Source organism: Oncorhynchus masou, chromosome 1 (assembly GCF_036934945.1).
Source record: "Oncorhynchus masou masou isolate Uvic2021 chromosome 1, UVic_Omas_1.1, whole genome shotgun sequence".
Taxonomy (NCBI): Eukaryota; Metazoa; Chordata; class Actinopteri; order Salmoniformes; family Salmonidae; genus Oncorhynchus; species Oncorhynchus masou.
In genome coordinates, this window is record NC_088212.1 from 68222082 (window position 1) to 68294170 (window position 72089).

The 72089-nt window shown below is 44.5% G+C and overlaps 1 protein-coding gene across 4 annotated transcripts; it reads left to right on the forward strand.

Annotated features, from left to right (window-relative positions):
• Positions 1–19025: 19025 nt before the first annotated feature.
• On the forward strand, positions 19026–41976 carry LOC135548869 (hepatocyte nuclear factor 4-beta-like). 4 transcript variants are annotated; one of them, XM_064978923.1, is made up of 10 exons: positions 19026–19634; positions 22789–22954; positions 31982–32079; positions 34633–34739; positions 35524–35679; positions 35885–35972; positions 36199–36351; positions 39713–40003; positions 40310–40432; positions 41158–41976. In XM_064978923.1, exons 1-10 carry the CDS (start codon positions 19520–19522, stop codon positions 41283–41285), a joined length of 1425 nt encoding a protein of 474 aa, XP_064834995.1. In that variant the 5' UTR covers positions 19026–19519; the 3' UTR covers positions 41286–41976. The 4 variants fall into 4 exon arrangements, with proteins under 4 accessions (XP_064834995.1, XP_064835011.1, XP_064835003.1 ...); XM_064978939.1 differs by having other exon boundaries at positions 39713–39976; XM_064978931.1 differs by having other exon boundaries at positions 31985–32079.
• Positions 41977–72089: the final 30113 nt, after the last annotated feature.

Here is a 72089-nt window from a genome sequence, read left to right on the forward strand (position 1 = left end):
CCCTGTGTCGCTTCACTTAACACAGGAAGAAGATCAGACAAGTCCTCCGCATGCTCTCAGCACAGTTACTCCCTCTGGACTGGGCAGAGGAAACATGCCCATACTGAAGTAAGAGTTATAATTCTACTGCTCACCTGGCCTCACAATGGCAAGGTCAGGGGTTAGGATAACTTACAACATGAGGTGATCTAAGATACAGTGCATTCAGAAAGTATTCAGACCCCTTCGCTTTTCCACATTTTGTTTCCTAACAGCCTTATTCTAAAATCGATTAGGTAAAACTTTTTCCTAATCAATCTACACACAACACTCCATAATGTTAAAGAAAAAATAGTTTTTTAGACATTTTGCAAATTTAAAGCCACGAAGTCGAAGGAATTCTCCGTAGAGCTCCGAGACAGGATTGTGTCGAGGCATAGGTCTGGGGAAGGGTACCAGAACATTTCTGCAGCATTGAAGGTCCCCAAGAACACAGTGGCTTCCATAATTAATAAATGGAAGAGGTTTGGAAACGCCAAGAACTCTTCCTATTGCTGGCCGACCGGCCAAACTGAGCAATCGAGGGAGAAAGGTCTTCATCAGGGTGGTGACCAAGACCCCGATGGTCACTCTGACAGAGCTCCAGACTTCCTCTGAGGAGATGGGAGAACCTTCCAGAAGGACAACCATCTCTGCAGTACTCCACCAATCAGGCCTTTATGGTAGAGTGGCCAGACGGAAGCATCTTCTCAGTAAAAGGCACATGACAGCCCACTTGGAGTTTGCCAACAGGCACCTAAAGGACTCTCAGACCATGAGAAACAAGATTCTCTGATCTGATGAATCTAAGATTTGAATTCTTTGGCCTCAATGCCAAGCACCACGTCTGGAGGAAACCAGACACCGCTCATCATCTGGCCAATACCATCCCTACGGTGAAGCAAGGTGGGTGCAGCATCATGCTGTGGGGATGTTTTTCAGTGGCAGGGATTCGGAGACTAATACGCACTGAGGGAAAGATGAACGGAGAAAAGTACAGAGAGATCCTTGATGAAAACTGCCTCCAGAGCGCTCAGGACCTCAGACTGGGGCAAAGGTTCACCTTCCAATAGGACAACGACCCAAAGCACACAGCCAAGAAAACGCAGGAGTGGCTTCAGGACAAGTCTTGGAATGTCCTTGAGTGGCCCAGCCTGAACCCACACTTGAACACGATCGAATATCTCTGGAGGGACCTGAAAATAGCTGTGTAGCGACTCTCCCCACCCAATCTGACAGCTTGAGAGGATCTGCAGAGAAGAATGGGAGAAACTCTCCAAATACAGGTGTGCCAAGGTTGTAGCGTCAAACCCAAGAAGACTCAAGGTTGAAATTGTTGCCAAAGGTGCTTCAAACATGTACTGAATAAAGGGTCTGAATACTTATGTAAATGTAATATTTGTATATATATTTTTTAATTTCTACAATTCTGTTTTTGCCTTGTCATTATGGGGTGTTGTGGGTTGATTGATGAGGAGGAAAAAACGATGTAATACATTTTACAATAAGGCTGTAAGGTAACAAAATGTAGAAAAAGTTTGAATACTTTCCGAATGCTCTGTACATACCCGACACAGAGGAGTAGGGGAGGGGGACCAGGGCCAGAAAGTGGACAGTTCAAATGTTTATACTACATTATTTTCATACAAAGAATATTTCAGAATATTTTTTGATGTGAAGGGATTCTCTGCCTTTGGGCACAATTATCACAGTTGCATCAGAACATAAAACTCAAGTACCAATTGTTTCGTATTGTAGGTGTTGTGTGTTTGCGTATGAGAACCTAAGTGAGCATATGTGTGTGTCTCCCTTTACAGCCAGATACATCTTGCAGACAATCTCTCCCCCTCCCATTTTTACTCATTCTACATGGCCCATTCCCCAGGACCCAAATTAGAGAGAATGAAACAGAAGCTGAGCATGTAAAGATGGCCGTTGGGTTTCCCTCCTTCCCAATCTCCTCACCTTACGCTGGCTGAGGATTTTTTACATTTTATTTAATTATCCCGCGAAGCTCTTTTCACACAGTGCTGGCACTGCCTGCGCCCTACAGTACTCCCACAGTGTGAGCTGTGTAATTTAATAAAGCCTCATTTAAGAGGGGGATTTGATTAAAAAATTAAGCTGCCGTGATCACCCAGCCCCCAGCCCCCATCTCAGGACGAGATCCAATATTTCACATTATGAACATGTCGAGCAGAAATTATCACCCCAGGACAAATTAATGCTTCCATAGGATCACACGAGGAGACGGCCCCCACTATGGAGAGGGTTATATGAGCTAAAGCCATGAGGAGAGAGACAGGAACCATGTCTCTCTTTTCTCAGGTATTCTTTCTTTTCCCCCTGCCATCATGCAAATATTAATTCATAATTCACAATTTCCCACTTTTTCACAGCAGGTGACAGTCTGAGTCTGAATCAAATGGCTCTGATGGATATTTCAGAATTGAACCTCTTTAGTGTGAATGTCGACACGAGACTGCAATCTCACATGGAGGAGAAAAGGAACTTGAAGCCAACACTGCCGCTGTTTGGCTTCACTTTAGAAAATTGCACAAATCACCTAATTGTTTACACACAGTATAATGGCTCTTTGAAATCCAATCTCCCTAAGCTATCCCACCTGCATAGCAAACTGTACACATGCACATGGACTCACTGATATAGAAAATGTGCAAGCTGTCAATTCCTATCTTGTGAGAGAAAGAGAGAAAAAACTCAAAAGCTAAATGCAATGTGTACACTGCAGCTTAAAGTAAAATAACTTCTCACTGCAGGAGAAACATAATCCTCACAATTAATGCTTGAAAATTATAGCCTGGATCTAGTGGCGGTTTTGAACCATACGTTATTGATTTGGAAATGAAAACCTGTACTTTTCAAGGTTAAATCCAGTCCACCCTCATTACCGCTCTGTCCTTGAGAGGCCCAGCATTAGGGCTGCTGCGAGGAGCAGTGAGGGCTGCTTTAATGACGTGAATTTAATGGGATTTAATGTAGCTAGGGGCAATGGAGCAGCAGAGATATGGTTTTAACAAAGAGCCGGGGACCAAGGGTACAGCCCAGAGAGCAGCCATTTTCCATCCTTTTTATTTAATTCACATTTGGCCAGGCGGGATAAAAGCACATCTTAGTAGTAAGTGGGTCCCAGGAGTCAGCAGTTACTCTTTGCACTCAAGTCAGGGCTGCAAAGGACCCCAGATTTTCCAGCCCACCATTCTACACCGTGAGACCTAATATAACATGATATTGTTTAGAATAGAATTAAAAATCTACTCCTCATTCCTCACCATTCAACCTCATCTGAAAACCACTAGAGATACCAATTGACTGTCTGGCTCTCAGCAGCAAACAACACAAATGGAAACACAGTTATACACAGATAATATGGACATACAGTAGAATATTAACCACAAACATACTCAACAGGCAGACTCTGTAAACACTCCTGCTGTTAGATATGATTATGAAGAAAAATATAGTACATGAACTTGACCTCTAATATGCCCACTGATCTGCACAGAGCCAGCCTCTCCTATCAGATGCAATGCAACATAAGTGGGTGAGAGAGGTCTATTCTGTCTCCTCTCCTCTACCTCAGCACAACATGGATGGATTGGGTTATTGCCTCAAATCTGGGCCCTCTGGCCAGGGGGTGTTCTGGTGCCTCAGGCTCCCTCACACAAAAGGATCCAGGACAAGCGGCGGTCCAAACAGTTGTCAAGTTTGAAACCTGGCTCCATTATTAATTGTGTGTAGCTTGCACAAACGCTGAACCCCATTTGCTCCGTGGAGCTGAGCGCTGCAGCCGTGAGGTCACGTCTCAGATGGCTGTGCCTTCAGCTTTCCTATGCTTGATGCGAACAATGTGTGCTTTCTGCAAATAACATTAAACAGCCCACTCGTACAGTAATGCCCCATAAATATGACTAAATCTTGAAAAGCAAAAATAATTACTTTCATTCCTTGTTCCGAACCCCTTGCAAGGAATAAAATATATATATATTTTTTTTTCTGTTCTCTTCCTTGTCTACAAATCAGCTTCCACTTGAGTGTGGGGGAACGGGAGGATGTTAATGCACAAACAGAGAGGGAGAGTTGATTATAGCTGTCAATGCAGTGATATATGTGTTATCAGTAACAGTTCTTAATAATCATAGTAGGGCTACAACCAGCCCATTACTGGTCATTGCTTTTTCCTCTTCTCTGGCACTGGGATCAGTATGAAAATGAATTACTGTTCCATCTCTCACTTCTTCCATTCGCTCTCAGCGGCAAGCACCTGAGATTAGTGTTTTTCTCCCTGTTTATGTTGAATTATACCTCTCTGCATTTTAAATGCTGAATCATACTGCTGATGCATCACTTTATGTGTATTTTATGAATCTCAGTGGGACTTCATCTAAACTACTTGTAAAAAGAAGTATCTCAGAAAAGGTCAAAGACGGGCTACATAATTAAAGACATATACCTAGCATAGCCGTGTGTACGTGGACGGCCTAATTAATGTACAGGCATGACTCTCAGATTCACTGATCCTCTGCCAAGTTCAGCATGTGGGGACGCAATGCTCCAGATGAGTGTACGTGGTAATGAGGGAGGGGGTAGAAGCAATTCTGCTTGCCCTCACCTCTGTCTTCAAAGATTTGGGGAAGATTCAAGGAGGGATGCACGAATTGGGGAATTGCCGAGAGGTCAAGTGTCACGGGTCACACGAACAATCCACAATGCACATAGACCTAGCAAAGAATGCTAAACTTGATAGTGAGCCCTCGTAAGCATGCTGCCCACATTAAAGTGATTCACTGGCCAGATGATGTAATTAAACTGTTGCTTAGCACTTCTCCCTTTTATGTCCCTCTGCCTGTTGACTTGAATTAAGGCAAAATGGTAAACATCCCACTGAATATGTCAGTTAAGAACAGCCACGGCCATGTTTAATACAGATCGTCTTTTACTGTGTGTGTGATCATGGCGCCTTTTCATAAAGGTTGACATTTCATGATAACTCTGTTTCTACTTACATTGTTTCATAACTGATGGGTCATATGGGTGGGTATCGGGGAAGTAAATGTCACCATTAATTAACACTGAAGACACAGTACTGGAAGAAAACATTAAATCTAATGGATGAAAGTGAATCATAAAGGGAAAAAAAGAAAGAAAAACTTGACTTTGCAGATAATGAGAATGGAAAAGGAGGAAACTGAAGCTTTTTCTTTTTACTAAGGATAATGTTTTAATCCTAACGCCCCTTGTCCGTAACCTAGGTAACACTCTTTTTTTCCACAGACAAGTCATCTTTAATTACGGAAGGAATTAGGAAACCTTGTCAATCCTAGCTAATTTTTCATAATTACTAAAGGACTGTGATGGCAATAAAACAAGCTGCATTGTTCGCACATCTGTGTTTTCCATTTAATCCTTGACTTTCATTGGAGCTGTCTGTAATCCCTCAAATATGACAAATGGGAAACATTAAGTACACGTTTTGGAACAAGTGGTTTTAATTAAAAGGGCTGGCTCACAGAGGGCTTTGGATTGAGGGAGTTGTTTTTATCATTCTTCAGAGAAGTCAGCATATGTTTTCCCTTTTATTATTAGTTGTGGACACACATCTCTCACAAAGGTGTTGCACATTTTCACAGGAAAGGCAGAGGAAACTTAAAAATTAGATGTGTGTGTTCATTCAAACCACATTTTTTCCAATAACTTCTTTTAAGGGCTCCACAGTAAGTAAACATGGCAGAATGAATAAAAGGAGGCCAAATGAAAGTTATTAGCACAAGATAATGAAGATAGAACCCAGAAGACAAACAATAGTGTTTAGGATATTGGATTTCCTGTGGGCTTAACAAAAGAGATGGTAAAAACACGCAGAGTGGCATATGAAAGCATCTTCAGGAGACCGCAGAAAGGCCTACTTTACCACTTCCGACAGACAGAGAGGAGTGAGGGAATCTCTCCACTGGAAACATTCATGACCTTGTGCTGCCAGCAGTCTGTTCCGCCCTCATGGAGTGAACTCAACTTTATAGGACTTAATGAACAGCACTCACAGACCTATTTTAGATATGTCTGTGACACCATGACCCTGCAACTTTAAAGCATATTACATATGTGTATAATCACTCTAACAGAACCAGTCAACATGAGAGCATACTGTGCTTTGGTTGGAGGTAGGCCTATTTGGGGGAACAATGGATTTATGTATGGTGATTGTTGCTCCTCTCTCTACCCTCTCTCATGAAGAAACTTGCATGAGTGTTTGATAACTGGGGATGAACTATTTACTACCATGGCACTATCACATCAAGATGCCTATGTATTTCATGCAAATTGTATGTCCATCTGTCTTACAAAGAACACTAACAATGCTGGACTTGTGGCCCAGCTTTCTAACTCATGAAACTGGCAACAAATATTATTGTAATGCAGCCTGGTCTCATAGACTAGATGTAATATAGTAAACATAAATCTGGGACACTCAAATTAGTATGATATGTTACGTTTGGTATAATTACATAAGACAGAAGGTAGGTAGGGTGGGTGGTCGGGATGAGGTGGGGGCAGGTGGGCATTAAACGAGAACATTTAGCAATCCGACGGTTACGTGTTAGAATCTCATCACGGACAACTTTAGCATTTTAACTAATTAGCAACTTTGCAACTACTAACAAATATTTTCTTCTTTCCTACTACTTAGCATGTTAGCTAACCCTTCCCCTAACCCTAACCTTAACCTTTTAACCTTAGCCCTAACCTTAACCCTAACTCCTAGTCTTGCTAGCATTACCCACCCAGCCACCTAGCTAACGTTAGCCACAACAAATTGGAATTCGTAACATATCATAAATTTAGCATATTTGTGACATATTGTATGAATTGCAATTCCTAACATATCATACACATTATTATTTGTAAAATATCATAAGAAATGGAGGATGGACATCCACAAATGAATACATACAATAAGAAACTAATACATATCATTCTAATTGGAGTGTATTGGATTTGCATGTACTATGTTATGTCTACCCCTGAGTCCAGGTTGTGTAACAAAGTATGCACCGAATGTTCACCAGGATTTGAATCCTAGACTGAGATTGGCTAGAGTTGTCTGAGAGAGATGGCACCCAGGCATGGACACAGACACTCCACTAGGCCTACCAATATGTTTTGCTTCCTTTCATGAGACATATACTGCAACTTGTTTTAGGTGAATATATTTACCAGCCTGTGGTTATAACCACAACAATGTAACATTAACATATGCATTAGCCTACATGTGAATGATAAGTAGCCCCTCATAATTAATAGTTTTAGCAAACACAATGCAGCAGAAAATACTGTATTTTATTCTGAAAATACAGTCTACATACCGTTTAATGAATGTCTAACATGTCTTTGTCATGGTTAACAAATGTAATGGTTAATAAATGTACAGAGCTATCTAGCCTATTTTCATCACCATGTTGTTACTGAATGATAGCGAACCAGCGGCTCTTTTTGACCGGCCCTTTTTGGTGAACGTCGGAAACCGAATCGCATCTGTGAAAGAGAATTCATTTGGCCCCCTGATTTGCCTAGCCAACAACTGCTTTTTGAGCTCCAGAGTCAGACAGATGAAATAATACAAATAATTCTCTGAAGATTGTAAATCCTCACTGCAGGAACACTAGATAGTGAGGAGCGAGACTTTTTTTGGTTCACACACATTTTTGCAGTACATTCATTTTTTTCGATTTTTATTTTTTTAAGTCATCTAATAATTTGGTCAGGTAAAAAAAAATATTTGAACTCACATGTCACGATTTGACATAAAGACAGGCAATTGTAAACTTCAGATGAACTGAACGAAGAGCCGTTTTGGGAGCTAAATGTCTCTTCGCTGAACGCAGCAAAATGAGCGAGTTCACTGAAAAGACTGAAAAGACTCGAATGCCTCATCTCGTTGAGTCATGTGTTAATTATCTTGTTAATTGTCGATAGATTGCACAATGCCTCTGTCGTTAGAATTTTAGATGGGCCTGATGTTAAGAATGATCAAGGGAGAAACCAGGTAAGAAGGTTTTCCAAATGTGGTTGATTATACTCTGATAGAAGCGCTAGACCTGGCAATACATTCTCAGGTTTAATTTCAATCAAATATTTTTGGGGAATTCACTTGTAAGGAGATCCATTATTGAACATGTATTAGGCCACACGTCTGTATTTTCGCCCATGTGCACAGCAGTTTACATTGGTAGGTTTACTGGATTAGAGTGAGACAGGCAGCAGGTAGGTTAATCTAAATAATACATATATTCTGTCCTCTCAGAAGCCCTCATTCAAATGTTTAGAGCACCAAAACACTCAGGCTCCAACCCTATCCTGGGTTTAATCAGGAGGTACAGCTCTGATCTTGCCAGCAGAGGGCCTTTCCCCCCATTCTCCCACTGCTGGCGTTGTTCCTTGTGTTATTTGGTTATATTCTGTTCATCACAATGCATTACATCTGCCCCTCCTCTCCCTGCCTCCTCTCCTCTCTCAGCACAGTGGTGATGGCGAACAGGGCCAGGGACCCAGTGCTCTCCATCCTCCGTCCATCTGTACTCATCTGGAAAAGCCATCGGGCCAAGCAGGTTTTGGGGGTGATTGGAGGCTCTGTCGGAACCGGCTCCCGGACTTGGCGTGTCTGTGACAGCCCCTCTCCCGGTGAGCTAGCCGCTATGATGAATGGCCACCTTTTCATTTTTATTGCCTCACTAAATCATATGCCTGCCATGCTTTTATAACCCATTTTTGCTGCTTTTTTATTTCACCCCCCCTTTTTGGAATAAAACTACAAAGACTGTACCTTCATTTTTTTCTAATGGGGAACATGCTGGTCTCGGGGTATTTCTGCATGGGGTTGGTATTCAGATGGGGGGATGGGTTCTTATCAGTACAGGCAGGTTCACTTAGACAAACATCTCAACCTCTAGCTGGACAGACCTCTGAAATCCTACCATCACGCCCCATTGAAATTTGTCTTCAGAATGCATCAACATAGCTGCCATTTGAACCAGTCATACCTGGCCTGCTGCATGGCCCCTCTCTCTGCTATGGGGTAATAAGTGCAGGAATAACTCCATTGTAATTCAAGAATAACATTAATTATTTAGGCTAGTGCAGGACAGACCGGGCATTGCTCAGGGAACAGAGGTCACCGTGGCAGTGACATGCAGACAGTGACGAGTGAAAGTTGTGGAGTGGGTTAGAGGGGGGCAACATGAGTGATTGGGGCTGGGGGACAGTTGTATTTTTTTCCCCGAGCTGTAATGAATGGCCAGGGAATGTCACAGTGCTTATGAATACCGAAGTCCCTACCTCAGTACCTGCACCTGCTCCCATCCCTCATATAGTCCAGTTATTCTGCTCCTATTAGAGGGCTTCAGCAAGAATGTTGCTGTGTGCAAAGAAATATAATATTAGCCCTCGCATGGTTTAAAAATATGGCAGAAATGAATGTCTAAATGTTTTACATTTCAAATTCAGTCATTCTGAACGTATTATATGGCTGATGTGTTTGTCTATCTTGCCAGTCCTTTGAATTCTCACCCGGTCACAGTCCAGACACAGATTTGACATTAACAGCCCGGGGGGGGGGGGGGGTTCTAGTAGCTAAGGCCAGCTGGAGAGAGAGAGAGACCTCATTGATTTAGAGTCCTCTGACCCTGCCTCACCCAGGAGACGTAGGTACACTTTCCAGCCAAGTGCCCTACTGTGCCTGTGCGTGTGTGTTTATTGTACATCTTAGCCAGCCATCCAAGTAAATGATTCAGATCAAAAGTTGATTTAATTTGACTCACCCTGACAAGGAAATTTGAAATGCACTGCTAAAAGTTTCCGACTCCCACTCAGAGGTGCCGGTGCCATTATTTATTTATTTATGTTAGCTTAATAGTCCAACCTGCATTACCCTACAACAGTGTGACTGACTGTGCAGAGTTGTGGCCAAGACAAATTATGCTGCTCTCCACACTTTACCCTCCCAAATCACAGGCCTGAAATGTTGCTGCCTATCGTCAATCAGACCTCTCTCCAGATAGACGGATAGGCAGAACTACCTCCAACACACCTGTAGAGAGTAAATTCAAAGATTTTGACGAGAGTTTCACCTCATAGATCAGCACAGTCCGCAATACCTAATTCTCTCTAATATAACGGGAGTATGTTGAACAAGGATCCTAAGTCACTTTGGTCTTCACGTAAAGACGCTTTCTCTTAGACATAGCTCTCTGTGCTGTATAAAGCCTCAAAACCAAAAGTGTTTGAGACAGTGAGTGTCAGTGTGATTCAGCTTTAGATTCAGCCTGTGTCTGTGGCCTCTATAGAGCTGAGTCTTGACTGATACTCTGTACTCTGTCTCTTCCTGCTGGTCAGAGTGAGGAGCAGCCTGTGTCTGTGGCCTCTATAGAGTCTTGACTGATACTCTGTACTCTGTCTCTCCCTGCTGGTCAGAGTGAGGAGCAGCCTTTTTTAGTCTCCTGCGCTCCATCTGACCATAACGTTGAGTTCCAATAATAAATCTTAAACTGCATTCATTCTCTTTATAGTAAAACATTTCTGTTTGTGACATTGGGTTGTTGTGATGGATCCAAACAAATGTAGCTACTGATTTTCTATCCAGGCCTACTATAGATAACATCCCACTGTGTACACACACTTGTTGAACAAACGTTGTTTACACGTCATTTCAATGAAATTACCAACGTGGAGTAGACGATGCCCAGTGGGATTACACACACATACATACAGTGCGTTCAGAAAGTATTCAGACCCCTTGACTTTTTCCACACTTTTTAGGTTACAGCCTTATTATAAAATTGATTCAATTGTTTTTCCCCCTCAAACTACACACAATACCACATAATGACAAATCAAAAACACATTTTTATACATTTTAGCAAATGGAGCTTTGCTGCACAGCTATTTTCAGGTCTTTCCAGAGATGTTCGACTCCGAGCTCTGGCTGGGCCACTCAATGACATTCAGACACTTGTCCCGAAGCCGATCCTGCGTTGTCTTGGCTGTGTGCTTAGGGTTGTTGTCCTGTTGGAAGGTGAACCTTCGCCCCAGTCTGAGGTCATGAGCACTCTGGAGCAGGTGTTTACTAAGGATCTCTCTGTATTTTGCTTTGTTCATCTGTCCCTCGATCCTGATGAGTCTCCAAGTCCCTTCCGCTGACCAAGGTGGTGCTACAAGGTATTAACTTAAGGGGGCTGAATAATTTTGCACGCCCAATTTTTCAGTTTTTGATTTGTTAAAAAAGTTTGAAATATCCAATAAATGTCGTTCCACTTCATGATTGTGTCCCACTTGTTGTTGATTCTTCACAAAAAAATACAGTTTTATATCTTTATGTTTGAAGCCTGAAATGTGGAAAAAGATCGCAAAGTTCAAGGGGGCCGAATACTTTCGCAAGGCACTGTAGCTGTCCCTGATTAAGAACCATACCCGGCCAAAACAGAGGTAGAAAGTCAATCATAGAAACACAACACATAGAAATGCCCGCCCCAACTCACGCCCTGACCAAACCAAAATAGAGACATAGAAAGGATCTCCAAGGTCAGGCGTGACAGTACCGGCCGCAAAACCTAAACCTATAGGGGTGGGTCTGGGTGGGCATCTATCCGCGGTGGCGGCTCTGGTGCGGGACGTTGACCCCACTCCACCTCTGGCTTGGCCCACTTAGGTGGCGGATAGACCCCGCCTGAAGGGCGCCTCTGGAAGCTCCGGACTGGACGCAGGCACAGGACTTACCGGGCTGGGGAGACATACAGGAGGCCTCTTCCTTGGCCGAGGCACTGGAAACACTGGGCCGTGGAGGCGCACTGACGGTCTCGGGCGCAGAACTGGCATCACCCGTTCTTTCTGGATGCCCGCTTCTACCCGGCAAATGTGGGATGCTGGCACCGAGCACACCGGCCTGTGAATGCTCCGCCTCGACACCGTGCGCATCACCCCATAGCACGGGGCCTGACCAGTCACATGCTTGCCACGGTAAGCACGGGTAGTGGGCTCAGATCTACAACCTGACTCCGCCACACTCCCCGTGTGCACCCCCAAAAACTTTTCTTGGGGCTGCCTCTCGGGCTTCCTTGCCAGCCGTGTTCCCTCATAACAATGCCTCTCTGCTTCTACCTGCTCCCAGGGCAGGTGATCCTCCTACGTGTAGGATCCCTTGCCGTCCAGGATGTCCTCCCATGTCCATTCTTCCTTACCACGCTGCTTTGTCCCGTGTTGGTGGGAAGTTCTGTCACGGCTGTTTGAAGGAGAGGACCAATGTGCAGCGTCGTGAGCGTACAATATCTTTTAATGATCAAAATAACGCCAACAAAACAATAAACAATACAAAAACAAACCGTGAAGCTCAAAGGCAAAGTGCCATAAAGAAAGTAAACTTCACACCAAGACAGGTGGGGAAAAAAGGCACCTAAGTATGGTTCCCAATCAGAGACAACAATAGACAGCTGTCCCTGATTGAGAACCATACACGGCCAAAACATAGAGATAAAATCATAAACACAACACATAGAAATGTCCACCCCAACTCATGCCCTGACCAAACCAAAATAGACATAAAAAGGATCTCCAAGGTCAGGGCATGACATTGGTTTTTGCTCTGACATGCACTATAAACTGTGGAACCTTATCGAGCCAGGTATGTGCCTTTCCAAATTTCTTAATCAATTGAATTTACCACAGGTGGACTCCAAGTTGTGGAAACATCTCAAGGATGACCAATGGTAACATCTCATAGCAAAGAGTCTGAATACTCATGTAAATGAGGTATTTCTGTTTTTTTATTTTTGTATACATTTGCTAAAATTTCTACAAACCTATTTTTTATTTGTCATTATGTGGTACTGTGTGTAGATTGATGGGGAAAAAATATTTAATCAATTGTAGAATAAGGCTGTAACTTAACAAAATGTGGAAAAAGTCAAGGGGTCTGAATAATTCCCAAATTAACTGTATGTGTAAATATATTTTTTTTAAATCACCTTTAACCTTGTCAGTTAAGAACAAATTCTTATTTTCAATGACGGCCTAAGAACAGTGGGTTAACTGCCTGTTCAGGGGCAGAACGACAGATTTGTACCTTGTCAGCTCGGGGATTTGAACTTGCAACCTTTCGGTTACTAGTCCAACACTCTAACCACTAGGCTACCCTGCCATATTTATATATATATACACACACACACTACATGACCAAAAGTATATGGGCATCTGCTCGTCGAACATCTCAATCCGAAATCATGGGCATTAATATGGAACTGGCCCCCCCTTTGCTGCTATAACAGCCTCCACTCCTCTGGGAAGGCTTTCCACTAGGTGTTGGGTGTTGGAACATTTCTGCTGGGATTTTCTTCCATTCAGCCACAAGAGCATTAGTGAGGTCGGGCACTGATGTTGGGCCTGGCTCGCAGTTGGCATTCCAATTCATTCCAAGGTGTTAAATGGGGTTGAGGTCAGAGCTCTCTGCAGGCCAGTCAAGATCTTCCACACCGATCTTGACAAACCCTTTCTGTATGGACCTCGCTTTTGCACGGGAGTATTGTCATGCTGAAACAGGAAAGGAGCTGCCACAGAATTGTCTAGAATGCAATTGTATGCTGTCGTGTTAAAATTTCCCTTCACTGGAACTTAGAGGCCTAGCCCGAACCATGCGTTTTACTAGCATCTTCCAAACCCAGATTTGTCCATCGAACAGCCAGATGGTGAAGCGTGATTCATCGCTCCAGAGAACACGTTTCCACTGCTCCGGAGTCCAGTGGTGGCGAGCTTTACACAAAGCCATCCGATGCTTGGCATTGCGCATGGTGATCTTAGGATTGTATGTGGCTGCTCAGCCATGGAAACCCATTTCACAGAGCTCCCGACGAACAGTTATTATGCTGACGTTGCTTCCAGAGGCAGTTTGGAACTCTGTAGTGAGTGCTGTCACCAAGGACAGACCATTTTTACCGTCCCATTCTGTGGGCTTGTGTGACCTGCCACTTCACGGCTGAATCGTTGTTGCTCCTAAACGTTTCCACTTCACGTTTCCACTTCACAACTTACAGTTGACCGGGGCAGCTGTAGCAGGACAGATATTTGACGAACTAACTTGTTGGAAAGGTGGCATCCTATGACTTTGCCACGTTGAAAGTCACTGAGCTCTTCAGTAAGGCCATTCTACTGCCAATATTTGTTTCTGGATATTGCATGGTTGTGTGCTCGATTTTATACACCTGTCAGCAACGGGTGAGGCTGAAATTGCAGAAACCACATATTTGAAGGGGTGTCCACATACTTTTGTATATGTGTGTGTGTATGTATATATATATATATATATATATATATATATATATATATATATATATATATATATATATATATATATATATATATATACAGTACCAGTCAAAAGGTTGGACACACCTACTCATTTAAGGGTTTTCTTTATTTTTACAATTTTCTACATTGTAGAACAATAGTGAATACATCAAATCTATGAAATAACACATATGGAATCATGTAGTAACCAACAAAGTGTTTAAACAAGTTAACATTATTTTATATTTTGGATTCTTCAAATTAGCCACCCTTTGCCTTGATGACAGCTTTGCACACTCTTGGCATTCTCTCAACCTCTTCACCTGGAATGCTTTTTGAAAAGTCTTGAATGAGTTCACACATATAGTGAGCACGTTTTTGCTGTTTTTACTTCACTCTGTGGTCCAACTCATCCCAAACCATCTCAATTGGGTTCCGGTCAGGTGATTGTAGAGGCCAGGTCATCTGATGCAGCACTCCATCACTCTCTTTGGTCAAATATCCCTTAAACAGCCTGGAGGTGTGTTTTGGGTCATTGTCCTGTTGAAAAACAAATGATAGTCCCACTAAGTGCAAACCAGATGGGATGGTGTATCGCTGCAGAATGCTGTGGTAGCCATGCTGGTTAAGTTTGCCATGAATTCTGAATAAATCACTGACACTTCACCAGCAAAGCACCATCACACCTCCTCCTCCATGCTTCACAGTGGGAACCACACATGCGGAGAACATCTGTTCATCTACCCCCTTGTCACGCAAAGACATGGCGGTTGGAACCAAAAATAAAACAATTGGACTCATCAGACCAAAGGACAGATTTCCACCGGTCTAATGTCCATTGCTTGTGTTTCTTGGCCCAAGCAAGTCTCTTCTTCTTATTGGTGTCCTTTAGTAGTTGTTCCTTTGCAGCAATTCGACCATGAAGGCCTGATTCATGCAGTCTCCTCTGAACAGTTGATGTTGAAATGGGTCTGTTACTTGAACTCTGAAGCGTTTATTTGGGCTGAGTCTGGTAACTCTAATGAACTTATCCTCTGCAGCAGAGGTAACTCGGGGTCTTCCTTTCCTGTGGCGGTCCTCATGTGAGCCAGTTTCATCATAGCGCTTGATGGTTTTTGTGACTCCAATTGAAGAAACATTAAAAGTTCTTGAAATTTTCAGGATTGACTGACCTTCATGTCTTAAAATAATGTACTGTCGTTTCTCTTTGCTTATTTGACCTATTCTTGCCGTAATATGGATTTGGTATTTGACCAAATAGGGCTATATTCTGAATACCGCCCCGACCTTGTCACAACATAACTGATTTGCTCAAATGCATTAAGAAGGAAAGAAATTCCACAAATGAACTTTTAACTGAAATGCATTCCAGGTGACTACCTTATGAAGCTGGTTGAGAGAATGCCAAGAGTGTGCAAAACTTTCATCAAGGCAAAGGGTGGCTACTTTGAAGAATATAAAATGTATTTTGATTTGTTTAACACTTCTTTTTTGGTGACTACATGATTCCATATGTGTTATTTCATAGTTTTGATGTCTTCACTATTATTCTACAATGTAGAAAATAGTACAAATAAATTAAAACCCTCTACTATTATTCTGGCATTTCACATTCTTAAAATAAAGTGGTGATCCTAGCTGACCTAAGACAGGACATTTTTACTAGGATTAAATTTCAGGAATTGTGGAAAAACTGAGTTTAAATGTATTTGGTTAAGGTGTATGTAAACTTCTAACTTCCGACTGTATATATACAGTATAGTTGATGTCGGAAGTTTACATACACTGTGGCCAAATGCATTTAAACTCAGTTTCACAATTTCTGACATTTAATCCAAGTAAAAATGTCCTGTCTTAGGTCAGCTAGGATCACCCCTTTATTTTAAGAATGTGAAATGTCAGAATAATAGTAGAGGGTTTTAATTTATTTGTACTATTTTCTACATTGTAGAATAATAGTGAAGACATCAAAATAATCAGAATAATAGATGAGAGAGATTTATTTCAGCTTCTATTTCATTCATCACATTCCCAGTGGGTCAGAAGTTTACATACACCCAATTAGTATTTGGTAGCATTGCCTTTAAATTGTTTAACTTGGGTCAAACATTTCGGGTAGCCTTCCACAAACTTCCCACAATAAGTTGGGTGAATTCTGGCCCGTTCCTCCTGACAGAGCTGGTGTAACTGAGTCAGGTTTGTAGGCCTCCTTGCTCACACGCTTTTTCAGTTCTGCCCACACATTTTCTATAGGATTGAGGTCAGGGCTTTGTGATGGCCACTCCAATACCTTGACTTTGTTGTCCTTAAGCCATTTTTTCCACAACTTTGGAAGCATGCTTGGAGTCATTGTCCATTTGGAAGACTCATTTGTGACCAAGCTTTAACTTCCTGACTGATGTCTTGAGATGTTGCCTTAATATATCCACATAATTTTTCTCTCATGATGCCATCTATTTTGTGAAGTGCACAAGTCCCTCCTGCAGCAAAGCACCCCCACAACATGATGCTGCCATTACTGTGCTTCACGGTTGGGATGGTGTTCTTCGGCTTGCAAGCCTCCCCCTTTTTCCTCCAAACATAACGATGGTCATTATGGTCAAAAAGTTCTATTTTTGTTTCATTTTATTGACTCAAAACATTTCAGATTTAAATGTTTTATACATTAGTAAACATTTTGAAAGTCATAATTACACTTTGACATGATCGGCTATTGTGAAAAATAACCTACATTTGATCCATTTTAAATTCAGGCTGTAACACAACAAATTGTGGGAAAAGTCAAGGGGTGTGATTTGTTTTGTGTAATACAAGTTGTGAACACTACAATGCTTTAGCAAGATAATCTAAATTGAAGTATAATTTTTAATCTGGATCTGATATAATTTTACAGGGCACCAAGGACCATTCTGCCTTCATCCTGCCGTGACTGACAGGTTTTTATGAGCTATCAATCACCTTAACAAAGCTGCAGCATGAGAGAGAGCGAGCCACTGCCAGGGGAGGTCTGACCTGCGGCCTAGTGTGACATTCAGGGAAGGAGAGCTGCTCACCCAGGAAATCCCATTACACCAAAGCATGATGGATATCGCTCCTGGATAAAGCTCATATGTGGTCTGACATATAATTTGTTATAATTTGTAAAAATCATATGGCAACGTTCACATTTCTGTCTTTCATTCTTTCGAAACTCCTCACTCTCTCCTATACTTTAGCCTAAACACAATGTCTCACATACTGAAGGTCCAGAATATTCTGCGGATCCGCACATCTGACTCCTCTGCAGATGGCCAGGAAGTGTCCCAGCCCATGGCCCCAGTATGACTATGGTATGTCAGTGGGGGAGCTGAGAAGTTTGCTAGTGTATTGAATGCACTGTAAACTGTATAAACTTGTCATCATCATATCGTCTCTGCCATGTGGAGCAGTGGAGGCTGCTGAGGGGAGGATGGCTCATAATAATGTCTGGAATGGAGTCAATGGAATGCTATCAAACACATCAACAATGTGGTTTCCATGTGGTTGATAGCATTTGATTTACTCCATTCCAGCTATTATTATGAGCCATTCTCCCCTCAGCAGCCTCTATTGATGTGGAGGTAATGTTAACATTAGCATGCTCAATTTGTTCAGTTATAATATAAGACAGACTATTGATTATTGTTCAGTTCTAATATAATACATACTATTGATTTCTTGCACACACAGGATTTGGCTCATATTTTTTTTTTTTTTTTTTAGTTCTTCAACCCAGACGGCCATTTTTATAGATGTCTGGGAATTTACTATATAAAAATGAAGGACATTAATATGAGATCTCTGTCCATTTTGGGATGCAAACTGCAAAATACATGTTGGACTTTACTGTTCACTGCTTTGTTTCACATTATGAACTCAATAGGCATAATTCTTCCTAATCTAAAAACAATATGATATGATTGTTAATATGGTGCTTTATATTATTGCTACTCCATTACTAGAACAGTAGATAGACCACAAAGTGTCTTTGTGAAGATGCTAATGTCACTATATTGTAGCTTGACATAGATGACCCTCCACTGCTTTGAACCTGTGGTTTATGTAGACAAGTCAGAGAGGCTATCTACAGTGCATTCACTATCTGTATAAAGGGGCCCAGGGGAGGTATAGTTTTATTTGCAAACACGTTATCACTCTACCTCTGATCAATACCTCCAAACAGCTGATGGCATCCTCCCCACATGGGCAAAGGTGAAGAAAGAAGCCCCTCCCCGTTGTGAAACAGAGTAGAGTGCAGACCGGTTGAACTAGCAAACTCTGCCCCCAGTGGTGAAATATGACACTCTCTCCCATCCAGTTACAATAATACTCAAACTTGAGAATCGGCATCTTTTGTCCATAGAAGTCTACTGAAATTACAAATATCAAACATTGATCAGCGGTACTGAAATACCTTGAATTCTCAACTGACCTGCAGTAACTTATAACACACTAATGATGACCTTTGATCTGGTCATATACTTTAGTTTTTGCTGTCCTTTTTTCCTCAGCCATAAAAGTGATTAAGATAAGGTAGCTTCTTGACTGTTTTGGCTGTTTTTTCTCTTCCCAGTGAGTCATGTTTACCTGCCTACATCTGAACCCTCACCTTTATTATACTCTACTCTGATAAGAGAGTCGCAAACAAACAGTGGGCCAAATCTCAGTGTCTCTCTATTTCCCTCCTTTAGAAGGCCGTTTGGGATCTGTCACACTGATCTGGAACATTAGCTACCAGCTAAATACATACTGGATAACTTGTTCTGTTATACAACCTGAGTAAGAATTGCCTGCCAGGAATACTGGGATGAGAAAAGGAAGAATCTAAAAGGTACACATGATTCACTGGGCCAAGGAAAACATCAGCACAGGACAGGAACCAGGACTTTGGAGGCCTGTGACGAGTGGAGGAATAGCAGCATCACACAGAATGACAACACATTGATTTACCTGAGCTAGACAATCAGAAAGACACAGAGGAATTAAGTGATTGCGCTGAAATAGTGGGTAATTTTGGAACAGAGTGGTGAACTGAAGAGGAAAGTCGTGCAGCAGCCTGTTCTGGTTCCTTTGCTCATATAAATCAGACTTTTGTTTGGGCCTAGTGTGGCCTCCTGAAGCAGTGACCAGAACCATGAAGCTGTCAGGGAACGTGCTGCATCTGGACTCCACAGACTACAGCACCACCCTTGATCCCTCCTACACCATGCTGGAGTTTGACAACCTCAGGGTGTTTCCTGTAGAGACAGGTACGTCTGGTATAATGACACCTTCACCTGTCTGTCTTTCACTCATAGACTGGTGCACAACAATACCAAAACACTGGTCTGACATTTGAGGGGGTTTGTATGATATTCAAAGGACATTCAAATAATATAAAAAATTGAATATCCATTCATTTTTATAGGTTCAAATTCATGGGTAGATCTTGGTATCTTTTTAAAACCTGTCCTTTCCATTCAGATGGGGGGGAAAGGCTTGCATAAGACACAGTGCCCTTGGAAGAACATGGTTTTAAAAAGTACTCTCAGCACTTTACAATGTACTGTGGCAAGAAAAAGTATGTGAACCCTTTGGAATTACCTGGATTTCTGCATAAATCTGAGTCACAACAATAGACAAACACAGTCTACTTAAACTAATAACACACAAACAATTATACGTTTTCATGTCTTTATTGAACACACCGTGTAAACATTCACAGTGCAGAGTGGGAAAAGTATGTGAACCCTTGGATTTAATAACTGGTTGACCCTCCTTTGGCAGCAATGAACTCAACCAAAAGTTTACTGTAGTTACGGGTCAGACCTGCACAATGGTCAGGTGAAATTTTGGACCATTCATCTTTACAAAACTTTCAGTTCAGCAATATTCTTAGGATGTCTGGTGTGAACCACTCGAGGTCATGCCACAGCATTTTAAATCGGGTTGAGGTCAGGACTCTGACTGGGCCACTCCAGAAGGCATAGTTTATTCTGTTGAAGCCATTCTATTGTTGATTTACTTCAGTGTTTTGGGTCGTTGTCCTGTTGCATCACCCAACTTCTGTTGAGCTTCAATTGGCAGACAGATAGCCTTGTATTCTGAAAAATTAATTCACAAGTTTTCCGTCGATGATAGCAAGCTGTCCAGGCCCTTAGGCAGCAAAGCAGCCCCAAACCATGATGCTCCCTCCACCATACTTTACAGTTGGGATGAGGTTTTGATGTTGGTGTGATGTGCCTTTTTTTCTCTACACAGTGTTGTGTGTTCCTTCCAAACCACTCAACTTTAGCTTAATCTGTCCACAGAATATTTTGCCAGAAGGGCTGTGAAAATCCAGGTGTTATTTTGCGAACTTCCGACGTGCAGCAATGTTTTATTTGGACAGCAGTGGCTTCTTCCGTGGTGTCCTCCCATGAACAACATTCTTGTTTAGTGAAGTACGTATCATGGACAAGTCAACAGAGACATTAACACATTCCAGAGATTTCTGTAAGTCCTTAGCTGACACAAGGATTCTTCTTAACCTCATTGAGCATTCTGCACTGTGCTCTTGCAGTCATCTTTGCAGGACGGCCACTGCTAGGGAGAGTAGCAACAGTGCTGAACTTGCTCCATTTACAGACAATTTGTCTTACCGTGGACTGATGAACATCAAGGCTTTTAGAGATACTTTTGTAACCCTGTCCAGCGTTATGCAAGTCAACAATTCTTAATCTTAGGTCTTCTGAGATCTCTTTTGTTCAAGGCATGGTTCACATCAGGCAATGCTTTTTGTGAATAGCAAACTCAAATTTTTGTGAGTTCTTTTTAGGGCAGGGCAGCTTTAACCATCATCTCCAATCTCATCTTTGTTTGTACTCCAGTTTAGCTGACTCCTGACTTAAATGAGCTTTTGGAGAAGTCATTAGCCTAGGGTTTCACATACTTTTCCCACCCTACACTGTGCATGTTAAATTATGTATTCAATATAGACAAGAAAAATACAATAACTTGTGTGTTATTAGTTTAAGCACACTGTGTTTGTCTATTGGTCTATTGTTGTGACTAAGATACAATTTGATCTGATCTTCATGACTAATTTATGCAGAAATCCAGGTAATTCCAAAGGGTTCACATATTTCTTCTTGCCACTGTAGCTCTCATGCACACAGGAATTTGTAAGACCATTTTCGCATGGCATGGATACAATGACATCAGCTCTCATTCCATAAAATGCTGTGAATACAACGGTCATTACTCCCGGCAATACTGAGAGTGATCTAAAGACCTCCCTCTTCTGATTTCCCTTATAATCTAATTTGAATTTATCATTATCATCATTAGGAGTCTGTTCTGCTGAATCAGGTCCTTTCTTTGGCACTTTTAAGGAGATGCTTTACCAGCAGACTGCTCTCCAATGCAGATAGCTGTGTGGCAGATGTATTCTAATCTCTTAATTCAATCGAACTGATCTTTGACCACAGAAAGCAGTCTCCATGTTAAATTGTTATCCCTGGCTGCTCAGTCTCCCAACTCTAAGTGTGCAATTTAAATACATTACAGCCTGGGGGCAATGTCCCTGTGACTGCACAAACACTACACCAACAAAGTATATTTGACGGTCAGTGGTTTGAAGAGAGACAATCCTGCAGCGATCGAACACTGACAGGACACAATTTAGAGCAACACTGAGGGAGATTGAATTAAAATGGAGCTCCCAGTGTAAAATTAGCCAGTGGACTTGGCTTTGCCACTGACCTGAATCTGCTTTAATTAAATGGGGAGTTTCCTCTTCCTCAGAGTAATAAGCAGCAGTGGTCCTCTGAGGGCCTGTGAGTCTGGCAGTAACATACAGCAGTGATATCTCTACCTATAACCCTGCTTTTATTACCCCCTCTAAACCTCATCAGACCTGGGGAACAACACAACTCTGCCATTGTTCTTACAGCCCTATAAGCTCACAATCAACACATTTCTGCCTTTGAAAGTTGTGTTTTTATGTGCAGCACAAGGTTATTACCCTTCACAGAGGTGGAATGAACAGGGATTCATTAATCACCTTAGCTGATGATGGCGTTGATTAATTATTCGCTCTGTAATCGTGCTTATCTGCTGTCACACAGCGTTGACAATCTCTCAGCTGAGTGATCCGCTCTCTGCAGACACTGTTGGGGCTTATTAGCAAGGCTTGGAGATGTTTACTTATTCATCAGCAATGGTTGGCGCTCTGTAAAAGTAGAACAGTGTCCTACAAGACCCTATTCCATTGTGCATCTCCAAAGCTTTCTAATGTTAGCCTGAGGTCATCAGTAATATATATCCTTGCATGTCTCTCCACAAGTCTCAAGAGTGAATTGAACACATGCAGTAGCTACACACCAGACCTCCAGTGTGCTGTAGTGTATGAATCTCAATCATTTTCTTGTGATTGACTGACAGAGTTGATGATGCCGGAGCCTGCCCCTCTGCTGCCACAGACCAATGGGAGCGTGTGTTCCATATGTGCAGACAGGGCCACAGGTAAACACTACGGTGCTTCCAGCTGTGACGGCTGCAAGGGCTTCTTCAGGAGGAGCGTCAGGAAGAACCACGCCTACACCTGCAGGTGAGACTCATCACCACACATGTCACTGAAAAAGAGGACCACATCTCAAATGACACCCTATTCACAATATATTGCCCTAATATATTTTTTTTATCTGATCCAACCTGTTCTCAGAGCATTTCGTATTATTCTGTAAATAAATCCGCAGCACTCCATTTAATATGATATGTTACGGTTCGGTTCCTATGGTACAGTTGAAGTCGGAAGTTTACATACACCTTAGCGAAATACATTTAAACTCAGTTTTTCACAATTCCTGACATTTAATCCTAGTAAAAATGTCCTGTCTTAGGTTAGTTAGGATCACCACTTAATTTTAAGAATGAAGAATGAAGAATGACATGTCAGAATAATAGAGAGAATGATTTATTTCAGCTTTGATTTCTGACATTCCCAGTGGATCAGAAGTTTGCATACACTCAATTGGTATTTGGTAGCATTGCTTTTAAAGTGTTTAACTTGGGTCAAACTTTTCGGGTAGCCTTCAACAAGCTTTCCACAATAAGTTGGGTGAATTTTGTCTCTTTCCTCCTGACAGAGCTGGTGTAACTGAGTCAGGTTTGTAGGCCTCCTTGCTCACACGCTTTTTCAGTTCTGCCCACAAATTGTCTATGGGATTGAGGTCAGGGCTTTCTGATGCCACTCCAATACCTTGACTTTGTTGTCGTTAAGTCATTTTGCCACAACTTTGGAAGTATGCTTGGGGTCATTGTCCATTTGGAAGACCCATTTGCGACCAAGCTTTAACTTCCTGACTGATGTCTTGAGATGTTGCTTCAATATATCCACATAATTTTCCGCCCTCATGATGCCATCTATTTTGTGAAGTGCACCAGTCCCTCCTGCAGCAAAGCACCCCCACAACATGATGCTGCCACCCCCGTGCTTCATGGTTGTTCTCGGGCTTGCAAGCCTCCCCCTTTTTCCTCCAAACATAGCAATGGTCATTATGGCCAAACAGTTCTATTTTTGTTTCATCAGACCAGAGGACATTTCTCCAAAAAGTACGATCTTTGTCCCCATGTGCAGTTGCAAACTGTAGTCTGGCTTTTTTATGGTGGTTTTGGAGCAGTGGCTTCTTCCTTGCTGAGCGGCCTTTCAAGTTTTACTGTGGATATAGATACTTTTGTACCTGACTCAAATGATGTCAATTAGCCTATCAGGAGCTTCTAAAGCCATGACATCCTTTTTTGGAATTTTCCAAGATGTTTAATGGTACAGTCATCTTAGTGTATGTAAACATCAGACCGACTGGAATTGTGATACAGTGAAATAATCTGTCTGTAAACAGTTGTAGGAAAAATTACTTGTGTCATGCACAAAGTAGATGTCCTAACCGACTTGCCAAAACTATAGTTTGTTAACAAGAAATTTGTGGAGTGGTTGAAAAACGAGTTTTAATGTGTATGTAAACTTCCGACTTCAACTGTATGTATTCATTTGTGGATGTCCATCACCCATTTAGTATTATATGTTACGAATTACAATTCATATTATATGTTACGAATTTGCAAAACGTGCAATATGTTACGAATTTGCTAAATATATGAGTTGTTATGGTGGCTAACGTTAGCATAAGCTAGGGGTTGGTGGTTAGGTTTAAGAGGGTTTCTGTTTATGCTGGTATCAAGCCTTGGGTTGCACGGGCCAATTACAACTTGGTGGTTAAGTTTAGGACTAGGTTAAAGGGCTAGGTTTAGGGGAAGGTTTTTAGCTAAATGGATGAAGGTTAGGGTTAGGGGAAATGTTAGCAGAAAGGGTTACGGGAAGGGTTCGCTAACATGCTAAGTAGTTGCAAAGTAGCTAAATAGTAATAAGTAGTTGAAAAGTTGCTAATTAGCTCAAATGATAAAGTTGTCTGTGATGAGACTCAAACTCGCAATCTATTGGTTTCTAGACGTTTGCGTTACACACCCACCCATACACCTCGACCAACCACCCTACTTTAAGTAACCATCTGTCTTATGTAAGCATACCAAATGTAACATACTGTATCATACTAATTTCAGTGTCCCGGATTTACAATTACTCTGTTACGTCTAGTCTGAGACCAGGCTGAATCCCCATTTAATGCGCTACTTTTGATCTGAGACTAAATGAGAAATAGGGTGTCCTTTCAAATCAAATCAAACTTTATTTATCACATGCACCGAATACAGAAAGTGTAGACTTTGCCGTGAAATGCTTACTTACAAGCCCATAACCAAGAGTGCAGTTCAAGAAGAGTTAAGAAAATATTTACCAAGTAGAAAAAAAAGTAACACAATAAGAATAACAATAACGGGGCTATATACAGGGGGCACCGGCATCGAGTCAGTGTGCGGGGGTACAGGTTAGTTGAGGTAATTTGTACATGTAGGTGGGGGTGAAGTGACTATGCATAGATAATAAACAGCGAGTAGCAGCAGTGTCCAAAAGGGAGGGTGGTCAATGTAAATTGTCCAGTGGCGATTTCTATTAATTGTTCAGCAGTCTTATGGCTTGGGGGTAGAAGCTGTTGAGGAGGCTTTTGGTCCTAGACTTGGTGCTCCGGTACCGCTTGCCGTGCGGTAGCAGAGAAAACAGGCTAACTTGGGTGACTGGAGTCCCTGACAATTTTATGGGCTTTCCTCTGACACCGCTTATTGTATAGGTCCTGAACGGCAGAAAGCTTGGCCCCAGTGGAGTTCTGGGCCGTTCGCACTACCCTCTGTAGTGCCTTACGGTCAAATGCCGAGAAGTTGCCATACCAGACGGTGACGCAACCGGTCAGGATGCTATCGATGGTGCTGCTGTAGAACCTTTTGAGGATCTGGGGACCCATGCCAAATCTTTTCACTCTCCTGAGGGGGAAAAGGTTTTGTCGTGCCCGCTTCATGACTGTCTTGGTATGTTTGGACCATGATAGTTCGTTGGTGGTGTGAACACCAAGGAACTTGAAACTCGACCCGCTCCGCTACAGCCCGGTCGATGTTAATGGGGGCCTGTTCGGCTTGCCTTTTCCTGTAGTCCACGATCAGCTCCTTTGTCTTGCTCACATTGAGGGAGAGGTTGTTGTCCTGGCACACTGCCAGTTCTCTGACCTCCTTCCTATAGGCCGTCGTTGTCGGTGATCAGACCTACCACTGTTGTCGTCAGCAAACTTAATGATGGTGTTAGAGTCATGTCTAGCCACGCAGTCATGGGTGAACAGGGAAGACAGGAGGGGACTAAGTACACACCCCTGAGGGGCCCCAGTGTTAAGTTATCAGCGTGGCAGATGTGTTGTTGCCTACTCTTACCACTTGGGGGTGGCCCGTCAGGAAGTCCAGGATCCAGTTGCAGAGGGAGGTGTTTAGTCCCAGGGTCCTGAGGTTGGTGATGAGCTTCACGGGCACTATGTTGTTGATCGCTGAGCTGTAGTCAATGAACTACATTCTCACATAGGTGTTCCTTTTGTCCAGGTGAGAAAGTGCAGTGTGGAGTGTGATTGAGATTGCGTCATCTGTGTATCTGTTGGGGCGGTATGCGAATTGGAGTGGGTCTAGGGTGTCCGGGAGGATGCTGTTGATGTGAGCCATGACCAGCCTTTCAAAGCACTTCATGGCTACCGACGTGAGTGCCACAGTGTTTTAAACATATACATATTTCACCTTTATTTAACCAGGTAGGCTAGTTGAGAACAAGTTCTCATTTACAACTGCGACCTGGCCAAGATGAAGCAAAGCAGTGCGACACAAACAATAACACAGAGTTACACGTGGAATAAACAAGCGTACAGTCAATAACACAGTAGAAAAAAAGAGTCTATATACAGTCTGTGCAAATGGCGTGAAGAGGTAATGCAATAAATAGGCCATAGTAGCGAAGTAATTATAATTTAGCAGACTAACACTGGAGTGATAGATGAGCAGATGATGATGGGCAAGTAGTGATACTGGTGTGCAAAAGAGCAGAAAAGTAAAGAAAAACAATATGGGGATGAGGTAGGTAGATTGGGTGGGCTATTTTTAAATTTAGTAAGGGAAATATAAGTCTCCAACTTCTGCAATTTTTGCAATTCGTTCCAGTCATTGGCAGCAGAGAATTGGAAGGAAAGGAGGCCAAAGTAGGTGTTGGCTTTGGGGATGACCAGTGAGATATACCTGCTGGAGCGCGTGCTATGGGTGGGTGTTATCATGACCAGTGAGCTGAGATAAGGCGGAGCGTTACCTAGCATAGACTTATAGATGACCTGGAGACAGTGGGTCTGGCGACGAATATGTAGCGAGAGCCAGCCGACTAAAGCATACAGGTCGCAGTGGTGGATGGTATAAGGGGCTTTGGTAACAAAACGGATGGCACTGTGATAGACAACATCCAGTTTGCTGAGTAGAGTATTAGAAGCTATTTTGTAGATGACATCGCCGGATGCTTTGTTGCGAAATGGATTGGAGATGTTTGATATGTGTCTGGAAGGAGAGTTTACAGTCTAGCCAAACACCTAGGTATTTGTAGTTGTCCACATATTCTATGTCAGAACCGTCCAGAGTAGTGATGCTAGTTAGACGGGCAGGTGCGCGCAGCGAACGGTTGAAAAGCATGCATCTGGTTTCACTAGCGTTTTAGAGCAGTTGGAGGCCACAGAAGGAGTGTTGCATGGCATTGAAGCTCGTTTGGAAGTTAGTGTCCAAAGAAGGGCCAGATGTATACAGAATGGTGTCGTCTGTGTAGAGGTGGATCAGGGAATCACCCGCAGCAGAGCAACATCGTTGATATATACAGAGAATAGTCGGCCCGAGAATTGAACCCTGTGGTACCCACATAGAGACTGCCAGAAGTCCGGACAGTAAGCCCTCCGATTTGACACACTGAACTCTGTCTGCGAAGTAGTTGGTGAACCAGGCGAGGCAGTCATTTGAGAAACCAAGGCTATTGAATCTGCCGATAAGAATATTGTGATTGACAGAGTCGAAAGCCTTGGTGAGGTCGACGAAGATGGCTGCACAGTACAGTCTTTTATCGATGGCGGTTATGATATCGTTTAGTACCTTGAGCGTGGCTGAGGTGCACTTGTGACCAGCTCGAAAATCGGATTGCACAGCGGAGAAAGTACGGTGGGATTCGAAATGGTAAGTAATCTGTTTATTAACTTGGCTTTTGAAGACTTTAGAAAGGCAGGGCAGGATGGATATAGGTCTATAACAGTTTGGGCCTAGAGTGTCACCCCCTCTGAAGAGGGGATGACCGCGGCAGCTTTGCAATCTTTAGGGATCTCGAACGATACGAAAGAGAGGTTGAACAGACTAGTAATAGGGGTTGCAACAATGGCGGCGTATTTTAGAAGGAGAGGGTCCAGATTTTCTAGGCCAGCTGATTTGTATGGGTCCAGGTTTTGCAGCTCTTTCAGAGCATCTGCTATCTGGATTTGGGTGAAGGAGAAGCTGGTGAGGCTCGGGCAAGTAGCTGCGGGGTGTGTGGAGCTGTTGGCCGGGGTTGGGGTTGTCAGGAGGAAAGCATGGCCAGCCGTAGAGAAATAAGTATCGATTATCATGGATTTATCGGTGGTGACCGTGTTACCTAGCTTCAGTGGAGTGGGCAGCTGGGAGGGGGTGCACTTGTTCTCCATGGACTTTACAATGTCCCAAAACATTTTGAGTTAGAGCTACAGGATGCAAATTTCTGTTTGAACTGACTGACTGTGTGTATTGGTTCCTGAACAGTTGCATATCGTGGGGACTATTCGATGCTATTGCAGTCCGCCACAGGATGTTTTTGTGCTGGTCAAGAGCAGTCAGGTCTGGAGTGAACCAAGGGCTATATCTGTTCTTAGTTCTACATTTTTTGAAAGGGGCATGCTAATTTAAGATGATGATGGTAGTTTTAAAGAACGACCAGGCATCCTCGACTGACGGGATGAGGTCAATATCCTTCCAGGATACCCGGGCCAGGTCGATTAGAAAGGCCTGCTCGCAGAAGTGTTTTAGGGAGAGTTTGACAGTGATGAGGGGTGGTCGTTTGACAGCGGACCCATAGCGGATGCAGGCAATGAGGCAGTGATTGCTGAGATCCAGATTGAAAACAGCAGAGGTGTATTTGGAGGGCAAGTTGGTCAGGATAATATCTATGAGGGTGCCCATGTTTACGGATTTAGGGTGGTACCTGGTGGGTTCCTTGATAATTTGTGTGAGATTGAGGGCATCTAGTTTAGATTGTAGGATTGCTGGGGTGTTAAGCATATCCCAGTTTAGGTCACCTAACAGAACGAAGTCTGAAGATAGATGAGGGGCAATCAATTCACATAAGGTGTCCAGGGCACAGCTGGGAGCTGAGGGGTGTCTATAACAGGCGGCAACAGTGAGAGACTTATTTCTGGAGAGATTCATTTTAAAATTAGAAGCTCAAACTGTTTGGGCATAGACCTGGAAAGTATGACAGAACTTTGCAAGCTATCTCTGCAGTAGATTGCAACTCCTCCCCTTTTGGCAGTTCTATCTTGACAGAAAATGTTGTAGTTGGTTATGGAAATCTCAGAATTGTTGGTGGCTTACCTAAGCCAAGATTCAGACACGGTAAGGACATCAGGATTGGCTGAGTGTGCTAAAGCAGTGAGTAAAACAAACTTAGGGAGGAGGCTTCTGATGTTAACATGCATGAAACCAAGGATTTTCCGATTACAGAAGTCAACAAATGAGAGTGCCTGGGGAGACGCAGGGCCTGGGTTAACCACCACATCACCCGAGGAACAGAGGAGGAGTAGGATGAGGGTACGGCTAAAGGCTAACAAAACTGGTCGTCTAGTGCGTTGGGGACAGAGAATAAAAGGAGCAGATTTCTGGCCGTGGTAGAATAGATTCAGGGCATAATGTGCAGACAGGGGTATGGTGGGGTGCGGGTACAGTGGAGGTAAGCCCAGGCACTGAGTGATAAGAGTGGTTGCATCTCTGGACACGCTGGTGGGGTGGTCATCATTTCGGCAGGTTACCTTTACTTCCTTGGGCACAGGGACTACGGTGGTCTGCTTGAAACATGTAGGTATTACAGACTCGGTCAGGGAGAGGTTGAAAATTTCAGTGAAGACACTTGACAGTTGGTCCACACATGCTTTGAGTACACGTCCTGGTAATCCGTCTGGCCCAGCGGCTTTGTGAATGTTGACCTGTTTAAAGGTTTTGTTCACATCGGCTACCGAGAGCGTTATCACACAGTCATCCAGAACAGCTGGTGCTCTCGTGTAAGCTTCAATGTTGCTTGCCTCGAAGCGAGCATAAAAGGCATTTAGCTCGTCTGGTAGGCTCGCCTCACAGGGCAGCTCACGCCTGGGTTTTCCTTTGTCATCCGTAATAGTTTTCAAGCCCTGCCACATCCGACGAGCGTCAGAGCTGGTGTAGTAGGATTCAGTCTTAATCCTGTATTGACGCTTTGCTTGTTTGATGGTTCGTCTGAGGGCATAGCGGGATTTCTTATAAGCGTCCGGGTTAGAGTCCTGCTCCTTGAAAGCGGCAACTCTAGCCTTTAACTCGATGCAGATGTTGCCTGTAATCCATGGCTTCTGGTTGGGATATGTATGTACAGTCACTGTGGGGATGACGTTGTTGATGTACTTATTGATGAAGCAGATGACTACTCCTCAATGCCATTGGATGAATCCCAGAACATATTCCAGGCTGTGCTAGCAAAACAGTCCTGTAGTGTAGCATCCACATCATCTGACCACTTCCGTATTGATTGAGTCACTGGTACTTCCTGCTTTTGCTTGTAAGCAGGACTCAGGAGGATAGAATTATGGTCAGATTTGCCAAATGGAGAGCGGGGGAGAGCTTTGTATGCATCTCTGTGTGTGGCGTAAAGGTGGTCTCGGAATTCTTTTCTCTGGTTACGCATGCGACATGCTGGTAAAAAATTGGTAAAACTGATTTAAGCTTGCCTGCATTAAAGTCCCCGGTCACTTGGAGTGCCGCTTCTGGGTGAGCATTTTCTTCTTCCTTTTTCACTTGGTTGAGAGCGGTCTTAGTGCCAGCTTCGTTCTGTGGTGGTAAATAGACGACTACGAATAACATAGATGAGAACTCTCTTGGTAGATAGTGTGGTCTACAGCTTATCATAAGGTACTCTACCTCAGGCGAGAAATACCTTGAGACTACTTTAATATTAGACATCGCGCACCAGCTGTTATTAACAAATAGACACACACCCCCACCCTCGTCTTACCAGAGGTAGCGTCTCTGTTCTGCCGATGCATGAAAAATCCTTCTACCACTATATTGTGGCTGAACGATGATATGGACGTCTTGGTGAATCATAAGATGTTACAGTTTTTGATGTCCCGTTGTTAGGATAATCTTAATCGTAGGTCATCAATTTTATTTCCCATTGATTGCACGTTAGCAAGAAGAACAGATGGAAGTGGGAGTTTACTCGCTCGCCAACGGATTCTCAGAAGACTGCATTTGAGATACCACCAAGGTTCTGTTAGAACTGCAGGTCATTGGAATTTTTATTATGCTCACTATTGTCCACCTCCAACCCACATGACAACACAGAGACACATTTACTGCCAACGACCTGGGCAGCTGGTAATTTTTTTTAGCTGAAATTCTGGTAAGGTACTTTCTTTTACAGTGTTCAACCCCCATCTCAATAACTGATTACTTTTTCTGGTGGTACAGTTCTCAATCACATCCATTGTGAAGTGAAAAGTATGAGAGTTGAATTGGCCAAGAATAGAAAGCCAACTTCTGTGTCATAGTCTCTGGGTTTTGTTCAGACAAAGAGAAAATAACCTTAATACAGTGGTTGAAGACACCAAGTCAATGGTGTGATGAGTTTTACTCTTACATGTGAGAAGTCGATTTTACCACACTGTATAGACTATAGGAGTTGTCATTTCGCAGGTTTCTATGAAAGGTGGCTATATGTCTGGAACTAAGCGTTAGGAGCCTGTCTGAACATGTGTATGCCCACAACACAGAAATTGTACAGCTCTGATCTGACACAATCTCAATTACAGAAGCCTATAGTGTGAGACTTATGTCTGATTGTGCGTTACAGAATCTTACAACTGTTGTATTGAAGTGTGTGTGTGGTCAGCAGGTTCAGCAGGCAATGTGTTGTGGACAAAGACAAGAGGAACCAATGCCGTTACTGCAGGCTTCGGAAATGTTTCCGAGCAGGCATGAGAAAGGAAGGTGAGCGAGTGTTTTTTTTTGTTTAATCATGACATAGATTTTACATACTGTATGGCACCATACTACAAAGTAATTACACAATAAATTGCCACATTATTAATTAAAAATATATATTTTTAAAGCCTACCAGCACGCACACGCACATACACACACACACACACACGCACACACACAGCATTTTGTTTTTAAAGCCATAAGCATACATGCAAGTTGACAAATCACAATATTTACCCACATTACATAACCATGTCCAACGCCAAGGGGGGAATTGGGGTTGGCAGGCACGCCAGATGGGGGTGGGTAGTGGAGTCTCAAGCAGGGGTAGTGAGTGGGGTATAGTCTACAAGGTGCTATTCCAAATCAATTTTTATTTGTCACATGCTTCATAAACAACAGAATATTAGAAAGCTAATAACACGTAGAATAAATACACGGGGTAACAGTACAGAGTCGATGTGCAGGGGTATCTTGAACTTAAGGGTTCTTTGGCTACCCCATAGGAGAACTCTTTGAAAACGTTTTGGTCCCCGGTAGAACCCTCTTCTTGGAACCCAAAAGGGTTCTCCTATGGGGACAGCCGAAGAACCCTTTTGGAAACCTTTTTTCTAAGAGCGTATTCGCCTCTTACTGTGAGGGAAATGCAACAAGATCAACATGCCGCTCTTGAGCAATACTGAGTGAGTGGCTGTTTGCAGTGTGCACTGTAGACCTTATCTTCCACTGGCTGCGGCAGATAACCAGGAGAGAGAGAGACGGGATTAGAGGATCCATGAATGGCTCCTCACATGAATAATTAACATGGCTGAGCATGGGCAAATATTTGCTCTGGCTTTTTCAAGAGAGATACTTCTCTTTGCTGAGCCCTCATTCCAGAGGAATGTTACGTAAGAGAAACTGAAGCTGAGCTGAGCCCCCTTAGTGATAGTCAGGGAGAAAGATTCAAACATTTGCCATATTAATTTTGCAGACCAATCAATTAGCATTTAAAAAACAGCAAAGCTATGCCAGAAAATATCAGAACATGCCATTTTGAAAATGTGTATAAGCCTTTGGTTTAATGTTTTTCAATTGTACATTAATCCGGACAACAAATTCTAACAAACCATTTTTGACAATCATTATTTGTACTCCTCCTATTCTCCTTGCTGAATGTTCACAGCCACTTTCAATCTATCACTTCACGTGTGCTCCGTGGAGGACTCATTTGTGACATCATCACCCATGGCCATGTCTCCAAGGCAGAGGTCTCTCTCTGTCTCTGCAGCTCCAGTTTGATTAATAGGGTCCTGATTGGCTGCTGAGAGGTCAGCTGTGGTGACTGATTGCTCTCAGACTGGGGCTTGTTGTCTGACTTTGTGGAGCAGACTGAAATCAGGCTGAGGTCATCCATTGTAATGATACAGGCACAGAGGTCACTATGAGACAGTCTCCTCTGTCAGACACAATCCCAATCATCAGGCCCTGTACTGTCAGCCTCCTGTCATGCCTTCCTTTGCCTAATTACATAGTCAGGTTTAATATGTTGGCAAAATCAGAATCAAAATTAGAGATGTTACTTTTCATACAATGGGGAATTTGGAAATTGAATTTGCACTGAAATAGTCTCAATACAGATGAGTTTCAAAATTAAATGTATAACAAAACTTATTAACGCAATATGCAAAAATTTCAAAGATTTTACTGAGTTACAGTGCATATAAGGAAGTAGTCAATTGAAATAAATTCATTAGGCGCTAATTTATGGATTTCACATGCCTGGGTATACATATATGCATCTGTTGGTCACAGGTACCAACAAAAAACATTGCCTCACAATGGGCCTCAGGATCTTGTCACGGTGTCTCTGCATTCAAATTGCCATCGATAAAATGGAATTATGTTCGATGACCTTACCTTATGCCTGCCTGTACCATAACCCCACCGCCATCATAGGGGACTCTGCTCACAACGTTGACATCAGCAAACCGCTCGCCCACATGACACCATACATGTTGTCTGCGGTTGTGAGGCCAGTTGAACGTATTACCAAATTCTCTAAAACAATGTTGGTAGAGAAATTAACATTAAATTATCTGCCAACAGCTCTGGTGGACATTCCTACAGTCAGCATGCCAATTGCACGCTTCCTCAAAACTTGAGACGTCTGTGACATTGTGTTGTGTGATAAAACTGCACATTTTAAAGTGGCCTTTTATTGTCCTCAGCACAAGGTGCACCTGTGTAATGAATCGATTATGCTGTTTAATCAGCTTCTTGATATGCCACACCTGTCAGGTGAATGGATTATCTTGGCAAAGGAGAAATGAGGGATGTAAATAAATGTGTGCACAACATTTGAGAGAAATAAGCTTTTGTGCGAACTTCCTGGGATCTTATATTTCAGCTCATGAAACATAGGAACAACACCTTACGTGTTGCATTTAGATTTTTGTTCAGTGTAGGTGTATGCTATAATTACAACATTACCCTTCCATTGAGTATACTTTGTACAAGTAAAACAGTGAACACAAGAAATCCAGGGTCTCTCCCTCCCTCCTATTCTTTTATTTCCAGCTGTGCAGAACGAGCGGGACCGCATCAGCAGCCGCAGAGGAGAGGGTCAGGGGTTGGGCACTCTGTCAATCAGTGTACTGCTACAGGCAGAGGCCAGCATGCATCAGGTAAGAGACTGTCACTATAAAACTTCTCCCTATTCACATCCACAGAGTGCTCCAGAGGCTTCCATTTCTCATACAGCCCAGAGTAGAGCCTCTTATCTGTTTCTCAGAAACACAGCAGTGGCAAGGCTAGAGATGGAGAGGATACAGGCTGCACTTTAGACAGCCGGCCATTAAGGTCCCCTGGAAATTCAAGCTGCAGACTGGATTCAGTTACTTCTTAGAAATTGCCAAATTGCCCAGAGAGACTCACATCTGATCACAGCAGTCCTATGTAATGGCAGTGCCTGGGCTTGGATTGTGTGCCAGCGTTCAATTGGCTTCAAATACATAATAACAACCAGATATCCTCTTTGTATGCGAAAGGAATGCGGCAGAAATTAATTGGATGATTGACAAATGAACCACAAAATTTGGCCAGGCTGTTTTCCATTTGGGTCAAGTTTTCATGCAATGTCTCCTTCAATGTGAGTTGTGTGCTGAAGGGGCTCTGATCACCATCCAACAGCATTGTTCCAGAGACAGACCCACCAACAACACACATCCAAAATCCATTTCTCATCTTACCCCCTTATATTCTCTATTACCACCATTCTCTGAAGTGACCTTTCTCCCACCCAATACCCTACCTGCCTCTGCTTGCTCTGCCCTTCACGATTGTCCAAGCACCCATCATCTAACCCCTGCACCCTGCCCCATCCATCTCCTCCAACCCTCTCTTCATTCTCACATTACACTGACACCTAGGGCCAATATGGAACCTCTCATTATTGTGTGCCACTCTCAGTTTCCAGCCCTGACCTCCCCTATGAGCTGTGACATCAACACCAAGAAGATAGCGCTCGTGGGGGACGTGTGTGAGTCCATGAAGCAGCAGCTCCTCCTGCTGGTGCAGTGGGCCAAGCGCATCCCCGAGTTCTGCAGCCTCCCCGTTGACGACAGGGTATGGAACTTTGGATGTTATCCTACTTAATGTGTCTGTATGAACATGTGAGCTGCACCTGTCTAAGCAGCTGGTCACATTCAGCCCAGCTGTCTTTGTGTTGGGTTTTGGATCACTAGCTGTTGGAATACTCACGTTGCAGGGAGGGCTGTCTGTGTAATGGCTGCTGTGTGTTGTCGCTGTGCTGTGTCTTGTCTGTGTGCAGGTATCCCTGTTACGAGCCCACTCTGCTGAACACCTCATCCTAGGGGTGGCTCGACGCTCCCTGCCTTACAATGACATTATCCTTCTGGGTAAAATATATAGATCTCAGCTGAGTCTGGGATGTGCTATCATCTTTGTTATATAATGAAAAAATAATTTACCCAATGTTTGATACTAGTAATGTCGACAAGCTATGCTGCTTTTACCATATGTGTATATTGATAAAGGAAGCAGACTTACCTAATGTATAAAGTTATACTTACAGTTTTACTTAACTTATATTATAAGTATTTCATATGTGGATTGTGTTTGCAGGTAATTACTTTGTGATCCCAGTGAGCGGTCCTGAGGTGGAGGTGTCCAGGGTGGCTGCCCGGATCCTAGAGGAGCTGGTCAAGCCTCTGAGAGAGCTGGACATCACCGACAGCGAGTTTGCCTGCCTTAAAACCATAATCTTCTTCAGTCCTGGTCAGTCAGTCCTTTGGTCACCACCAGCCACCCCCTTGCCCCTCCTCACCTCTTCTCACCTCTCCTCTGTCCTCAGACAAAGGAAGACACTTTCGCCAGGAATCTTTTTATTTCACAGTTGTTCTCTCCTGGGACTGTCTCAGCTCTCTCTGTGCTCTGTCCTTGGCCCCCTCTTGGTTTGTCTTGGCCTGGCGGTCTGGTTTCATCGTGTTCTGGGAAGAAACTATTCATATCTGGGCGAGGTTTTGGCAGGGAGAGGTGACTGGCTGCTGGACTTTACAGCCTGCTGGCCTGAGGTGGTGATTACAGCAGCAGAGCCAGGCCACCGGTCTGACAGACTGACTGGCCAAACTGGCACAGCAGTGCACAGCAGTACACAGCAACATCAGGCCAAGTCTGACACAGATGACTGACTACCTACAGAAATAAACACACCGCATGTGTGCTCAGCTCTGTCCTGTGTGACCCTGCCCTACTACCTTTACCTAACCTTTCTCTAATCATTTCAGTTTAGTTTATTACACATAATGCATTTCAAATAGTAAAGAAGTATATTTTATAATGTCCCCACAGCAATCCCATCTCTCTCTATTCTCATAGGGCCGCAGCTTGAGGATTTGTCTCTCTTAATCTCCCATTCTCTCTGTCTCAGGGCTGTGTTATAGGAATTGTTTATCGCACAGTGGCTTCACTCTGTCTCTCAGTATAAGCATACTGTACATGTGTGTCTCTCATGTACTCTATGTAAAGATGGCGCCGTACTGTATGGCTGCTGTCTTACGTACTCTGACCCAACTTTTCTATTTTGTGATTCTTTTGGCGTTTATCATTTTCCTATGATCGACGGAATCTTTTGGACATCAGATCGGTAGTTAATAACCTCAATTCTGACTTCAACTTTGATTCATCTGCCCTGGGCTCTTTGTGTGCCTACAACTGTTATCGTGACTGCTGAATACACTGAGTGTGCAAAACATTAAGAACACCTTCCTACTATTGAGTTGCACTGATGGAAGTGGATTTAACAAGTGACAATAGGGGACCATAGGTTCCACCTGGATTCACCTGGTCAGTCTATATCATGGAAAGAGCATGTTCTTAATGTTTTGTACACTCCGGGTATATTCCACCTCAGGACAACAACAACATCAAGCTGGTACTTGACAAACTGTACAAGACTATAAACAAGCAAGAAACAATGCACCCGGAGGCCGCTTTTCTTGTTGCCAGTGATTTTAATTCCGCATCACTAAGACAGGTGATGCTCAACTTCTATCAACACGTCTCCTTTGCCACTTGGGGTGTTAAAGTCCCAGACCACTGTTACTCAACCCGCCATGCAGACCCTCAACACATGGGCCCACCAGCGGTGTGTGCTTATACTCCGTGTTCTCCCATGATTGCGTGGCCACGCACGACTCCAACTCCATCGTCAAGTTTGTCCGATGACACGACGGTGGTAGGCCTGATCACCAACAGCCTACAGATCAAAGACCTGGAAGTGTGGTGCTAGGATTACAACCTCTCCCTCAAGAACTAGAACAGGGGGCAGGCAAAACGAAAGGTCAAGGGCAGGCAGAGATCAGTAATCCAGATCAGAGTCCAAAAGGTACAGAATGGCAGTCAGTCTCGGGGTCAGGGAAGGCAGAGGTCAATAATTCAGGGTGGTGTGACAAGGTACAGAAACGGCAGTCAGGGTCAGGGCAGGCAGAATGGTCAAACTAGAAAACAGGAACTAGAAACAGACAGGAGCAGGGGGAAAACGCTGGTTGGCTTGACGAACAAAACAAACTGGCAGCAGACAAACAGATAACACAGGTATAAATACACTGGGGATAATGAGGAAGATGGACGACACCTGGGCGGGGAGTGGAGACAAGCACAAAGACAGGTGAAACAGATAAGGGTGTGACAGTACATGCCACACGGTGGAAGGCCTCTGAGAAAGGCCTGAAAAATTGCCAAAGACTACAGCCACCCGAGACATGGACTGTTCTCAATGCTCGTGTACGTCAGACGATACCTTTGCATCAAGGCTCAAACCAAAAGACTCCTAAACAGCTTCCATCCCATGGCCATAAGACTGTTAAATGGCTAACAACTACTGCTCCCCCTGAAACCTACGCTGCTGCTAAAATTAGTATTGATTTGATTTATTACTACCAGTACGCTGCTGTTCAATGATTATTGATTTCCATTACCATTAGTATCTATCTACAGTTGAAGTCGGAAGTTTACATACACTTAGGTTGGAGTCATTAAAACTCCTTTTTCAACCACTCCACAAATTTCTTGTTAACAAACTATAGTTTTGGCAAGTTGGTTAGGACATCTACTTTGTGCATGACACAAGTAATTTTCCCAACAACTGTTTACAGGCAGATTATTTCACTTATATTTCACTGTATCACAATTCCAGTGTATCAAGTTTACGTACACAAAGTTGACTGTGTCTGTAAACAGTGAATTAGGTGAACATGTGGATATATTTCAAGGCCTACCTTCAAACTGTACCTCTTTGCTTGACATCATGGGAAAATCAAAAGAAATCAGTCAAGACCTCAGAAGTCTGGTCCATCCTTGAGAGTAATTTTCAAATGCCTGAAGGTACCACGTTCATCTGTACAAACAATAGCACGCAAGTATAAACACCATGGGACCACGCAGCCGTCATACCACTCAGGAAGGAGACGTGTTCTGTCTCCTAGAGATGAACGTACTTTGGTGCGACAAGTGCAAATCAATCCCAGAACAACAGCAAAGGACCTTGTGAAGATCCTGGAGGAAACAGGTACAAAAGTATCAGTATCTATATCTATGGGGCGGCAGGGTAGCCTAGTGGTTAGAGCGTTGGACTAGTAACCGGAAGGTTGCGAATTCAAACCCCCGAGCTGACAAGGTACATATCTGTCGTTCTGCCCTTGAACAGGCAGTTAACCCACTGTTCCCAGGCCGTCATTGAAAATAAGAATTTGTTCTTAACTGACTTGCCTTGTTAAATAAAGGTAAAATAAAAAAAATAAAAAATAAAATATCCACAGTAAAACGAGTCCTATATCGACAACCTGAAGCCACTGCTCCAAAACCGCCATAAAAAAGCTAGACTACGGTTTGCAACTGCACAAATTACTTGTGTCATGTACAAAGTAGATGTCCTAACCTACTTGCCAAAACTATAGATTGTTGACAAGAAATTTGTGGAGTGGTTGAAAAACAAGTTTTAATGACTCCAACCTAAGTGTATTTAAACTTCTGACTTCAACCTGTTTTTGCTTTGTCATTATGGAGTATTGTGTATAGATTGATAACTCTCTCTCTGTGTGTGTAGTATTAACCCTACCTCTCTCCCCCTGTCTCTCAGACTGCCCAGGGCTGGAGGCCCCTCAGACAGTGCGTCGGCTGCGTTTCCAGGCCCAGGTGCTGCTGGACGAGGCCACCTGTGAACAGCGGGGGCGTTTTGGAGAGCTGCTGCTGATGCTGCCTCCCCTGCAGAGTGTGGCCTGGCAGATGGTGGAGACCCTGCAGCTGGCCAGGCTCCTGGGGGAGCCCAGCGTGGACAGCCTGCTGCAGGAGATGCTGCTGGGGGAGGGGGCCACTGGGGGCCTGAGACAACGCACAGGGCACGGTACACTCCAGAGGGGAGATACTTACAGTAAAAACCCTCAAACTGAATACCACTAACTTTCACTGGGTTGCCTTACAGATCAACAACAGAGGTCAATAACAATTAAAACCTGAAATAGGTCAACTTTCAATTCCCACAATCTAATCTGTCCACTGTGCATTGTGTCTTCACTTATGTTGTTATCATACTGTTTCATTGTGAACTCTCATTACTGACTTGAGAGTATTCGTAATGAGTGTAACCTTATGGTAACTCTTAAGGTTACTCTTAGCTCTTATGGTAACTGGATCAGTGTAGTAGTATACAGCTATTCTCTTCTCTGGTCCTCCTCAGGTCCTAACTCAAATGTAATGGCGTTCCCCCAACCCCAAGATCACACCTTGTCTCAGGACCTACTAGGAGGCCATGTCGGGTTGCCTAGCAACTTCACATCAGTCATCCTACCTGTTCCTAGCTGTGAGTACCCTAAAATGCGTCTATGGACAAGTAAATATATGTTGTGTACTAGTATGTATTAGCTAGCTAGAGCAGACAAATACATCATAGTCACCTTGCATGACACCTTTATATACACACACACCTGTATTTAGCTGTGCAGCAGGTGCGTGAAACCTCAGACGCTGGTTTCCTACCTGTGTCCAGACTGAGTCAACAGGTTTGCTTCACTGAGATCTCCTCCCAACACCAAGCAGCATGGTGCTCCTAAGTAAAAGTCTGTCTCGCCAGCCTCATGGTGCTCCACAGTAGCTGTGGGAAAAGACTACCTGAGTAATGCCCCCACGCTGTCAAACAGAGGAATAACACACAGTGATCTCACCGTCCCCAGTGTTTTATCACCCTCACAGAGCCAGCCTAGCCCCACAGGGGGCACATGGCCCAGACTGCTCCCCTTGTTTCAGGCCCTCTAACCCAGCCTCGCTTTACAGGAACCTGGGCCCTCTCACCAGCCCTGGTCTTCAGGCTCAGTCCCTACAGCTCTGACCTCACCTGAGGGATGTTGATGTCTGTCTCCCATCATTAATATTCCTATAATTACTACCTTAGTGTCTTGTTTAGGGGATTAGCTCACCAACGGTAACTTAACGTCCTGAAAGAGTACTGTTACGGACCTGTAGTAAAAGCCATGCAATTTCAGTCTCAGTGTGTGTAATGTCAGTCTGATGCCTGTCTCTCTCCAACAGCTCTGCCAGTGGTGCCTCTGGTGCCCACACAGACTGGCACTGAGGTGTACAGACATGGAGAGGGGGCAGACATGCCCATAGAGTCTGCCCACAGCATGCCCATGGCTCTTGTCCACACCTGCCTCTGAGAAGCAGACCAAGCAGCAGCAGCTACTATACAGAGGAGAAAAAAGCTGTGTGGTCTAAACATGCGCGAGCACACACACATTTAATCCGGCCGGCGTTTGGTTTGAGTAAAAAATATATATATTTTAATAACCACTTAGAGGAAATACAACACATTTTAAGTGCAGCCCTCCGAGCCTCATTGAAGACTGAATGTGGCTCCTGGGGCAAAATGAGTTGCACACACCTGACCTGGTGTTGGTGCTTCCAGGCCGTACTACTGTATGAACACAACATGAAGTAGAGGCTGTTATATGGACACTACTAACCCAAAAATGGACTTTGACTCAACCAGCCAGTCCTCTCCCTTATCCACCTTTGCACAATGCACATTACACACAGGGAATATGATGCACACAATTAATAATTGATCAGGAATGGTTCTTTATGTTAACCATTCACTGACAATTAAAATCATCAAATCAATAAAGACCACAGCTCAATAGTATTATCTTTATTAGATCATGGTTGGGTGAGTGAGTTGTGTTGTGTTGGCATGTTGAAGACAGTGATGTCGCAGTGGTGAAGTAAGAACAATTTCATGTTTTTTATATTCAGGATCATTGTCCATGCAGATGTTGATACTGTTAAACATTTTAAAGTTACTCAAAATGTTTTTGTTTTTTTAAAGGAAATAAATGAAAAATAAATTTGTAGAGCCTGCTAAATGTGTTGTGTCTCTTGCTTTGGATATATGTTAGGTTTCATTCTGTAAGGGTGTCGGCCAAATGTGTGAAGTGATACTTTGTAACAGGCTACGTTCTGATAATTCAGTGATGACTGTGAGTGTAGGATATGTAATGTAACTGCAGAGGGCGCACTTAGCCTGTTCAGAAAATCTGACTGTTCCACTTCCCCTTTGAGGCCTTGAGGCAAACCTGACTGAGATTAGCAACTCTTGGCAGGTTATCCAGGGTCACTCACTGACTGTCCAGGGTCAGATATTTCATGGGGTATAGACAGATGGTGAAAGGAGGAAAATATATTAGACTTTCTCTTCCCTCACCCAGACTTGAAGTGGTGTATTTATTTCTGTACATGAGAAAGTATGCGTGTCGGTGTGAAGTAGGGACACCTATTGACCCCAAGGTACATGGTTAAGTCATTTTTAAGCTATGCTTTCCAGGTTGGTATGTAATGTATGTCTGAGTGCTATGTGTATTGCATGTCTATATTCTAAAGGCTGACCTCTCTCTAGCTGGAGTGGGGCTTCAGGTCAGATTCCAGCATCTGCATCTTAATCAGTCGCTTAGGGTCTTAAACATAAGCATCTTAAATGTTTGCTTAGGGCCCCTGGCCACTAGGTGGACCCACACCAAAACATATACATTAGGGTATAGAAAGTCAACACCACCATTCAAAATGTTAACCTTTTGTTGCCTTACAGCCTGAAATGTACACACAGTAACCCACAATATCCAAGTGAAAAAAAAATATTTAAAAAAATGCTGAAAATGTATTACAAGTAAAACAGTCAAATACCCTGTCTGGATAAGTGAACATGGTGGAACCACCTTTTGCTTGAATTACAACCATGAGTCTCTTTGAATATGTCTCTACTAACTTCACACCTCAACTGTTCAATATTTGCCCATTCTTCCTTGCAGAATTGTTCAAACTCAGTCAAATTGCATGGTGGCCACTCATGGACTACACTCTTCAAGTCATTCCACAGATTATTGATGGGATTTAAGTCGGGGCTCTGACTAGGCCACTCAAAGACATTCATCTTCTTGTGCTTCAGCCACTGTACCATTGCTTTGGCGGTGTGCTTTGGGTCATTGTCATGTTGAAACGCGAACCATCTTCCTATTTTCAACTTCCTGGCAGAGGGCTGCAGGTTCTCCTCAATAATCTGTCGGTATTTTGCACTGTCCGCTGTGCTCCAGTCCCTGCTGAAGAGAAACACCCCCACAACAGGAGGCTGCCACCACCGTGCTTTACTGTAGACATGGTGTTCTTTGGGTGGAAAGATGTATTGGGTTTTCACCAGAAATATCATTTGGTGTTCTGGCTAAAAAGTTACATTTTGGTCTCATCTGACTACAGCACCTTTTGCCACTTGGCCACGGAATCTACAATGTGCTTTTTGGCAAAGCTCAAACGAGACTTGATATGGCTTTTTTTGAGGAGTAGTTATTTTCTTGCCACACTCCCATAGAGGCCAGATTTGTGGAAGCACTTGTGATCACATGCACACATTGACCAGTCTTTGCCATGAAGGCCTGAATCTCCTTCAAAGTCGCCATTGGCTTCTTGGTAGCCTCTCTGATCAGTCTCCTCCTTGCCTGGTCATCCAGTTTGGAGGAACGGCCTGATCTCTGCAGGGTCTGGGTGGTGCCATACGCCTTCCACTTCTTAATAATGCTCTTAACTCCGAGGGACAAAGCCTTTGAAATCTTTATCTCGTAGATCTTGTGAAAGTACCTTTCCACCCATAGTGGATTCTTTACTTTGAATTGCACTGCTAAGCAGTGTAGTCCTCTATGAATTACTGGTTTTAGTCTGATCCAGTTAAAGTCACTACAATTGATCACAGATGGAAGCCAATTAGCTTGATTTGTGATCTGGAAGGGGGTTGGTTATACCTCAGCAAGTTTGCAATTGAAATTCTAGGTTCACTTATCCAAATACGGTATTTTACTGTTTTACTTTTTTTTCAGAGGTTCACTTGGATATTGTGGGTTACTGTGTGTAAATAGAAGGCTGGAAAAAGGCACAAAAAATATATGAATGTTTTGAAAGGTGGTGGTGACTCTATACCCACTGTGTTTTTTCTGTTGAGAGTTAGAATAGTAGATACACAAGGTGCCATTTTGAAATTTGGCTCTGCATCAGCAGTTTTCCTCTTGTTCACTGTCACTGAGAGTCACTCATAACCATGTCAGCTAACAATTTTTAGATTGGTAAAATAGTCTAGCTAGCTATCTAAACGTGTAGTAATCATGGCCAAATACCAACCGGGCATGTAGGGCATGTGCCCAGGAGCCCTGACCTCCAGGGGGCCTCCACTGATTGTGTTAGTCACTCTCACTCAGATATCATTAACATGGCATAAGTCTGAGCTACGACCGGCCCTGGATGTCAGTTAATGTTAATGGGATCAGTGGCCTGGTCAGATGGGTGATGATGAAGAGTCGAGGGAGGGGAATAGTAGAACAAAAGGCCCGCTCCCTAACTGTCCCCAGCCTGCGTGTTTATTTTATAACCCAAAATACAAAATCAATACAGAAATAGAGCACAGAGTATTGTTTACTTCTCTCTGGGGACAACAGCACCCATTACTACAGGGGGTATAATCTAAGCAGATCTTTATTGGTAGTTATAACCCCTCATTCAAAATACCCATTTACCTGTTTTAGACACACATACACACATACACACACACAGGAGTTATTATTGAGGCGCTTAATGGCTGATGGGTAATCTCTCTCCATGTGCGGCAGGGCCAAAGTCAGCCGCTCACACAATGCCACCATGTATGCCCACCTGGGGATGACATTAAACCCTGTAAGACTGTGTATTTCACACTTATACAAGATTATAAAATATTTATTCCATTTGATGTCTATCAGTGCTTGTTACCCAATATGCTGTAATAGGAAACATGAAACAGCCATTTTCTCACAGAGGGTGGAGGTTTCCATGGAGTTTACATTTCAGCGAGAGAATATGTATGTGTTACGCCTGTGCTCTAGTCGGCCACTATAACTCTGTATGTATGATTCATTTCAATAATAAACCATTAGTTTGTTGATGTAGCTAGCAACCACGGAGGACATTGGACATGCCTAACTGCTGCTGAGGGCAGCATAGCAAGGGGGGCATTGGACTAGCCTATCTGCTGCTGAGGGCAGCATAGCAAGGGGGGCATTGGACTAGCCTATCTGCTGCTGAGGGCAGCATAGCTAAGGGGGTATTGGACTAGCCTATCTGCTGCTGAGGGCAGCATAGCAAGGGGGGCATTGGACTAGCCTATCTGCTGCTGGGGACAGTATAGCTAGGGGGCATTGGACTAGCCTATCTGCTGCTGAGGGCAGCATAGCTAGGGGTCATTGGACTAGCCTATCTGCTGCTGATGACAGCATAGCAAGGGGGGCATTGGACTAGCCTATCTGCTGCTGAAGGCAGTATAGCTAGGGGGCATTGGACTAGCCTATCTGCTGCTGAGGGCAGTATAGCTAGGGGTCATTGGACTAGCCTATCTGCTGCTGAGGGCAGTATAGCTAGGGGTCATTGGACTAGCCTATCTGCTGCTGAGGGCAGCATAGCTAGGGGTCATTGGACTAGCCTATCTGCTGCTGAGGACAGCATAGCAAGGGGGGCATTGGACTAGCCTATCTGCTGCTGAGGGCAGCATAGCTAGGGGGGCATTGGACTAGCCTATCTGCTGCTGAGGGCAGCATAGCAAGGGGGCATTGGACTAGCCTATCTGCTGCTGAGGGCAGCATAGCTAGGGGGGCATTGGACTAGCCTATCTGCTGCTGAGGGCAGCATAGCAAGGGGGCATTGGACTAGCCTATCTGCTGCTGAGGGCAGCATAGCTAAGGGGGTATTGGACTAGCCTATCTGCTGCTGAGGACAGCATAGCAAGGGGGGCATTGGACTAGCCTATCTGCTGCTGAGGACAGCATAGCTTGGGGGGCATTGGACTAGCCTATCTGCTGCTGAGGACAGCATAGCAAGGGGGGCATTGGACTAGCCTATCTGCTGCTGAGGGCAGCATAGCAAGGGGGTATTGGGAATGGTGGTTCCCTGCAAAGTTAAGACTACAAATGAATGATGCATCATTCTTGGTAATATTGTTTTACAGTGGCAATATGAAAGTACAAAGTCCTCAAAAATATGACTAATGGTAAACTAATTCAATTATTTTTGAAAATATTTTGGGACTACGACTGAGACTGAGACCAAGGTAGGTCATCATAACTGTATAAACAGAATTCTCAAAACAAGTCACAGCAAATGTCAGTGTTGGTGTGAATTGCTAGATGGATGTTGATTTTCTCAGTAAAAGGGCTTAGTATTTTGTGTGCCTATGTTTTCCTTCATGACTGGACTGTTGACTGGTGAAGAAAAGCCATTTTTCAGCGTGCTGGGAGACGTTTTAGAGCAGCTCTCTCTCTTCCAGCTGGCTCCTCAGCCCCGACCCTGCAGCCTGCCTGCCTGCCTGCCCAATGTGTTACAGCTGGGCTTTTCCACACCACTTCAGTCCTGTCCTCAAACCCGTCCTATTGGGAAAAAGAGAGGGAGACATCAAACCATCAGGCAGCCCACACAGAACAAACTAGGTCTTTCAGCTTGCTGACCCAAAGCCTGCCTCTCCTTTCCTTTCCAGGCTCTGTACAGATAGTCAGGCCCCCCTGTACCCTCCTGCTGCTCCAGACTTGGCTCTGCATCTCACCTCCAGGTGAAGTTATTTGGGAGGACCTAGATTTATCTCCAGTGGGAGAGAGAAGAGTTGAGGAGTTAACTCAACTATTTCCGCAGTGATGGGATTCAGGGAAATAGCAATGACCAATGACTGAAAATATTTCATAACGAGCATCCCTTATGTAAACAAACTTGCAGTTCACAGAGGCACTTTCTCAGACACACACACACACACTCACACACGGAAACCCCAATCTTGTGAATTAATAAATACTCATTTGGGGACGATAATCCCATGATCCACTGTGTTACTTCCACTGAAACACTAGTTCTGGGATGAGTTTCCAGAAAGCTCCATTGAACTAAGGTCATCTTTGAGAAGACATGACGAGTGTCTTACACTGATAAAGCTCTCAGACCAGAGAGAGAGCAGTACATCCACTCACTCAGTCTATTAAACAAGACTACACATTTAAACAGGGCCCAGGAGACAGGCCTCATTAGGTCCCCTCTTCTCCTCAAGTTTCATTGTTACTGTTCAGCAGCAGGAGGAGAGGACAGATCCTCCTGTTCAGCAAAGTGACATTACTACTATACTGCTGTATCCTCTTCTCCCAGGGGCCCACTCTGACTGCAGTGAGTCCATTGATCTGTCCAGTCAGCCAGCCAGCACAGTGATCTGTGTTAAAGTGAACCATCACGCTCAGCAGTCAGTAGCCCAGCTCCTCAGTGTGAAAAGACCAGAGCCAGAAGGTTCTGACGGGAGGGATACATGAACTAACAGCACGTGGCAAAGCACCTCAGCCCATCACAATGCATCACAGTGGAGATCAAACCCAGAGCAGACACTTGGGCTGTCCTCTCCCACTGTTCTGGTTCTACTTAAGACAGGGTTCTGGGTTATGTGGATTCAGGCAAAGTCAAGAACCTGTTCCAAGAAGCCAGGATGTGGAGCAGTTCTTCAAAACTAGACACACTCTTTATGTCAATCACTCCTGCAAGAACTTAGACCAGCTGTCTAGTACTATGCCGTTTGGAACCACCACCAGCCAGACATTTTGGACCAGGCCCACTTGTTGTGCAATAGGTTAGCAGCTCCTTCAGCTGATTCATGAATCACAAACATCCAAGGCCTTACTACTATAGTGCACTGAGCTTGGATGCCAAGTGACAGGGAGTGTGCAGAAGAAGTGGAAAAACAAAGAGCGTCACTAGACAGGATGATCCCGGACATCAACATTGTCCCGAACAAGTCAGGAACGATTAATCTCAAATGACCCCCCCCTCTCAAAGTATGAAACCTCTCCAGATGCTTTACATTTATGGCATAAAGACAAACCTAATAGAGTAAGTCATTACACCCTTAAATAAACCAAAAAGAACACATTTAAACCCCATGTAAATACCATACAAATGACTTGTAATGCCTTAAGACTCCTTTCTAAAAAATGAAAGATCAACATTAAGATGGGTCTCATTTTCTAATCATGGGAAAGAGTGGGCAAATCCCCTGTATCCCACAGTAACAGCAGTAAACACAGAGACAGAAGAGTTAGCCAATGGGAGAGGAGCCTGTAATCCTACCACAGCCAAGCAGGAACGGGAACGGGGAAAAAGAGAACGTAAGACTGGCGAAACTAGGAGAGAGTGATGAAACAGACAAACAGAAACAGACGAGGAGAAAGAGAGAACGATAGAGAGAGAGAGGGATGAAACAGACGAGGAGAAAGAGACGAGGAGAAAGAGAGAGCGAGAGAGAGAGGGGGATGAAACAGACAAACAGAAACAGACGAGGAGAAAGAGAGAGAGAGAGAGAGAGAGAGAGAGGGATGAAACAGACAAACAGAAACAAACGAGGAGAAAGAGAGAGCGAGAGAGAGAGAGGGATGAAACAGACAAACAGAAACAGACGAGGAGAAAGAGAGAGCGAGAGAGAGAGAGGGATGAAACAGATGAGGAGAAAGAGAGAGTGAGAGAGAGAAAGGGATGAAACAGACAAACAGAAACAGACGAGGAGAAAGAGAGAGCAAGAAAGAGAGGGATGAAACAGACGAGGAGAAACAGATGAGGAGAAAGAGAGAGCGAGAGAGAGAGGGATGAAACAGACAAACAGAAACAGACGAGGAGAAAGAGAGAGCGAGAGAGAGAGAGGGATGAAACAGACAAACAGAAACAGACGAGGAGAAAGAGAGAGCAAGAAAGAGAGGGATGAAACAGACGAGGAGAAACAGATGAGGAGAAAGAGAGAGCGAGAGAGAGAGGGATGAAACAGACAAACAGAAACAGACGAGGAGAAAGAGAGAGCGAGAGAGCGAGAGGGATGAAACAGACAAACAGAAACAGACGAGGAGAAAGAGAGCGAGAGAGAGAGAGAGGGATGAAACAGACAAACAGAAACAGACAAGGAGAAAAAGAGAGAGAGAGAGAGAGGGATGAAACAGACAAACAGAAACAGACGAGGAGAAAGAGAGAGCGTGAGAGAGAGGGATGAAACAGACAAACAGAAACAGATGAGGAGAAAGAGAGAGCGAGAGAGAGGGATGAAACAGACGAGGAGAAAGAGAAAGCGAGAGCGAGAGAGAGAGGGATGAAACAGACAAACAGAAACAGACGAGGAGAAAGAGAGAGCGAGAGAGAGGGATGAAACAGACGAGGAGAAAGAGAGAGCGAGAGAGAGAGGGATGAAACAGACAAACAGAAACAGACAAGGAGAAAAAGAGAGCGAGAGAGAGAGAGGGGGATGAAACAGACGAGGAGAAAGAGAGAGCGAGAGAGAGAGAGGGATGAAACAGACAAACAGAAACAGACGAGGAGAAAGAGAAAGCGAGAGAGAGAGAGGGATGAAACAGACAAACAGAAACAGACGAGGAGAAAGAGAGAGCGAGAGAGAGAGGGATGAAACAGACAAACAGAAACAGACGAGGAGAAAGAGAGAGCGAGAGAGAGAGAGGGATGAAACAGATGAGGAGAAAGAGAGAGTGAGAGAGAGAAAGGGATGAAACAGACAAACAGAAACAGACGAGGAGAAAGAGAGAGCGAGAGAGAGAGGGATGAAACAGAGGAGGAGAAAGAGAGAGCGAGAGAGAGAGAGGGATGAAACAGATGAGGAGAAAGAGAGAGAGAGAGAGAGAGAGAGGGATGAAACAGATGAGGAGAAAGAGAGAGTGAGAGAGAGAAAGGGATGAAACAGACAAACAGAAACAGACGAGGAGAAAGAGAGAGCGAGAGAGAGAGGGATGAAACAGAGGAGGAGAAAGAGAGAGTGAGAGAGAGAGACGGATGAAACAGATGAGGAGAAAGAGAGAGAGAGAGAGAGAGGGGGATGAAACAGACAAACAGAAACAGACGAGGAGAAAGAGAGAGCGAGAGAGAGAGAGGGATGAAACAGACGAGGAGAAAGAGAGAGCGAGAGAGAGAGAGGGATGAAACAGACAAACAGAAACAGACGAGGAGAAAGAGAGAGTGAGAGAGAGAGAGGGATGAAACAGACAAACATAAACAGACGATGAGAAAGAGAGAGCAAGAGAAAGAGAGGGATGAAAAAGACAAACAGAAACAGACGAGGAGAAAGAGAGAGCGAGAGAGAGAGAGGGATGAAACAGACGAGGAGAAAGAGAGAGCGAGAGAGAGAGAGAGGGATGAAACAGACAAACAGAAACAGACGAGGAGAAAAAGAGAGCGAGAGCGAGAGAGGGATGAAACAGACAAACAGAAACAGACGATGAGAAAGAGAGAGCGAGAGAAAGAGAGGGATGAAACAGACAAACAGAAACAGACGAGGAGAAAGCGAGAGTGAGAGAGAGAGGGATGAAACAGACAAACAGAAACAGACAAGGAGAAAGAGATAGCGAGAGAGAGAGGGATGAAACAGACGAGGAGAAAGAGAGAGCGAGAGAGAGGGATGAAACAGACAAACAGAAACAGACGAGGAGAAAGAGAGAGCGAGAGAGAGAGGGATGAAACAAACGAGGAAAAAGAGAGAGCAAGAGAGAGAGGGATGAAACAGATGAGGAGAAAGAGATAGCGAGAGAGAGAGAGAGGGATGAAACAGACAAACAGAAACAGACGAGGAGAAAGAGAGAGCGAGAGAGAGAGGGATGAAACAGACAAACAGAAACAGACGAGGAGAAAGAGAGAGCGAGAGAGAGAGGGATGAAACAGACAAACAGAAACAGACGAGGAGAAAGAGAGAGCGAGAGAGAGAGGGATGAAACAGACAAACAGAAACAGACGAGGAGAAAGAGAGAGCGAGAGAGAGGGGATGAAACAGACAAACAGAAACAGACGAGGAGAAAGAGAGAGCGAGCGAGAGAGAGGGATGAAACAGACAAACAGAAACAGACGAGGAGAAAGAGAGAGCGAGAGAGAGAGGGATGAAACAGACGAGGAGAAAGAGAGAGCGAGAGAGAGAGGGATGAAACAGATGAGGAGAAAGAGAGAGCGAGAGAGAGAGGGATGAAACAGACAAACAGAAACAGACGAGGAGAAAGAGAGAGCGAGAGAGAGAGAGGGATGAAACAGACAAACAGAAACAGACGAGGAGAAAGAGAGAGCGAGAGAGAGAGGGGGATGAAACAGACGAGGAGAAAGAGAGAGCGAGAGAGAGAGGGATGAAACAGACGAGGTGAAAGAGAGAGCGAGAGAGAGAGAGGGATGGATAAAGAAAACAAGAGAGAGAGAGAATGAGGGAAGAGGATGAGAAGGGTGGAGAATAAGGGTGGGTCAACTATTGGCAGCCAGGCGACTGAAAACCCCAGAAACCAAAATGGAATCAAAGAAAGTTGTCCGGTGTGACAGCGCTCCTCTGGCGCCTGGGAGGGCAGGGAGCACAGCAACACAGACACAGAACTTCAAACACTAAGCCAGTGGGGCAGGACCTACTGCTGCGAGACTTCAATTAAGCACTGCTGAGCCATGGCAGAAACAGCTTCCCCTCTCCCTCTCTTTCAGAATCAGACTTTTTCCACACTGGCATTTCATCTCACCCTCCCTAACCCAACCCCCCCCCCTCCCCCTCTGAGAAGGCCCAACTATATCAAAGCAGGATGAAAATTAGCTACCAGAGTCTGATGACATGGCAACACAACATCTGGTTGTGAATGGCACATTTAGGTCAAAATCAACAGTGGTGCTGCTCTGGCATGTATTCTTTTGTGGGACTTTTTACCAAGTCATCATCCGTTCACATGATGCCATATTGAGGGGAAATTCAGAATGAATCCAACATATAAGCTTTTAGGTTATAACAGGATATTAATCATCCATATTCCTGCCAGTAAACACCAGTCTTTAGCCAGAGAGAGAGAGAGAGAGAGAGAGAGAGAGAGAGCACCTGTCTTTAGCCAGAGAGAGAGAGAGAGAGAGAGAACACCAATCTTCAGCCAGAGAGAGAGAAAGAGAGAGAGAGAGAGAACACCAATCTTCAGCCAGAGAGAGAGAGAGAGAGAGAGAGAGAGAGAGAGAGAGAAAGAGAAAGAGAGAGAGAGAGAGAGAGAACACCAGTCTTTAGCCCGAGAGAGAGAGAGAGAACACCTCTTTCCCTCTCTCTGGTCAGGCCAGAGCAGAGCAGTCAGCCATCCAGATGTTTTTACTGCTCTCTCAGGTAGTGCTAGGCTAGCTAACCGACAGCAGTCTCCTCTGTGTTATGGATTTATGACAGGAAACCAGCCTGCCTAAATATAGCCAGGGAGAGGGCCTCTCTTTTTCCGTGGCCTGAATTTCAATCAGGGAACTTTTTAATGAGAGATGACCACAGGTAGCACTCAGAGTGAACAGGCTTTTGCCATCGGCAAATTGGTCGAGTTCGAAAAATATATAAAAAAGGTGTGACTTTGTTTCACAGCCACGGTAATTAACATTACATGAGTAAGAGGACAAGTGTGTACTGTTAGATGTCAGTCATCTTCTCTCACCTCAGTTAACGTACTGAGAAGGTGACTTTCATAATGTTCTCGAGCTTGACTGAGAAACACTATAACTACAATGAGCTCCTTTAATATTGCTGGTAATTCCATTAGGGGACTAAATGTCACTTTTATGGAGCACAGACTAGAGGATTGTGGGCAAATGATGTATGATAATAATAGATAATACTGACAATAAATAATAATATACTCTGTCATGTGTATTCATGTTTTTCCTTTCCCTGCTTTAACCAAAGGCAATACTGAAGGAGACGACACGTTCCTTGCTATTGGGATTTGTTGTGGTTTCTTGGGTCATGGTTTCATTTCTGAGTAACAGCAGAGGGTGAAGCGACAGCGACAGCACCATCACTGAGCCCTGAGTCAGTGGTTACCCATTGTAAAGACATTGTTTGAGAATTCACAGGGGAATTTCCCCCTCCTCTCTTGTGTAATTGCAGATAAAACATTAATTAAAACCCAAGCTTCAATAAAACCAAGGCCTTTTGTAGGCATTAGATGCTTTCAGTCAAAGTGGTTTGGACCTGTCATTAAGCAGATAGTGAATGGGATCTTGTGTACAGTGAGCAACACTGTTTTAGTGGTCACCATTCATCAACCATTGTGGTTGGAAACAGGAGGGAACCAGTCTGGGCCCCGGCCCCTCAGTGTAATCCCCGCTCATTAATACACATCTCAGGGTCTAGAGGAAGGATAGGAGAGCGGGGCGGCAACATCAGTCACCATAGAGGGCTTTGTCCCCCCTTTATAGTGCCCCCTGTGCCTTTGAGGGGGGCTCTAGTACCCTCTTGTCCATGGTTGAGCATAAGTACCTCTCACTCTGGGGGCTAGATGCCACTAAGGGCACTGAGTGCATCTTTGTTTTGTTTACGAGCATTACTGACCTGTCCGTCACAGTTTAGCATCAGATGAAGACTGCTGCTGGAATCTGCATTTCGGCTTGGTCCCAGTTTTTGTTTGTCCGGGTCAACATAATAGAGCCAGACCAGGACAGGTGACATGGGAACAAGGTGGCAAGCAGCTGTGTTTAATCAGACAGGGCAGGGATGTGTGTTCAGGGTAGTGGGTCCTGTGTGGCTCAGTCGGTAGAGCATGGCGCTTGCAACGCCAAGCGTCGTGGGTTCGATTCCCGCTGGGGCCACCCATATGTAAAAGTAGTGGCCCCAGCCGACTTGTAAGTCGCTTTGGACAAAAGCGTCTGCTAAATGGGATATATTATTATTTATTATTATTCAGACCTCTTCCTTATTTACTCTTCTACTCTTCAACAAATATTACATAAAACTAAAAGCATTGTATTTGGAACAAAACACTCACTAAACCCTAAACCTCAACTAAATTGTGTAATAAATAACGTGGAAATTGAGCAAGTTGAGATGACTAAACTGCTTGGAGTAACACTAGATTGTAAACTGTCATGGTCAAAACATATTGATGCAGTAGCAGCTAAAATGGGGAGAAGTCTGTCTACAATAAAGCGATGCTCTGCCTTCTTAACAAAACTTTCAACAAGGCAGGTCCCTCAGGCCCTAGTTTTGTCACACCTTGACTACTGTTCAGTCGTGTGGTCAGGTGCCACAAAAAAGGACTTAGGAAAATTGCAATTGACTCAGAACAGGGCAGCACGGCTGGCCCTCAGAACAGGGCAGCACGGCTGGCCCTCAGAACAGGGCAGCACGGCTGGCCCTCAGAACAGGGCAGCACGGCTGGCCCTCAGAACAGGGCAGCACGGCTGGACCTCAGAACAGGGCAGCACGGCTGGCCCTCAGAACAGGGCAGCACGGCTGGCCCTCAGAAAAGGGCAGCACGGCTGGACCTCAGAACAGGGCAGCACGGCTGGCCCTTGGATGTACACAGAGACCTAATGTTAATAATATGCATGTCAATCTCTCCTGGCTGAAAGTGGAGGAGAGATTGACTTCATCACTACTTTTATTTATGAGAGGTAGTGATATGTTGAATGCACCGAGCTGTCTGTCTAAACTACTGGCACACAGCTCGGACACCCATGCATACCCCACAAGACATGCCACAAGAGGTCTCTTCACAGTTCCCATGTCCAGAACAGACTATGGGAGGCACACAGTACTACATAGAGACAAGACTACATGGAACTCTATTCCACACACAAGTAACTGACGCAAGCAGTAAAATTAGAATTTAAAAAAACAATTAAAAAACACCTTATGGAACAGCAGAGCCTGTGAAGCAACACAAATATTGACACAGACACACACAGACACACACAGACACACACAGACACACACACACACACAGACACACACACAGACACACAGACACACACACACACACACAATAGCATACATACACAATAACATGCATACACATGGATTTAGTACTGTAGGGCACACAATGTGTTGTGAAATCTGTGAATGTATTGTAATGTTTTTAAAATTGTATAAACTGCTTTAATTTCGCTGGACCCCAGGAAGAGTAGCTGCTGCTTTGGCTAAAACGAAATGTGAATACAAATGCAAGAGTTTAGACAGGCAATTTATCTCACCAATGAATGCACTGTATACTCTTCAAAAAAGGGTTCCAAAAGGGTTCTTTGGCTGCCCCCATAGGAGAACCATCTGTGGAAAGGGTACTATGTGGAGCCCAAAAGAGTTCTGCCTGGAACCAAGAAAGATAGCATCTTTTTTTAAGAGTGCATCATCATGTCATCCACAAGGCAGTCCTTGAATACTCTATCAATAGATAGTCTGTTGTGATGGAGGTGGTGGTGGTGGTGGTGGAGGTGATGGCGGTGAAGGGGTGGTGGTGGTAGTGGAGATGGTGGTGGAGGTGATGGTGGTGGAGGTGGAGGTGGTGGAGATGGTGATAGTGGTGTTGGAGATGGTGGTAGTGGAGGTGAAGGGGGTGGTGGTGAAGATGGGGTGGAGGTGAAGGGGGTGGTAATGGAGATGGTGGTGGAGGTGAAGGAGATGGTGGTGGAGATGGTGGTGGAGGTGAAGGGGGTGGTGAAGAAGATGGGGTGGAGGTGAAGGAGGTGATGGTGGAGATGGTGGTGGAGGTGAAGGGGTGGTGGTGAAGATGAGGGTGGAGGTGAAGGGGTGGTGGTGAAGATGGGGTGGAGGTGAAGGGGGTGGTGGTGGAGGTGAAGGGGGTGGTGGTGAAGATGGGGGTGGTGGTGAAGGGTGTGGTGGTGGTGGTGGTGGTAGTGGAGGTGAAGGGGGTGGTGGTGAAGATGGGGTGGAGGTGAAGGGGGTGGTAGTGGAGATGGTGGTGGAGGTGAAGGAGATGGTGGTGGAGATGGTGGTGGAGGTGAAGGGGTGGTGAAGAAGATGGGGTGGAGGTGAAGGAGGTGATGGTGGAGATGGTGGTGGAGGTGAAGGGGTGGTGGTGAAGATGAGGGTGGAGGTGAAGGGGTGGTGGTGAAGATGGGGTGGAGGTGAAGGGGGTGGTGGTGGAGGTGAAGGGGGTGGTGGTGAAGATGGGGGTGGTGGTAAAGGGTGTGGTGGTGGTGGTAGTGGAGGTGAAGGGGGTGGTGGTGAAGATGGGGTGGAGGTGAAGGGGGTGGTAGTGGAGGTGAAGGAGGTGGTGGTGGAGATGGTGGTGGAGGTGAAGGGGGTGGTGAAGAAGATGGGGTGGAGGTGAAGGAGGTGATGGTGGAGATGGTGAAGGGGGTGGTGGTGAAGATGGGGGTGGAGGTGAAGGGGGTGGTAGTGGAGATGGTGGTGGAGGTGAAGGGGGTGGTGGTGAAGATGGGGGTGGAGGTGAAGGAGGTGATGTGGTGCGGTGAAGGGGGTGGTGGTGAAGATGGGGGTGGAGGTGAAGGGGGTGGTATTGGAGGTGAAGGAGGTGGTGGTGGAGATGGTGGTGGAGGTGAAGGGGGTGGTGGTGGAGGTGAAGGGGGTGGTGGTGAAGATGGGGTGGAGGTGAAGGGGGTGGTAGTGGAGATGGTGGTGGAGGTGAAGGAGGTGGTGGTGGAGATGGTGGTGAAGGTGAAGGGGGTGGTGGTGAAGATGAGGGTGGTGGTGAAGGGTGTGGTGGTGAAGATGGGGTGAAGGGGGTGGTAGTGGAGGTGAAGGGGGTGGTGGTGAAGATGAGGGTGGTGGTGAAGGGTGTGGTGGTGGTGGTGGTGGTGGAGGTGAAGCGGGTGGTGGTGAAGATGGGGTGGAGGTGAAGGGGGTGGTAGTGGAGGTGAAGGAGGTGGTGGTGGAGATGGTGGTGGAGGTGAAGGGGGTGGTGACGAAGATGGGGTGGAGGTGAAGGAGGTGATGGTGGAGATGGTGGTGGCGGTGAAGGGGGTGGTAGTGGAGATGGTGGTGGAGGTGAAGGGGGTGGTGGTGAAGATGGGGTGAAGGGGGTGGTGATGGTGGTGGAGATGGTGGTGGTGGAGGTGAAGGGGGTGGTGGTGAAGATGGGGTGGAGGTGAAGGAGGTGATGGTGGAGATGGTGATGGCGGTGAAGGGGGTGGTGGTGAAGATGGGGGTGGAGGTGAAGGGGGTGGTGGTGAAGGGGATGATAAAGAAGATGGGGTGGAGGTGAAGGAGGTGGTGGTGGAGGTGAAGGGGGTGGTGGTGAAGATGAGGGTGGTGGTGAAGGGTGTGGTGGTGGAGATGGTGGTGGCGGTGAAGGGGGTGGTGGTGAAGATGGGGGTGGAGGTGAAGGGGGTGGTGGTGAAGGGGATGATAAAGAAGATGGGGTGGAGGTGAAGGAGGTGTGGTGGAGGTGAAGGTGAAGAGGGTGGTGAAGATGAGGGTGGTGGTGAAGGGTGTGGTGGTGGTGGTGGTGGTGGTGGTGGTGGTGGTGGTGGTAGTGGAGGTGAAGCGGGTGGTGGTGAAGATGGGGTGGAGGTTAAGGGGGTGGTAGTGGAGGTGAAGGAGGTGGTGGTGGAGATGGTGGTGGAGGTGAAGGGGGTGGTGAAGAAGATGGGGTGGAGGTGAAGGAGGTGATGGTGGAGATGGTGGTGGCGGTGAAGGGGGTGGTGGTGAAGATGGGGGTGGAGGTGAAGGGGGTGGTAGTGGAGATGGTGGTGGAGGTGAAGGGGGTGGTGGTGAAGATGGGGGTGAAGGGGGTGGTGATGGTGGTGGAGATGGTGGAGGTGGAGATGGAGGTAGTGGAGGTGAAGGGGTGGTGGTGAAGATGGGGTGGAGGTGAAGGAGGTGATGGTGGAGATGGTGGTGGAGGTGAAGGGGGTGGTGAAGAAGATGGGGTGGAAGTGAAGGAGGTGATGGTGGAGATGGTGGTGGCGGTGAAGGGGGTGGTGGTGAAGATGGGGATGGAGGTGAAGGGGGTGGTGGTGAAGATGGGTGGAGGTGAAGGGGGTGGTAGTGGAGATGGTGGTGGAGGTGAAGGGGGTGGTGGTGAAGATGGGGGTGGAGGTGAAAGGGTGGTGGTGGAGATGGTGGTGGAGGTGAAGGGGTGGTGGTGAAGATGGGGGTGAAGGGGTGGTGATGGTGGTGGAGATGGTGGAGGTGGAGATGGCGGTAGTGGAGGTGAAGGGGTGGTGGTGAAGATGGGGTGGAGGTGAAGAGGGTGGTAATGGAGATGGTAGTGGAGGTGAAGGGGTTGGTGGTGAAGATGGGGGTGGAGGTGAAGGGGTGGTGGAGGAGGTGAAGGAGGTTGTGGTGAAGATGGGGGTGGAGGTGAAGGGGGTGGTGGTGGTGGTGGAGATGGTGGAGGTGGAGATGGTGGTAGTGGAGGTGAAGGGGGTGGTGGTGGTGGTGGAGATGATGGTGGTGGAGATGGTGGTGGAGGTGGAGATGGTGGTGGTGTAGGAGGTATCCCACTATTACCTTTATTCACTGATGTCATGCCTCTATTCTTAGGTCACACTGCAAATTTAGTTTCAAGATCAGATTAAGATAAACCAGTTGAATCTTGAGTCCATCTCTTATCAACAGTACTGGGTTAATTTACATAGTCTTCATGTTCTTCTGCCTTACAGTGCTCATACAGCAGGTCTCCAGATGCACGTTGATGACCCTGTAACTACTGTGTATGAATAGAATAAAGGTCTGAAGTGGGTCAACTCTCTTTGGCGTCCAAACTCCCTGCCTCACACAAACACTCCCTGCCTCACACAAACACTCCCTGCCTCACACAAACACTCCCTGCCTCTGCACGTACAAACTACCACACAAACACACACACCAACACAGAGAGAGAGAGACCTGTGGAAATGCAGTATAAAAAGGGGAGTCTAGTTGCGCGGCGACAGCCACTTGGCAGGAGAGACAGTGTGGTGTGTTGTAGGGGGGGGAGCCCTCTGTGCACCTGATCACATAGACAGTCCACAGGGACAAACCCACACAGGCTGAGCTCTACTCCTCACAGCAGGCCTCCGTCCACACACTGCACAGGGTTTTTCCACTCATGGAAAGCGCTCTATGGCAGGTACTGTACTATACAGTATAGCTGTGGAGAACTCAGAGAAAAGGAAACATGGCCTTTTCTGTATGGGACATAGAGCAGAAGTGCCCTTTAGTTTCGTAGAATAAAGTATTCCGATGTACACTCATCTTTCCCAAAATCAATTAACATGTATGTTTACGTCAAGCTCAACAGGCATTCCGTTTTGGTCAGGCCCCCGGAGTTTCTTTACTGTGAAATATGGCAGAGTATTAAAACGGTGTGGTTTGGGCTCTTTAGCAGTACAGCTGGATACCAGACGTGGAGTCACACTGGGAGTGAAGTGGGGGGTCAAATTAGTCCCTGGAAAGGTGGAGAAGGGGAATACTAATGTTTTCTCATTTAGGTCTTTATGTCTTTTTTTGTAGCAAACTTTAAGCTGTGATTTGCATTCATGTATATGTATGAGCATTACAAAACAACAACCTTCATACAAGATAACTGTTTCAGCTCTACTATAATCAGGTATTTTTAAGATTAGCATAAATAACATGAATCTGTAACCTCCTTTGACCTACCATACCATAACCATGTCAGATGTAAACACCACCCCCTGCAGCAGATCGTGTCTTGGTCAACCTCAGCTTTTGGCTATAACCATCCCCTGACCCAGACTGGCAGAAAGGCCTGATTCGTTGAAAGGCCTGATTTAGCCAGGCGACTGTCCACCATTTCTCAGCACCCAGCACTGCCAACGCAGGATGATCACAGTTGGCTCAGAGCAGCTCACAGGGGAGAGAACTGTGCCTTCAAGAGAAAACAGCCTCCAGTGAATTCCAGGTGGAAATACAGTACCTTAAATAGTGTAGTCTTCTCATGCAGGTCTCTGTTTCCTTATGAAAGTACAGCAGAACTAGTCCAATTAGATTTTGATTATTTGACAGTTAATAGCCGGTGGAGCATCTTGGCAAGTGAAAACGTATGATTTCTAAAGGGAAGGAAAGGTCTCATCTTCTTGCGTTCAAAATCTGTCAGTGTAATTTCCTTAGTTCGCTCTACATAGGAAGACATATGACCCAGATTTCTGTGAGATTTATTGGACAGACATTGGCTACAGTTGGTAAGAAAGTCAATCAACCCATTTATCCTTGTTTACAGACCACACAAGTAGCAAAAAACATTCTAAAGAATCAATAGAAGTTTAAGTGGACATGTTACCTACGTTTATTGGGATGAATCTTGTCCTGGAAGCAGAGCTGAGTGATTTCCACTAGATGGGACAACTGCAAAGTCAAAAGTGACTTTACTATATATTCCAACATTTCATGAAAACACAACAAACATTAGCTTTTTATTCTTAAATTAAGGTTAGGCATAAGGTTAGCAGTGTGGTTAAGGTTATGGTTAGGCATAAGGTTAGCAGTGTGGTTAAGGTTAGGGTTTAGTTTATGTTTAATATCAGATTTTATGACTTTGTGGCTGTGCCAGCTAGGGAATGCCAACCTAAATATTATGACAGAATCACTAATGAGACTCTTCTATTTGGTAGAAGAATTTGATATGGTACTAACATTCAGTACATTTATGTGCCAAAACCAACCATTGCTTTAGTTATAGGCTCTTTACAGCGAACAAGGGAAGTCTTTCAACCCAGATTTCATACAGATTTATAGAACATATTGGCTCCAATTTGGAAACAATAGAAGTCAATCAACCCATTCACCCTAGTTTATAGGCCACACAAGCCACACAAGCCAACAATATTTCCTTTGGCGAGGAAATATAAATGAATCTAAAAGATAAATATTAGATCCTTATGTTATATGCACTGAGCGTACAAAACATTATGAACACCTGCTCTTTCCCTGACATAGACGACCAGGTGAATCCAGGTGAAAGCTATGATCCCTTATTGATGTCACTTGTTAAATCCACTTCAATCAGTGTAGATGAAGGGGAGGAGACAGGTTAAAGAATACTTTTTAAGCCTTGAGACAATTGAGACATGGATTGTGTCTGTGTGCCATTCAGAGGGCGAATGGGCGAGACAAAAGATTTAAGTGCTTTTGAACAGGGTCTGGTAGTAGGAGCCAGGTGTACCGGTTTGTGTCAAGAATTACAATGCTTCTAGTTTTTATCAAGCTCAACAGTTTCCACTGTGTAACAGGAATGGTCCACCACCCAAAGGACTTGCAGCCAACATGACACAACTGTGGGAAGCATTTGAGTCAACGTGGGCCAGCATCTCTGTGGAACGCTTTCGACACTGTAGAGTCTATGCCCCGACAAATTAAGGCTGTTCAAATCAAATCAAATTTTATTTGATTAGTTCTCAGGGCAAAATGCGTGGTGCAACATAATATTAGGAAGGTGTTCTTAATGTTTTGTACACTCAGTGTATGTTATCTGTCCTGAGCTGTGTATTGTCTTATTATGGCAGAGGGTCATTATATAGAGCTGACACATAGAACATCCTCCGGACACTGAGATATGATGTGCAAGAGTGGACAATGCTTAAGTTATGGGCTTTTTCAGAGAGTACTATGGAGAGAGGAAAATGGAAAAGGGGAGTTGAGGCTTGAGTAAATCAAGTCTGATCAGCGGATGATGGGAGGGAGAGGGGGTGGAGAGAGAGACAGAGAAGAAGGAAATTAAGGGAACATTTCAAAAAATAATAATAATAAAAGAGACATACAGTAAGAATATATTATCCAGATCTGGAGTGTATAGATCTGTACCAGGACGGTAGACAAATAATCAGAGCAACAGAATGTGCACCTCTCTTCAGCAGTAACAGTTCTGTTTTGTCTGTCTGTCTAACTGAACCCGTCTGTTCCAGGAACACTCATCTCTCTTGGCTGCAGTAGTAGTGGCAACAAAGCAGTACAAGCAGCCGAAGCCACCAGTCCCTGTGCTGTTGACCTACGTCAGCAGCTCGCCGTGACGCCTCTGCACTCGTGTCAGTCCGTGTTTTTCTCTCCCTAGGAAATATAAAATGATTCAACACTGGCTTGCCACTACAACTCCTCAACGGCTGGAGAAGACAACCACTACCACCATCAGTGAGTGGGCTCAGACGTCAAAGTCAACCACACCAACCCAAAATATAATTGATGGTTCGGACTCAAAAGACACAAGGGTTTCTTCACCTCCCCCTCAGGCTCCAGTTGTCTTGGGCTGATTTGATATATAACTATGTACTGTAGAGCAAATAAAGCCATCCACCACTTTCATGATTAGTGATTGTAAATTACAGTCTGGGAAAAATAGAAAAAAAATCAGGTTTGTGTTTTATACTATGATAACTTATTGGCTCGCTCTAGCAACAAAAACAGTGCACATTTTAAATGTGATCCAGATACGCTATATAGTCCAAAATCAGTTCTGAAAACATTTTCTTTGTGATGAAAACTCAAAATTGTCCATATACAATAATCAGACATAATTGCACAGGCAACTGTATAAATGACGTACATTCATCACAATCTGTACACCCTGATGGGAAGATGTGTCAGAGTGTAAGACCTCAATGAGAACATGACATTTCAGACACGTCAGTGCTATTCTCCTGTGAACCACAAGGACATCATCTGAGCTGCAGTTTGCTTGTAAAGGCTTTGGGACATATAGCATGGCTAGTGGTTCAGGGAGAGAGACAGAGAGGAATGGGAACACTCCGCTAGCCCAGAGTCAGGAGAGAGGGTGGTTCTCGCTCTCTCTCCCACATTCCCATCGTCCCGCTGCTCCAGGCTCCCGGGACGAGGCCTCCAGTGGGCCTGGAAAACACATCTCACACCCAGTCTGTCCCTCTCTGCCTGGGAACCCAACCTTTCCCAGAGCCCCACCCCTGGAGAGCAGGAAGGGACCCTGCTACAAGGTCTGAATAAGGATTTTCAGAGCTTGATATAACACATCCATCACAAAGCTAACTAAAATACCACGGGACAGCGGGACCCAGACTGACTGACATTTTGTGTTGGCATGGGCAGCTATGCCAACACTCCGCAGGCATCAGCGTCACAGGCCTCAGTGAGTAATATGGGAAATGTGGCCTCATTGCTCCCATTCTGATGCTGATTACCATCAGCCTCCTAAGCCAAGCTGATAAGGGGGCATTCCCATGAGAGCCTACGTTAATGAGACAACAAGACTAAGGAACTAAATCTGTCATGGTACCGTTAGGCAAGTATTACATACAACACCAGCCTGTTAGTATCTCAACTGACTGACGAAGTATATAAACATTGGTTCACATGGTAAAAAAAAACTTTAAAAAACATATGACATGATTTATAAAAGCTCTAGTCCAATAAACACTTAGATGACAACACATTAAAGTGGTCATTTGTTCTTAGAAGATTATACCTATAAAATATCCTGACTATTATTTAAAGTTATGAGTTGAGGCTAGTTTGGCCAGAACTTCAACCCTCAAATCACACAGACATGATTCATATTGTAGGTGTAGATTAGAGTATTAAAGGCCCAGTGCAGTCAAAAATGCGATTTTCCCTGTGTTTTATATATATATATTCACACTATGAGGTTGGATATAATAATGCGAAATTGTGAAAATGATGATAATGCCCTTTTAGTGTAAGAGCTGTTTGAAAAGGTCGCCTGAAATTTCAGCTTGTTTTAGTGGGAGGAAGTTTTGGCCTGCCTGGTGACATCACCAGTCAGTAAATTAGATAAGAGACCAATAAGAAAGAGAGTTCCAAACCTTTCTGCCAATAACAGCACATTTTCCGTTTTCCCCTCCCCACTCAGATAGTTCTAGCAAAATACTTGCTTGAGAAAATTGCTCTTTGCTAAGAAACCATGTGTTTCTTTTTGATTATTTCAATTAAAAACAATAAGTAACAGTAAGATACTTCATTTATACCCAGAAATGATTTGATATTGAGATAAAAATGGATGCATTGGACCTTAAAGGTGTATTGTCATGCACAGACTCAGAAAAGCAAAGGGCTGTACTTGTCTATGTGAGCCAATACTGGCACTTTTTTGGATACCCAATTTCGTGGTATCCAATTGTTAGTAGCTACTATCTTGTCTCATCACTACAACTCCCGTACGGGCTCAGGAGAGACAAAGGTTGAAAGCCATGCGTCCTCCGATACACAACCCAACCAAGTTGCACTGCTTCTTAACACAGCGCGCATCCAACCCGGAAGCCAGCCATGTGTCGGAGGAAACACCGTGCACCTGGCAACCTTGGTTAGCGCGCACTGCACCTGGCCCGCCACAGGAGTTGCTGGTGTACGATGAGACAAGGATATCCCTACCGGCCAATCCCTCCCTAACCCGGACGACACTATGCCAATTGCGCATCGCCTGGTTACGACAGAGCCAGGGCGCGAACCCAGAGTCTCTGGTGGCACAGCCCTGCTGCGCCACCTGGGAGTCTTCTTCAGACATGTTTAAGTCTAATTCAATGAGAAAATATAGTAATCAACAATAATTTTTTTATTTAACTAGGCAAGTCAGTTAAGAACAAAGCTTATTTTCAATGACAGCCTAGGAACAGTGCCTTGCTAAGGGGAAGAACGACAGATTTGTACCTTGTCAGCTCAGGGATTTGAACTTGCAACATTTCAGATGCTAGTCCAATGCTCTAACCACTAGGCTACACTGCCGCCCACATGCTATCAATACATGAGGGACTTGGTCTGTACTGTATGTGCTGTACCTCATACATTATTCTGAATTGGGATTCCTATGTAAGGATGAATTACAAGGGACAATTCAAATGTTGCCTTGTATGGTAAATAAAATAACTCAGGAATGGTTGGCTGGCATGGGAGCAAACTTTAGAGAACAACGAGATCTCCAAAACATCAAAGCTGGGAGCCTGATGAGACTTCATCTTCTTGGACGACGGATCCACAGCCCCCTTCAACTGACATGTAATCTGCCATGAGAGGACAGTGAAACATATACCCTGTGTGGTTGAGGTCTAACGTATTACTTTCCCCACAGGTAGTTTAAATACAACCCATATCTGGAGTGGAAAACATTGGGTTGCATTTTACGATCCGGTTTGAAAAAAAGGAACATAATGGTCCCCAGTGCCATTCCAGAGGGTGAGCCAATCAAAAGGGCTGCATCAACATCTTAACACAACCTGGTACATAAGAAGCCATGTCAACTTTATCACTCTAAGCCTGTCCTCTAACGTAATGGAAACAACACATTTATGCAATGACTTTTATTGAGTACTCTCAGAATTCATGGTGGTGATATAAGGGGAGGATAGTGGTTTCAGAGTAAGGGGTGTTTTTTTCTCTGAATGTGAGAGGGGTAAGGGGCTTTGTGGTTGTTTTTCACAGAGAGTTTTACCTTGTGGAGATGTATCTCCCCATTTGAACCCCATTTTTTTAGCTCCTGAGAGGAATCTGACAGACACAGAGACAGAGGGAGGGTGCCAGAGGGGAGATTTATCACCAATCCTTCCATGATCCAATTCATATTGTACTCTGCATGACACAAGGTCCTCAGCTCTGAGGGGCCCAGCTCATCTAGCATGCTAGAGATAGTAGACTTACATTAGGAAAATTGGAAAAACACATCTATATTAAACAACACAAGGACACCTGGAAAAAATGTGGGATTTCTCTGCGTCATGAGTGCAGCCACACTTTATGGAAATGTCCCCTGAAACACTAATGCATTTATAAACCAAGGCTGGAGACTAAAAAGTCAGGTTAAAATGTAAATATTTATTTTATCATTGATTTTGTGAGGGCCAAGGGTACTTTCTAAGGCCTGGTACCTGTCTGTGGAGCGTATTGTTTACCAGTTCAGAGCCAGTCCCACATGGAGATAACTGGAACCAGACCTGAGCTGGTACAGTAACGACCCCCCCGAGGGGTCTGCACCCCAAACCAAGCCCCGACACACCAAACCAATGAGCAGAGTCATCAGTCAGCCCTGCACCTCGACCCATAATTCCACTCCTTTGCTTTGACACCCCCGTTATCTAAACAGCGGAACAGCGTCACATGGAACTGATTCCAAGGCGGTGGTGCCAGGGGCTCCAGGTGTGCGCGACACCACCCGTCTATCGTCTCTCCTGCGAATTTGTGTTATTCGCAGGGATGACTACTGTACAGTAATTACAGTTACAGTCCAAGCAGTAGTAGAGTCATTGTACTCCACTCTATTCCACTAGGACTTATTGTCATCAGCAGAGAGCTTGTTTCAACAGGATCAGGAAACTGTTTGTGTGTTGTTTTAATCATTGCGTTTATAGTCTTGTCAGGAACAAGAATCAAGTGATGAGAGACCACCTGGTAGGCCAGGCTGGGGTCAGGACTGTCCCACCTCTCAGTACCTCTCACAGGCTGCATCCTCCTCACCCAAACAGCTAGTCACCCTCTCAGCCTCTGTCGCTGTCCCAGCTCAGCTCCACTAAAGCACAGAGTTGTTTAAACACACCATAACACTGCCTCAAAGCCTTGTTTACCCCTGCTTAACTTTCCACTATTCCTTCTGCTTCTCTCAGAGCATCCCAGTAACAACAAATGATACTGCTACAGCACAGGCCAGATTCATAGAGGAGAGCAATAAGCAGTCAATATATACAAACCAGCAGGAGACCAATTTACCCAGGGCCTTAACCCTGAATCAGCTCCTGTGTATGATGTTAGAAAATAACACAGTGATGACGTGTGTGTATGAGTGTGCGCTTTGATTTGCTTTTGATAAAGATGCTCCCTGTGAGTCTCTACACTGTTTAGACTGAGCTGAGAGGATGGTTATACAACACTGATGCATAGAGTCTTCATTAGCCAAATATGCCAGTGATGGGTAGGAGACAGAGTCCTTTGAGGAGGAGGAGAACCATGTTAGGGAGGGCTGCTGTGGTCACAGCCCATCTCTCAGGTCTCATCTTGGGCTATGGCTAGCTCCCAAATATTCCTAGAGCCAAAGACACATATGGCAACAATTAAGGAGAAGTAACATACCTCCTCCAAACACACCATCAACTCATCAGACGACCCAGTGTGGATGACAGTCAACTGATTATGTGAAACCTGTAGATGTTTTCCAATCTGGACATTTTCTCTAACACTAAACATATAAACATGTATTTTACAGTTATAAGGAAGGCGAACTCATATAGTTTGACATTTTATAATTTGATTATACTATGTTTAGAAAGCATATAAATCATTTCAAGCCTTATGCATACAGTTTTGTTGAGTAGGAAATACAAAATATCATATATTTCATATTTTTATCATTTGTACTGTGTACTTGAGCTTGTGTCCTGAGAATGACTACACTTCAGCAATTTATAACTATTTTTACCAGAATGGTGAGATGTTAACCTTGGAGAATGCAGCATTACTATTCATTGTTTATGACCCTCTCATTATAAATAATTGCTTTTCGAGATGACGTAGATTATATTTTCGATTACATTTAGTTACATTTAGTTGCATTTAACTGATTCTGACATCCACAGGATTCCATGTTTGATTTGATTATGTAAATCTGTAGAGAAGTGGTTTCCATGAATGAGTCCCGGTTCTCACTATTCAATCAGAGGACTTCTAGTGACTGTGCGATGTCATTTTTTTTAACCCTGGTGGCGCAGCATGTTTCTGAGCAGTCACACTCAGACACAGATCAAATCACATTTTATTGGTCACAAACACATGTTTAGCAGATGTTATTGCGGGTGTAGCGAAATGCTTGTGTTTCTAGCCCCAACAGTGCAGTAATGTCTAACAAGTGATATCTAACCATTTCACAACACTACACACAAATCTAAACTTTTAAATTAATCTATCCACATGTTCATCTCTTCCTCAACATGAAATCACTGCTGGTTGACAAGTTTGTTTTCAAAAACAACATGGATTTACGATTTTTACTAGACATTTCAGGATTCCAAAGCTGGAACCAGTGAGTCCCTGCTCATTGGTTGAACTATGTATCCATAGGCACCCGTGTTTGATCACTAGGCTGTGAATCTTCAAGACACTTCCCAGCATGGAAGTGCGTCACTGAAAAAATAAACTTGGGGGCTGTTGGGGGCTCGCTGTCAGTGTGATAAAACAGAACAATTTATCGCTCAGTCCTCATCCTCATATACAGTGAGCTCTAAAAGTATTGGGACAGTGACATATTTTTGGTGGGTGGCTCTGTACTCGAGCACTTTGGATTTGAAGTTATACAATGACTACGAGGTTAAAGTGCAGACTGTCAGCTTTACTTGGAGGGTATTTTCATCCATATTGAGTGAACAGTTTAGAAATTACAGCACTTTTTGTACATAGTCCAATCATTTTAGGGGACCAAAAATATCGGGACAAATTCACTTATAAGTTTATTAAAGTACTTAAAAGTTTAGTATTTGGTCACATAGTCATAGCATAAAATGACTACATCAAGCTTGAGACTCTACACATTTGTTGGATGCATTTGCTGTTTGTTTTGGTTATGTTTCAGATGATTTTGTGCCCAATATAAATAAATGGTAAATAATGTATTGTGTCATTTTGGAGTCACTTTTATTGTAAATAAGAATATAATATGTCTCTAAACACTTCTGCATTGATGTGGATACTACCATGATTATGGATAATCCTGAATGAATTGTGAATAATGATGAGTGAGAAAGATACACAAATATCATACCCCAAGACATGCTATCCTTTCATCATTTTTGGGGGGGTATGATATTTGTGCGTCTGTATCTTTCTCTCTCATCATTATTCACGATTCATTCAGGATTATCCGTAATCATGGTAGTATCCACATTAATGTAGAAGTGTTTAGAAACATGTTCTATTTTTATTTACAATAAAAAACTGTCCCAATACTTTTGGTGCTCACTGTACGTCTCTAGTCCCTACTACAGTGTGGGTTTGATGTTCCAGTCAGAACGGTCTGTCTAACTAAGTAGTATGCAGCATTGCCACAGATTCCCCATCAGCCCTGTGAAAGACACTCTTTGTTTCTCTGCTCTGAGTGGCTTCGCTTTGTGCCAGTATTCTACTCCACTCCCCAGGGGGACCTAGTCAATGAATCAATGACAGCTGTTTTTATACTGAAACAATAAAGAGCCTGAATCAAACACAAATAAAGGAGGGGTGTGTCAATCAAACAACAAAGTGTAATTGTGTTAGTTTGCAGTAGTTTGGAAGCATTTGAAACATTGCATTATGATTAGACAACTTGCTAGAAGTCCTTCACAGTTCAAACCTTCACGCTACAGTGTAGACACCACCTTAAGGGTAATACCAGAGTGTGTGTATGTTGGTAGGTTTGTGTTTATCATGTCTTCGCCTGATCAGAAGGTTATGACCGGCTGAATAAACCGGAGAGAAATTAAGATGGATTATACACTGTACAGTATAACATGTAGAATGTGTTCACTGATGTCTCTGGCTCATGTAACTGTATTGTACTGTACTGTATTCTCAGATGTGGATCACATTGCAGTGTTGGAGATGGCTGCCACACCATGTTGTGTTTGGGTAGTGTGCCAGTGATTACTTCCACAGATTGCAGGTGATTTCCTGCCTCCACTCTACACCCCAGAGCCCTCAGGGGCTACCCCAGGTTTCCTCCGCTCATGTTATTTAGGGGCCCCTGAAACCTCAACCCCCACAGCAGTGAGGAGTGAGAAGGTTGGGTGAATGGGACCCTGTGGGGCCAAGCCTTCCCCTAACCCTATCTTAATGTCCTCACCCCGGCTCAACCATAACCCTAACCATAGCTTAATGTCCTCACCCCGGCTCAACCATAACCCTAACCATAGCTTCATGTCCTCACCCAAGCACCCTCTTGCAGTGACTTCTGATATGCTGCCAGGGGATACTGTGTAGATAAGGCAGGGATGCACCATCCCCCTCCATCAATCTGATCACACCTCAAACACTTGTCAAATGGGTCCTTCCCGTGATCTTTGTCCTCCCTCTTGCACATCATCTCCTGCTGCCTTTTTTTGGGAGTTGAATAAATAACATTAGTTGATCCATACACCTTTGCTAAAGGAAGCGCATTGATTTTTAATATTGATGTATTAGAATTTCGGAAACATCACCCCATAGTGTTTCTAAGCAGCAGGCAAATGAGGCCAAGCATCCTCCCTAACATCACAGCAGTATCAGCCACTTTTGCACGAAGCTCCATTTGGATCAAAATCCAGTCCTTTATCCTGCATCCTCCCACACCACTAACCCAGTAGACCCCATTTGTCTCCCTTCAGAGCACATGCTGCATCACTATCAATCCCCCCCGGATGGAAAAACACACTCAATTTACCTAGTCTGTCATATTAGTTTGAATCTGGAGTCCTGTTTTTCTTTTGGTGCAGTCTTCTTAACATCCTGGTCCACCCCCAGTGAGTGCAGAGCATGTGTGCTATGTTAACCTAGTTTGAACAAAAAGTCCCTAACAGATGCAAATACAGCAATAACTCAACATCCATGGCTCCACAGCCGGGGAACCCAGATGGATCTCCTCACATGGCCTGGGGAAATACTGTATGATGTATTAGGATATTTTCCTCTAATGCATTTATATCGATGCTGTCCACAACCTGTACATCTCATTAATGCTGTGTTAATCTTGAGGAGCCTTGAGGTCTGCAGGAATGTTTTCAACATACAGTGTAAACCAGCCAAGGGTCAGCAGCCGATAAACAACAGATTAATTTATTCACTTGGACGCAGACGCTAATAGCTGTAGGTCACAGTGTCCAAGTGGTTTCCCCAACTCTGGTACTGTTGACTGTGAACATGACCATGTTGATCATCTCTCTGTTTGAGTAGAGTGGACAGTGTTTTTCATCATGAACTGGAGACTGTTGGCCAAGCAGCATGGAGAGTGGTGGACACAGGACACACAACACACAGTCCAGTGGAATGTCACAGAGGTGTTCAAGGCCCCCAGAAAGGGGACCCATGTTAGTACTGTTGGCCAAGCAGCATGGAGAGTGGTGGACACAGGACACACAACACACATCCCAGTGGAATGTTACAGAGGTGTTCAAGGCCCCCAGAAAGGGGACCCATGTTAGGGACAGCATGGAGAGTGGTGGACACAGGACACACAACATGTCCAGTGGAATGTTACAGAGGTGTTCAAGGCCCCCAGAAAGGGGACCCATGTTAGTACTGTTGGCCAAGCAGCATGGAGAGTGGTGGACACAGGACACACAACACACAATCCAGTGGAATGTTACAGAGGTGTTCAAGGCCCCCAGAAAGGGGACCCATGTTAGTACTGTTGGCCAAGCAGCATGGACACAGGACACACAACACACAGTCCAGTGGAATGTTACAGAGGTGTTCAAGGCCCCCAGAAAGGGGACCCATGTTAGTACTGTTGGCCAAGCAGCATGGAGAGTGGTGGACACAGGACACACAACACACAGTCCAGTGGAATGTTAAAGAGGTGTTCAAGGCCCCCAGAAAGGGGATCCATGTTAGTAGGTCAGCAGTCCTGGCCTATGAAGCCTCATTAAATTAAGCCAACAAACAGGAGGTTGATAACATGCAGCATATCCTGGAAGCACCGCGGTGCTTCCTCCAGGACGCTCAGCTACGGCCACTTCCCCCAAAGGACTTCACTACAGTAATTACTGTACGGCCTTCCTCAGAAATTACTTCCAGTCCCCACACAGATGTTTATTAAACAATGTGTGAAGGTGAGATGCAGGAATTGTCAAGCACATAAGGATGGAAAGGAAATGGAGCTGCCAAGCCTAGACTTAACGACCACAGTTTTAGAAGGATATACTGTATGAATTAAAGGGTTAATGAGTTGTTTAATGTAATTTGTGCAACATGTCCTCTTTCATTTCACTCAAATTTCAGGGGAAAACAAGGCAAGCACAAAGTCCCTCTGAATTACAGTCTCCGACTGCAGGCTTTGACATTGTGGTTGAAAATGGCACCCAATAACAGCAGAGAGATCTTCAAACAAAAGTCCCTGAAGGTTAAATTCAGCTGCTCACTAGCATACTGTAAATGATTGTAAGGACTGCAAAGTCCTAGCTACAGGGACTTCAGCCAGATACCTTGCTTTTAAGATCCCCTCCAACACACACACACACACACACACACACACACTGAGGTCAGTGCGTAGAACATAACCCCATCAGAGGAGACAGGGCTCTTCTCCAGC

What these genes read in the sequence shown, in the direction of transcription:
- LOC135548869 (XM_064978923.1), top strand. Translation starts at nt 19,520, where the DNA reads ATGAAGCTGTCAGGGAACGTGCTGCATCTGGACTCCACAGACTACAGC. An exon ending in AGCAGGCATGAGAAAGGAAG is followed by an intron (nt 32,080 to 34,632) that starts GTGAGCGAGTGT and finishes TTTTATTTCCAG; the next exon opens with CTGTGCAGAACGAGCGGGAC. An exon ending in CCAGAGGGGAGATACTTACA is followed by an intron (nt 40,004 to 40,309) that starts GTAAAAACCCTC and finishes GGTCCTCCTCAG; the next exon opens with GTCCTAACTCAAATGTAATG.